This window comes from Juglans microcarpa x Juglans regia, chromosome 8S, assembly GCF_004785595.1.
Source record: "Juglans microcarpa x Juglans regia isolate MS1-56 chromosome 8S, Jm3101_v1.0, whole genome shotgun sequence".
Taxonomy (NCBI): Eukaryota; Viridiplantae; Streptophyta; class Magnoliopsida; order Fagales; family Juglandaceae; genus Juglans; species Juglans microcarpa x Juglans regia.
Genome location: NC_054609.1, coordinates 755,533 through 822,421, shown reverse-complemented (window position 1 = coordinate 822,421; position 66,889 = coordinate 755,533). Strand labels below are relative to the sequence as shown.

The following is a 66,889-nucleotide window of genomic DNA, read 5'->3' as shown; positions in this document are numbered from 1 at the left end:
TCACGACTGTAGATATTATTTTTTTTTAAATAAGAGACCAATAATAAGAAATGATTAAAAAAAAAAAACAAAAAAAGCTGGTTTCAAGAGGGACTCACTTGGATTAAGGAATTTTCAGGTCAATTAAGAAGTGTTAAAAGTTCACGGAAATTTTGAAAGGAATAGATTTTTATGTTGAAAAAATATAATAAATTATCTTAATTTATAAAATTTATTTCCATGAAATAAATCCCATGTATCCGATCTTCTAATTTCACTTCTACTCATCTTTTTCCGTTTTTGTTATTTTATTTTTAATTGTAGGATGTTGGGCATCCTGTGTCAATTATATCCCGTGATTTTAGCTGGTTGAACTCCGAGGTAGTTGAAAATATTTATCGGAGTTCAACAAATCAACTGGGTCACATCAGTTTCGTATGTAATTTAAATATATATTAATTTATCTCAATTTATTATTATAATTTTTTTAAATTTTAATATAAAATATAATAAATAATTTAATTTTTTAAAATTTTAAAATAATAATAATATTAAAAAATAATATTCTAACAATATTTTACCATTTCAATTCAACTTAATTCAATTTAACATCTAAATACATATTAGCCTGAAAACTTACATGTACGGATATCAATAAATGTTATGGTACTCTACCTGATCTCTCCCATTGAAACCAGCTGCAAATTCCTATCCGAACGGCCTTCAAATTCCATGGGGTCATACCAAATTATAAAATGCAACAGCATGCAAAATTAAGTACGATCCAATTTCCCATGTGCAAGAATTAAATGATCGAATTCAATGAAATCCATACTGTTATAAGTTCTCTAGTTTTAAATCTCCATCGGTACCATTCGTGCGAGAGCTAGCATTCACATTATAAGGCTTTCTGCTAAAAAATATTGAGTAATATTAGATACAATAGCGCTTACGCATTCTTTTTTAAAAAAAATTGGATTCATTATTAAAAAATTAAAAAAAATTTTATGTAAATCTCATATTTATTCATTTTTTTAAAAAAGTGTGTGCAGCGTTGCGCATGACTTTATGCAAATATCATTTGATCTCTATATTTAAAGCTTTTTTAAATATAGAGTTCTTTTTTAAAATTCATCCGATCATATTATTATATATAAAAAAAGGATATCCTCTCATCACTATAGAATAGTCTGAACTCTAACATCGTAATCGATGTTGGTAATCCTATAAAAAAACTGCTACATGCAATAAAAAAATAATAATAAATAAATAAAAATAAATTTATAAACTAACTTAGTTTTATGTAAAAATAATTTTATAATTTGATATATCACATTAAAATACATTAATTTATAAATTTATTTTTATAAAATTATTTTATAACTAAAATATTTATCATCGTATAATTATTATCAATTACTGATCTCGCGTACTTTCAACCACTCAAAAAAAAAAAAAAGCGATAAAAACAGGAAGAAAGGTTGAGGATGATCACTAGAGCTGTCAGAATTTGCCTGATAGCAATTGCATGGCTGGGTTCAAATCCAAAGTTGACACATGCAGTTTTAACTTTTAAGCAAATTATAGTGCAAGAAATGGACCAGTACGCGTTTCTAAAAGACGACACTGCACGTAATATCATGGCTCGAGATGTATATGCATGTTTCCACTCATCTTCTTTGATTCTTCCTGTTTCTCCCATGCATGCTCTCAAACCAACCAGCTTAACTTCCCAATTCATGTATACAGATCTATTTTTGTACTGTAAAATATGATATATTTTAATTATTTTATATTTGTGTAATTAATTATACATGAAATGATTAAAATATATATCACGTATTTTATACTAAATAAATAAATAATATTCATTTTACTAATTACAATATATAGCTAGACAGAATCTGACCTAAAAACTCAACCCTAGCTAGCTAGCTAGCTGCATGATATATTTCATTCTTAATTAATTAGTGTCTGCATGTCCAGCTTGGAAATTAAGCTACGTACTCTTCCTCTTTATCTAAAGAACTCTTAGGCTTCTTTTGTGTCCTTTAACTCCTCTTAACTCATCTCAACTCATTATTACAATTTTTTTAAATTTCAATATAAAATATAATAAATAATTCAACTTTTTCAAATCTCAAAATAATAATAATATTAAAAAATAATATTCTAATAATATTTTATCATCTCAACTCAACTCACTTTAACATCCAAACATAACCTTAATTAGGAGCAAGGGGAATCGAAAACATCTTTCTGGGAAAGTGACCAAGCTGTCAATATTAATATTAATGATGATTAATTAATAAAGATATATAGGGTTTATGAGCCTTTTTTTTCTCAATATATCTACGTCTCGATGCATATATATATATATATATATGAAGTTTATATACTAAATTAAATCCCATACGTCTCTCTTTATCCTCGCTTGCAAGCTTTTCATGATGGATATATAGGTCTGTTTCATCCCATATATATATATAGTAATACGTATAGTTCTACTACTTATATATATATATATATATAAATATATATCTTGATGTTTTGGATACAAAGCTGAGATGAAACATCTTATCACATCTATTTTCGTCTAATTTCAAATTATTATAATTTTATTATTATTTACAAATCATCTCGACTTATTTCATCTTATCTTAATATTTAAACGGCCTTTATTTTACCCATGTGGGAAGCTTGAGCTAGGGTACTAATTCATCCATTCACGCGCGCATGCATCCATGTTCTTGGTGGTCCACGACTCCACTTTGCTAATGATCTGTACGTACTTTGAGAAGAGTTAAGAGGGCACACTCTGGAATCTGGATGTTGTTTCGCTTTCGAAATCTATTCAAACCCATTTATACCGCTCCACGTTATTCCAATATTGTCAATCATATATGTGCGTGTCAGACTCAAGCAGCAGGTCACATCAACGCATGAATGCATGCACGCGCATGCCCTTGCGACTGCATGCATGCATGGTACTGGTACATGATCATGTCATGCATGCATGTGCAGGCCGGACCCATCCATACATATGTATATATTTATATATATATATATATATGTATATGTATGTGTGTATGCTTATAATCATAACTCTGGTTACAAGCTAGAGTACATGCATGCGATCAAAGTAATTATTCATATGGTCTTTGAATTTTTCAAACCATTTATTAAATCGATCTTACGTTCGAATTTTGAATATGAATTCGACTTAATTAGATTATTAATATTAGTATCAATAGTCTAAAGATCCATTGAATTTTTTTTTTTTATAAGTTTAGATTCTAAACTATGATTGAATCCATCTTGAGGACATATCTACAAATTTTCCCGAACTAAACCTCTTTTGTATGATTTGAACTAGGAAATGCATGCATGTATTATATATGAGAAACTACGTTCATAAAAAAATCTTAAAAAAATAAATTCATAAATTAACATGATTTTATTATATAATAAGTTAGATATATTTTACAATAAAAATAACATCTATATAATCTAATATATTATATTAAATCACGTCAATTTATTAATTTATTTTTAGAAAATGTTTCTATGGATAAAATATTTCTCTTAAGAGCAATGCTATCCATAAGTCTCACACTTTATACACCCAATTAAAAAATATATCATTTTATATTTTTATCAAATTTTACTTACAAACATGTCTGGAATTATTTTTATTACGTAGATAAAAAAATAAAAAAATATTTATATTTTTAAATAAAAATATAAAATGTGAAGTTTATATCTAAAATTTTTCTTCTCTTATATATTGTCCCACCTCTACCCTTTTTTAACTCATTAAATGAAATTAATGCAATCAGACTTCAGTGTACCGAACATTAAGCAGTACTACGTGATCAATGACCTGGATGCAACATTTGTCAACATTCTCGATCGATGTGTCGTTATTCAGCATCTTCTTCGCATTATCTAAAAACTTAAGAGCTTGCGCATATGATTATCATGTCGTCAGTCATTTTTCTGTATGTGGTTGAAAAAACAAATACGTGGCAGTGCCACGTATTTTGTTTTTTGTAAAGTTTTTTTGTAGAAATTTAGTAGTTTTCATAACGAGGTCCATGATAATTAATTGGCTACCGTTGCCATACATGCATGTGAATTGTGTGTCGCAATTATTTTGTCCCCAACAAGAAAATGTGATTCATGCATGCATGCATGCATGGTTTTATATTCTCATCATCTTACCATCAATCGCCTTCATCATGTGCTTATAAATTGTTTCACAATATATAATTTCTAGCTATTTATATATACAACAAAAACAATAAGAACTCGTTGAAGACTAATGATCAATTTTTGACAACTTATGTATACGTAGTACTAGACTCTATGTATATATCAATATATATTTCAAGCAAGATCACATAAATTAAAAGAAGATCAAACAGGAAAACGAACTAAATTAAATGAAAAATTTACTAGCTACAAATAAATTATATAAAAATAATATCACAAATTGATATGATAAGATATGATTCGTCAGATTATAAAATTATTTTTATTATAAATTAAATAGATCAACGAATTAAATAAAATTACGTCAATTTATAGGATTACATTCCGAGGCCATGTCTAGTCCTCGATCATATGGTTGTGGTGCATCGGATATCGATCTGGAGCTATTAGCCTCTGATTTACTTAATTAGCAACATAATTCTAAATGAAAAGAATTTTAAAATTGAATAATTAATATCTTCATAAATTTTAAATTTTAAATATTATAAATCAAAATTTATTATTTAAATAATATGAATTATGTGTTTTACTTAAAAATATAATAACTGAATTTTATATTATTTCCTTTGAAATTAATAAGCTGGCAGCCTAGCATCAAGCTCCCCATCAGGACTACATGAGTAGATTTCTGACACGTATTACTGTCACTAACAGAGTCAAAGTGCAACGTGGCACGAATATTATGGACAGTGTACGTACATGATGTGTCGTATATGGACAGTGTACGTATATGAAGCAGCTTACCCGTCAGAATTGCATGGTCGTATATACAAGGTTTTGAACAGAAAAAAATCTATTTATTATCTTAATTTTTATATTTTTTTATTATTCTACGATATAATATTAAATAATATATATATAATTAAAATATAATAAATAATTTTTAATTATTTAATATTATATTATAAAATAATAAAATGATGATAAAAATTAAAATGATGAGTAATTGTCTTTGAACAGACATGCAATGGATGTTTGGTTGCAGCTAGCATGTTAATGTCGCCTGGCCCAGTAAATTATAATAATAATGCTGCAATATCATTATATTTAAATTTGTAATAAAAAAGGTATGCAGAAGAGACAAAAAAAAAAAAAAAAAACAAAGATAGTCGTATTAATTTAATGGGGCACCGAAATCTGTCGATATCATTCGCAGTACACGCCAACACGTAACGATGTGAGAGCATTAATGTGAATGTGAATGTCTTGATCCGGTCTGTTGATCCATGCCGTTTAAATTCTCTGCGTTTATACGTGTACGTACGTACTGTGCCCTCCAAAGTCAAAAATATAAATCTTGTTAATTCAATGCAGAAAATTAATGATCGATGTTCCTGATTTTAAATTTTATTATTTTGAGTCACACGATATATCAACTAATTAAATGGATAGTTACTTTAAATATGAGAAAATTTTTGACAAAAATGCTTATATATATATAGAGAAAGTCTCCTATGCCATCTCAAGTTGACACTTCTATTTGACCGCTAATCAAAATTAAAATTTTTTTTACTTAGTGATTAAGGAAATGATTTTAAGTATATTAGTGTATTTTTTTTTATTTTTTAAATGTATTTAAATATATTAAAAAAATGTGAAAAAAAAAATTTACGCTGGGCGGTATGCTCAGCGGTCAAGATGGGGCGGCATAGTAGCCGCACCCATATATATATATATATGTAATCAGTTATATGTTATGAAAATGATTATTTTCTATCAAAATGAATTTATTCTCATTGTAAATAGTTATTCTCGTCATAAATAATTTATCATAAATATTCTTTTTTCGTGCATATGGTCATGTATATGGATTATTGTAGTTATGGGTAGCTGACATTATGAAAAGAAAAAATTTATTCATCATCTCAACTCCCATCATCTCATGATGTGGCATTAAATGATAGGTTTACAAGTGAAATATAATAAATAATTTTCAATCACCTAATGCCATATCATAGGATGATGGAAGGATGGTAGAAGTTGAAATGATGAGTAGCATTACTCTTATGAGAAAAATACAGTTTGTCTTGACTCACTTCTTCTTGGAGTGACTACATGCATATGATGTTTTGTGTCTTATGTTTTTGTTGCAAGTAGGGGTGAAAGATGCACACAAAAGTTGTGACCCCAAAATGTGTGTATCCTCGGAGCAAGAGTGAACAGCCATACGCATTTGCATGTCATGTTTGTGTCCTTTTCTTATGAATGTGTGTACATGCAATAATAAAGTAGGGGAGGTAATAAAGCCAATATTTTTTTTTTTCCTTTGAAAATGCACACTTTTGCAGGCAGAGTTGCAAGCCAACCCCATGCACCGACGTCCTGATCAGTTTCCTAGTGGACAAGATCAGCATTCAGCACCAATAATCCGATTTATTTTGCTTTATTTTCTACCTAATTTTTTTTTCATTGATATTATAATATCAATAAAAAAATTAAAAAAAAAAACTTGGGGCAATCAGGTCACTCTAATCAAGACAGATATAGGAGCATTATCCTAAGGTTATCTTCAAATAACTCCAAAGTGTGTGTATATATATATATATATATATATATATATATATATATATATATATATATATATATATGATCATTGATCCATGTCCTTTTTAATTACCAAAACTTCCTAGATAGATCAGACAATATATGCTAGCATCACAAACATTAATTTCTTATCTGCTCTCCAACATCTACCAATAGAAATTAAAATGACATAATCAGTTTTCAAATATTATGGTACATTATCTTTACCAAATGAGTTTCTATTAGAGGACGTAAGATCTTGGTAATCAATGGCTAAACAAAAAAAAAACTTGGTCAATGTTTATCATAGAATTATATATTACTATTTTCTTAAATAATGTTATATCTGTTAAATCATCACTTGATCTAAAAGTTTAAACTTATGAAAAGAAGTAAATTTAATTATTTGTAATATATTCTTAACACTGCCCCTCACATGTGGACCAGATCAATGATCTTCCTTAATGAGTGAGCTCAACAGTAAAATATTATTTAATTAAATAAGATAGAATATAAAATCAGAATTTGAATGCATGAATTCTATTGATTTAATATTATATAAAATCATCATTTATTCTAAAAATTAAACTGATAAAAAAATATAAATTTAATTATTTATATTATATTTTTAATAAGATCTCGTGATTATATATGTTCATCATTGAGATCAGAACTCAAACTTGTGCGTGGGTTCATGTGCATTTGTGGGAGATTGTTTCTGCATGCATGCTGATTTGTGCTATAATTAGAATATTATAAGCTTAAAAAAATAATGGTTTAGAAAGTTGCCACGTGTATCTTTCTTGTGGCTATAATTTTTTTCCCAATATATAATCTATTAATTAATGCTGTTGAAGCTAATTAACAATATGCATTAATTAATTAAAGATAAATAGCTAGTAGTTTCCCTTGTCAAAATAGCATTGATTGTTATCTACTGCTCACTAACTTTGTCCCCCCGGCCTATATATAAGGACCCTAACCCTTCTTCTTTTCACATTGATGCAATGCATTTTATCAATACTAGTCTATTCATTTAGTAGTTTTATTTATTTATTTTAATAATTAATCATGTACGTCCAAACTCTCATAAAACTAATTTACAAAAGCTGATGGAACATATGAAAATTAGAGGATAGAAAATTGATACACTTATATGTGGTGCCTCCTGCTTAGCCCACTTGAGATTGAACGGTGACTGAAATATCGGGATATTTAACACATAGCTACACATATCTCATACATAACAGATAAAATATAATACACTTAAGTACACTAACAGTATGCAATAAAAATTACAGCGGAATAATAATGAAAGTCAACTAATCTAAACAATGCGATAAGCAATTGTAAAACACATAGTACCGTTACTAAACAGAATACCCAACTTTTTTGTTTTCTTAAAACATGTATCATATAAGATATAGTATCCCAAAAGTATAAGTAATTTTAAACTCTCAAACTACGAGGCCTTCTCAAAATATTGTTCCTCAAAAAGTTGAGACTTAAGTCATAAGTTTCCCATAAAATATTTTAGGTTCTCGTTCTCTTCATCACTTCTGTCCCATCAGGACTCAGACACCAAAAGATCCCATGGGATTGCTAAGGCTCTGGTGGTAATAGTCTTAAGTCTTTTATTGTTACCTTTGCGTCAGCCAAGGCCTTCGAGGCTTGTTCAAGAAAAGTAGACAACTGGTCTATATTCCACCAAAATTTCAAATTCTTGGATGGTTGGTAGATCGTAGCATCGATCTCGGTCTCACTAATACTAGCTAGAATTTTCCTGAAAAGCGAGGTCGTGTGTTTTAATGTGTCTACAGTATAGTCATAACGAGCCTGTACAGTAAACTCGTCATTTATCATGGAACTGTCTAGGTTCATAGTTCTCAGAAATCCGAGGTACCTGTCACAATTTCTACCATTTCAATTGGGGAATGGTAATAGAAACTACCACAATGAGATTTTGAGAAATTTAAGCAAGAAAGCATGCATCATACAATAGTTAACACAAACATACAAAAAGTATATCATGAAATGCGTGTATGGACATGTTCTAGACATATGACTTGATCGAAACATGACTTATGCATTTAACCATTTCCAAAAGACTTGTAAAAAAGACATTGACATTTTCAGAAAACATCTTTGAGTTTTCTTTTTTTTTAGTTGAACTTAATCAAAACTTACATTATCAAAACATATCACAAGGTCTTCATCAAGTGATCTTTATCATATCATGAGATTTTTATCAAGTGATCCATAACATATGAGCTCTTGTTCTTGTTCAGAGGGTGGACACGTCACGATTCCCCTTTTGCACCTCGTGTTCCTACTAATTATTGCACCATCAACAGTTCGTGCACATGATGAATACGTCATAAACAGAGTCATTTCATATTAACTTGACAGTTGTTCATCGAATTAGGAGTTACCACTCCATTCTTAAGCATTCTAGAGTGGACAGATGAGTTGCACTAGGACATTCCCCCCGCCCTAGCACTTGGGGTCTTGATAAAACCTTTAGACTATTTTTTTTTAAAACATTTTTTAAAACACTTCTCTCAAATGCATGTAACATGAGACTTAAGACTTACGTTCTTATACTTACATATAACATATGAAATGCCGTGCATAAAATAACCAAGCATAACATGTTCAATTTATGACATGATAACATAAATCACATGAGATATCAAAACATCTACATGGAACTATGAAAAATGGCCTTGGCCAAAATGTATAAGTGCAAAAACATGAAGAATCATCACTTAAACATATTTCAAACTTTAAACATATTGCTTAGAAATCAAGGCATAATGAAACAAAGCATGAAATCATAACATAGGCTAGACCTACAACCTCTAAGACATGGTATAGCCAAATCATCAAGCGTCACAAAATAACATCATTATTTTCCTTGAAACCGAAACATGCAAAGGACATTCTTGTCATTTTATCTCAAACCAAAATACCTCCCACCATTCAGCTTCAAGGGTTTCTTGAAAACCCTAAATCATTTTTCATAAAAACGTGTAGAAATCTTATGTGTTTCACCATTCTCGAATTCGTTTGAGATTTGGATCTCATTTTGAGTTGGAGAAATGATATGTATGTGTAGAAGCTAAAAGAAAATCGAGCCTAACCCTGTCTCTCTTTGAAGGTGGTGAAATCTTCCCTTGATAGGAAATCTTCTTTGTTTAATTGGAAATAAAATGTAAGAAAGGATGAGAATCTTCAAGTGAGTATGTGAGAGTTGTGTGGAGAGGGTGATGGTTCATGCAAATTCTGAAAAATGACAAGGGAAAAGCCTATATGCATGTACTCCCTCCTTTTTATAGTAGTCTCTTCACTTCCCGCTTTAGTTGCCTCTAAAATCTTTGCATGAGTGACAAGTGGCATGGGTGTCTTCTCCCCTCCTCTCCAATGTCGAAAAGTCTCTTACAATTCCAACTTTTGATTGCATTGGAAAGGGAAAAACTACCTGGCCGAAAATCTACTTTTTTTCTTTTATGCCCTTCATTTTTCTTAAGTAAATATTTCCTCAATGGTACTTGTGTAAAACATTTTATGCCTCTTGCTTTCCCCAACAAGCAACCATTGGTATGAGTGACAAGTAGCATAGGCGTGTGCCTTGTCCTTTGCCGCCATTCTTCTCCTCTCCTTCCCTTTTTGTTGCTTCATCTTCTATTTGCTCCTTCCCAATGTAACTTTTCATGTGCCATTGATTCAAATTACAAAAAATAGACTCGCATTATTTTCTATTTTTTGGTTATGTATAGAAAAGTGAATGGAAAATAAACTAATGAAATTAATGCTTTATTTTTTTTCTGTAGCAATTAATATTTGCACTTGATACCAATTTCCTCTTCAAATCTTCCCAACATTATTCTATAGAAGTTTTTAATAAGAAAAACTATATTATCAAGTTGGTGTGTAAAACACACATAGTAAAATGTTTATATGGTATAGTTTGATTTGGAAGATAAATTTTAAAAATTGAATTTTACAAATCAAATCTTATTATTTAAGTGATATGAACGGTATGTTCTATACACTGACTTGAAAATAAAATAGAATAAGCGTAGAAGATATCATATGATATCCTCATCTACTTACCAATCACAAGAAAACATAGATTTTTTATTTTCCCTAAAATTTTCTCCCGTTTTCTTGACTCTAGGTGGTAAAGCAAACATAGTATTTAGTTTTCAGCTTAAATGGTGATTTGAGAGTGGGCCATACACAACCTATCCATTTAAGCCCAAGCCCATATCCCCCAAGAGTGGGCTATCACAAAGAGTCTTGGAGGGCCTGATGTTCACACGTATTCTGGCCCCTGAGCGCACGATAGACAAAACGTTACAGTTACCGCATCGGGAAAACAGTGAACGAAGAATACAAGAAGCCGGGAAAAGCAGTAGTCTTGGAGAGCAAAGTGGATTCCGAACTCCTACATCTATAAGAAACAGAGCTCATGAAGTGGCGCAGGATATGAAGAATGTCACTTCTACTTCAACCTTGTAAGTCTCTTTGTTCCCCCAGCAGCAGCTTACCTGTGAACAATTCAACTGTTTTATGCAACAATTAATGTCCAAAACAAAGCATTTCCAAGCAACCCCAAATCCCCAGCTTTAAAACCCTTCAATATTCACTCAACTTCCACTGTTGGGGTCTCTTCAAAATCTAGTATTTGTGAAGAATTTTCCGATTCGGGGAGGTAACCATGCTGCCTTTTGCTTAAGGAATGAGGTTTTCTTATGGTTTTTCGAGTACCCAATTGCCCCAAAAGCACCGCAGTGAAAATAATAAAGGGAAATGAAGAGCTTGAATTACAAGAGTTGATGAGCGCGAGCACTGGTATTCGACTAGTCCAACGCCAGTCAAGTTTAAATTTTGACTAAATTTTCTCAAAATCAGCTGCACTGAAGCCAAATCACCCCAACTCAAATTATGAGATAAGTAAATGTAAAACTAAGCCAAACTTAGCGAGTTACTGTTCATCAACCGAAGAATTTTTTATTCCCAATTTTCTCTCCCTTCACTCCCGCGTCTCCTTCATCCTTTTTTCTCTTAGTTTTCGCATCCTTTCTCTTCCTTTCTCTGGGCGAATCTCTTCGTTTCTGTCGAGCAACGTTGATGTCGTCTCCGTCTTTCTCTTCCCTTGGTCTCTCTCTCTCTCTCTCTCTCTCTCGCCGTCTTCCCCCTTCGAGCTTGAGCAGGATGTTATGGGTAAACTACACTTTACCCAGTACGTGAGAAACAATTGCAGAGGAACAAAACAAGAACACTGAATTTAAGAAAACCCAAGAATCAAGAAAGTGATTCTTGGAAGAGGCTTTCGAGGAACGTCCAACCTCCAGACGAATTCTTATTATTCTGAACAAAAACCATTTACAATGCACTCAACCTTTTAGACTAGTCGAGTAACAAAACGCCCCGTTTTACAACATTACACAAACTCACCGTATTGACTACTTTCAGTTAAAACCGTTATTTTCCATCATTAAACAAAGAGAATTGTTACAGATATAAAGAGATTATAAAAAATAAACCCACAAAATGAAGTGTCTTTATAGAATCCGTTAGATCTACTTTATAATAAAAGTAACTTTACAATCTGACGTACCACATCAAGTCACATCAATTTATAAATTTATTTTTATTTAATCTCTTTATGCCTAAAGTATTTTTCTTAATCAAAACACACAGTTTCACTAACTCATCAAATGCCCCGTTTAACTTCCCATCCTCACAACAGACTTCATTTTGTTATTAACTAACTTTCAGCCCCTTACACAGGACAGAACGAGGGGTGCTGCCAATTCGTTGATTTGAGGTCTATTGATAAATTTGGATTCTGGGCTTTCTTTTTAGAATAGTTTTCGAAGTATGAAAACAAGTACAGGGGTTTCGAAGTATGGATTCTGGTCATATTATATATATGTTTTTTGATTGTGGGTGTTGAAGAGCTTTACATTCGAGCTTTTGGTTGAGAATTATATTTGGCTCGAGGCAGAGTGGTTTATAAAGGTAGGAGAATTCAGCTTAAGCTTCAATTTCAAATAGTTGCTGGTTTCAATTTTTCTGCTTTAGAGAATTTTTCTGCTTAAGCTTCAATTCCAAATAGTTACTGGTTTCAATGAAAAACTTTGGAACAAGTGTAGGAGGGGTGCTATATTAATACAAGCATGTTGGATGGGTGTCGAAAATGTGGACTTTGAATCTGTGAGATATTGACAGGATTTATGTGATGGCTTTGTGTGTGAGCCACTGACTTATCTTGTTGATGATGTTGCTTTATAGTTTGATATTTCAGTTGCGTTAGAAAGTGCCAAGCAGGAAAGCACTTAATTGAGCATTTTATATCCTACCCTATTAAGATCACTGTAAAACAACAAAGGAGAAAAGAAGCAAGAGAAACAGTTGTCGTTTGGGAGGGTGAGACCGTCATTTAGGTTCCAAACAAGGTAACACACTTTAATTTGCCGTAAGAATAAAATATAGGCAGAAACACTTGCTAATTCCACATGTAATCACATTCTCTCATGGAAAACACAGCTCTTTTACTAGTATGTTATGTTTCAGATGACTGTCATGTCCTTTGGGAGTATGCTGGATTGGCTTGATTGCTTGCAGTTGACCTTCATCATTTTTCTTCCTGCTTATTTCTTTTCCCTATGATTGCTTCTCTTGTTTGCTTGCTACAGCCAATTTCTTTTTCGATAAGTAAACACAAATATGTATTACAAAGCACAAAGGGGACCACCTGACTAGGTAGGTGAAAATCAGTGGATGTCAACTGATTTTAGCAGTGAGGATAATCAGTTGGATTCTACTTCAATATCCTTCCCAAATGTTATGTGTTTTTTATCTAGTGCATTCCTAAATTGCTTGTTTATTGACATACTCATTAGTAATTGATTTTTAAAATTTAATTTTCAGTGCTGATGGGCACAAAGCGCAGACGGTCTTGTATTAGTGATGAGAATGAGGAAAGTCTCTCAGTTCCACCAGGTTTTGTGTCTCTTACATCCTTCGTACTGAAGAGAGTAGAAAAAAGTGAAGAAATAAATAATTCCATGTCCTTCATGAGTGCATCTAAACAAGAGCCAATCAAGATGGACACCATGTCAGACATGATTGATATTGCGGATTTGAAGACATCTCTTAAACAAAGACCATGGATACTTTCTTAAAAATGAATGCAATTTTATATGTTCACAATATTATTTAGGGACAAACCGAGAGGGAGTTGAATGCTGATGGTTTGGTTTTGCTGTGACAGAGTGATTGCGTCAATATGTTTTATAGGGTGGCGTTGAGTATATCTTACCTCTGGATGATTTGTGTTAAGAATACGGAGTTGAAGGATCAAAAATGGAATCTCTTTTTTTTTTTTTTTTGGTTGAAAATGCTAGTTATGGTGGTACTTTGTTTCTTTTGCAGGATCTCCCTAAAACTTGCCTTCCAAAAGGAGTTATTCGAGGATGGCCAGATTGTAATGACTGTCTAAAGGTTGATTCTCATTAGTTATAAATATTATTCTGTCTGTATTATATGATTCGTAGGTACTAGTTTTCAACTTTCCAATGCACTTGAAAATTTTGATGCATTACCAGGTCATGTTCTCTTGTTTCCTTGATGCTCATTGTTGGTTGTAGTATTTTGAACAGGTAACAGCAAGGTGGCGTCCTGAAGAGGCAGGCAGGAGTATCATTGAGGAGGCTCCTGTTTTCTATCCCACAGAGGAGGTATTTCCTATCTAACTTCTATAAAGCATTTTGTCAGTTCTGTCTTCATTTTTGTGCTCTCAGTGTCTCTGTTTTTCTTAAATGTGAAGTGTTTCTTTTCATGTAGAAATTTTAATTCAGGATGACCTTGAACCTCTTGCTGTAGGAATTTGAAGACAGTGCTGAGTATATTCCGAGCATACGCCCTAAAGCAGAAGCGTATGGAATTTGTCGTCTTGTTCTTCCTCCGTCATGGCAACCTCCCTGCCTAATAAAGGAAAAGAACATATGCGAAGATTCTACGTTTGTCACTCATATTCGGCGGATAGATGGGCTTCAAAATCAGTATTCACAGAGTAAAATTGCTAGGTTTCATGGAAATATGAAGGGTAAGAGGAGGAGTTTGAGGATAAGTTCAAAGAATGGCTATAGTGGTGAAGATACCACAAACCCCTATGATGTTGAAAGCTTTGAGCCTGATCAGTGATCATGGTCCAGAATTTACTCTTGAAACTTTAAGGATTGATTGCTGTTGGGATTTTTTTTCACTGTATTGGGTTGCTTCTATTCATGGTGGCCACAAGATAACAGTCCAGCTGGTATTTTCACTGTATTGAGTTTTGTGGCTGGTTGTTAATTTGTGTTTGTGGGCGATGGAAGTTAATTGTAGCATGTCTTCGAGAGTAGAAAAAATAAAGTTATATGTGGGCGATGGATTTTTCTTGATTTGGTGTTTGTGCATTTTTTGTGGAAGTCAAGTAGTTGCTGGTTTTCTTTATCCTTGAATTTACTCTGCACATAATTTCCTATTTCCAGTTTTTGGCTTCTTACCCTCTACAGGTGTGCTTAATTTGTTAATTTCAATTTATTAAAATATATAATATTATATTATTATTTTGAATTTGGGATGACTAGTCTAATGTGGATTAGGTTGAGAATTCTGAAGATGGGTTCCCAAGATGCCTATGACACTCATATTTCATAGGGATATAAACAGTATTTTGATAGCAAAATAGCTCAGTTTGATCAGCATTCATGAGAAATTTTGCAACATTAATGAAAGAGGTATCTCATGGGCTGAACATTTGGAATAATACAGTCAAAACCTAAAAGAAAACCCTAATCGTTACTTGTGCCCTAAAGTATTAAAAAAAAAAAAAAAATCAAACCCTCTCTCTATGTCTCACGTGATTATGAACATTTTTCCTTTTTCTTTTGCTCCACTCCAAAAACAAAACCCACCACCTCCTCCTCGGTAACCAAATCACCCAACTCTTTGAACTTCACCACACCACAGTAATCATGCAGTAAAAAACATAAAATTATGCATGTTACACCAGCTTTGGCTTTAAGCACTAAGCAGATGCTCCAATTAAAACTCTCTGTACATGCACGCCACCCTTCTACCTTCTCCCTTTATAATAATAAACGCTGAGACCACCTTTGATGCGCATAGTTTATATGCCAGAGAAGACATTTTAAATTGGTTTGCTTATTCCAAGTCTCCAACCCTTAAAAACCTTTCACAATCTCCTAAGCTGCCTCATTCCTGTATTATCATCAAAGTCTTTCTCTTCCCTAGGCACTTGGGCAGGCAGGTGTACCTCCTCCGTGGACATGGATGATGGAGCTAGCTCTGAATCTTTTGGTACTGTCAAACCTGTTTTCCAGGAAATCTGACTCACATTGGTTGGAAGTACCCTTTAAGCTTTCATTAGATTATCATTTGTTGTATCTTTTTCAGCAATAAATATAAGGCTGATACTGAGTTATCTGACTTACAAACAGTAATTACATATAATGACTACCTTAAAATAATTCAACCATTCTCTCAAATTTGTCTTGGTGTTTATTTTTTCTGACAGTTTCTCTAGAGATCTCGTGGGGTTAAAACATGTTGACGTGTCAGCAATGCTGGAAAATCTTATCCTGTTTAAAGAAGCCCTGGCCGTTGGATTATAATTCAATCACTCTCACTATCCCTAATTGAGAGAGATGAGCAGGAAGAAAGTAAGAAGAGCACCTCCACCGCAAACTGCCAGCACCGTCCCCACAAAATTCGGCGCAGAAAGCACAAACCAGTGGGGCCCGAATAATTGCACCAACACTGTTGGTGGTTTAATTGTCTTCAAAGTCTCATCGACATAAAATAACAAAGACACGAGTCCCTGCAACTCCAAACTCGGGACACTACTCAGAAGTCTTTCTGCACAAAGAAAAACAAAGCCACTAAACCACCACTGTCGCCGCCGACACCAGCACCACCAGTGAAATCATTCAAGCAGTGTCATGCATTGTTGGAGTTCCATGATCTAAAATAGCTTGGACTTAAGCAAGTCACCACCACTAGGAAAGGTGGCATTTGCCGGTAAGAAAGATAGCACCCTCCTGCCATTAAAGTTTTTGACTATATTCAACACTCTGTTCCACCATAGAGATACATGACAATGACCCCATGTTTTGCTGTTCACATGCATGGATTCAACGTCCTGGTGTGAAGTATAAGCATCCCCAACACTACCAGTAACCTCCTTCACATGCATATTATCTCCTACATTGGGTTTTTAGCATAATCACGGCCATCACCGCCGCTGGAAACACTACTTCACCAACTCCATTTCTTAACCTTCGTATATCACCAATCACGTAGCCATTTCCCATGGCCCGAATGAAAAATATCACCCATTTTGTTACATTTTCCTCATTCTTCTTCTACCTAACCATGATCAAAACTTTGCTGGTTACTTCCCTTTCATCTGATGGACAGGCCCTTCTCTCCCTTCTCTCTGTTGCCGACCCTTCCGCCAAAGCATCCTCCTCTATTCTTTCCTCGTGGAACCCATCAAGCCCAACTCCGTGTACATGGCAAGGCATCACATGCTCTCCACAAAACAGGGTTATCTCCCTATCTCTCCCAGACACTTTCCTCAATCTCTCCTCTCTGCCCCCACAGCTCTTCTCCCTCTCATCTCTACAACTTCTCAACCTCTCTTCCATCAATGTCTCTGGCATCATACCCCCTCCTTTGGCAAACTTACTTATCTTCGCCTCATTGATCTCTCCTCCAATTCCCTCACAGGTCCCATTCCTCCAGAACTCGGCACTCTCTCTACCCTCCAATTCCTTTTCTTGAACAGCAACAAATTGTCTGGTAGGATACCTCAACAACTAGCTAACCTGACCTCACTAGAAGTTCTCTGTCTACAAGACAATCTCCTTAACGGGTCAATACCATCACAGCTAGGCTCTTTGGTTTCCCTCCAAGAGTTTCGAATAGGGGGTAATCCATATCTAACCGGAGTAATTCCTGCTCAATTGGGACTACTCATTAATCTCACTACATTTGGAGCTGCGGCAACTGGTCTTTCCGGTGTGATACCACCCACATTCGGAAACTTGATCAATCTGCAAACGTTGGCACTTTATGAAACTGATGTATTTGGTTCTATACCACCTGAACTTGGGCTGTGTTCGGAGCTAAGGAACTTGTATTTGCACATGAACAAGCTCACTGGTCCAATCCCTCCACAACTGAGTAAGTTGCAAAAGCTCACTAGCTTGCTTCTTTGGGGCAATGCACTATCTGGACCAATTCCAGCTGAGCTTTCTAATTGTTCGTCGCTTGTGGTGTTTGATGTCTCTGCCAATGATATTTCTGGAGAAATCCCGGGGGACTTGGGAAGCTAGTGGTTCTTGAACAGCTTCATCTATCAGACAATGAGCTAACGGGGAAAATACCGTGGCAGTTGAGCAATTGCACAAGCCTCACTGCTATTCAGCTCGATAAGAATCAGTTATCAGGGACGATTCCATGGCAGGTTGGTAACTTGAAATTCTTGCAGAGTTTTTTCTTGTGGGGCAATTCGGTGACTGGCACCATACCGTCTTCATTTAGGAACTGCACGGAACTGTATGCGCTTGACCTTTCGAGGAACAAACTTACAGGGTCTATCCCAGAAGAGATTTTTGGTTTGAAGAAGCTGAGCAAGCTTCTGCTTCTGGGGAACTCGTTATCAGGAGGGTTGCCTCGAAGTGTTGCCAATTGTCGGTCTTTAGTGAGATTGAGGCTTGGGGAGAATCAGCTTTCAGGTCAGATTCCTAAGGAGATAGGCCAACTGCAGAATCTTGTCTTTCTTGACCTGTACATGAACCATTTCTCTGGTGGCCTTCCAGGTGAGATTGCCAACATCACAGTTCTTGAGCTATTGGACATGCACAATAACTACATTACTGGGGAAATCCCATCCCAGCTTGGCGAGCTTGTGAATTTAGAGTTGCTTGATCTCAGCAGAAACAGCTTCACAGGCCGAATTCCTTGGAGCTTTGGAAACTTCAGTTACCTGAACAAGCTCATTATCAACAATAATCTACTGACAGGTTCAATTCCAACATCTGTTAGGAACTTGCAGAAACTAACTTTACTTGATTTGAGCTACAACAGCCTCTCTGACGCAATTCCACCTGAAATTGGTTACGTAAAAAGTTTGACAATCAGTTTGGACTTGAGCTTCAATGGTTTAACAGGGGAAATTCCTGAGACAATGGCCAGTTTGACACAGTTACAATCACTCGATCTTTCTCATAATATGCTTTATGGGAAAATAAAAGTTTTGAGTTCCTTAACTAGTTTAACATCCCTTAACATTTCCTACAATAATTTCTCAGGTCCCATACCTGTGACACCATTCTTTAGAACCCTATCTCTCAATTCATACCTTCAGAACCTGAATCTTTGTGAGTCCATCGATGGGTCTACATGTTCTACAAGTCTCATTCGGAGAAATGGATTAAAATCTTTCAAACCTGTTGCTTTGATTTTAGTTATTCTTGCTTCAGTAACCATTCTAGTTCTTGCATCATGGATTCTACTAATGCGCAATCCCAAGTATATGGTGGAAAAATCTTCAGGAACTTCCATATCTTCACCAGGAGCTGAAGATTTCTCCTATCCATGGACTTTCATCCCATTTCAAAAGCTCAACTTCAGCATTAACAACATCCTTGGTTGCTTGAAAGATGAAAATGTTATTGGAAAAGGCTGTTCTGGGGTTGTCTATAAGGCAGAAATGCCCATTGGTGAGCGGATTGCAGTGAAAAAGCTATGGAAAACTAAAAGAGATGAAGAACCAGTGGACTCTTTCACAGCAGAGATTCAAATTCTTGGGCACATTCGGCATAGGAACATTGTGAAGCTGCTAGGTTACTGTTATAATAAGAGTTTCAAGCTGCTTCTCTACAACTACATTTCAAATGGTAACCTAAAACAGCTGTTACAGGGGAATAGAAACTTGGATTGGGAAACTAGGTACAAGATTGCAGTTGGTTCAGCTCAGGGTCTTGCGTATCTTCATCATGATTGTGTGCCAGCAATTCTTCACAGAGATGTTAAGTGCAATAACATACTTCTAGATTCCAAGTTTGAAGCTTATCTGGCAGATTTTGGTCTTGCAAAATTGATGAACTCTCCAAACTATAATCATGCAATGTCAAGAGTAGCCGGGTCTTACGGTTATATAGCCCCAGGCAAGTATTCTGGATATTCAATCTTCTTTTATTTACATCTGCAGTGCTTGCCTTACATATAATCCATAAAACATTGTCCTTCAGTAGGATTTTATGTTTAACCACTAATCAGCTGAGATGTGTATACAATCATGCATGTATGAAGATATTATCGGAATTTATATCAATCTTCTGCAACTTTGATTCATCTGTTTTCTTCGAAAATCCTTTTTTTAGATCTTAGAGGTCATTGTTTCCCATTCCCATGGCATGGGATATCTTAAGTAGCCCAAAAAACTCGTTTTTGTACAGAATTAAGCTATTTGTACGTTGTTTGAAAAGAAAAAAGGATATCCATAGACCCTTCCCAGCAGTATTAGATATTTATGTGCTATTAAATGAAATTGTAATTTCATTTCTAATAAGGTTTCGGTCCCATTGCAGAATATGGATACGCCATGAACATAACAGAGAAGAGCGATGTCTACAGCTATGGTGTGGTGCTGCTGGAAATTTTAAGTGGGCGCAGTGCAGTTGAACCCCACGTGGGTGATGGGCTCCATATTGTTGAGTGGGTGAAAAAAAAGATGAGAAGCTTTGAGCCTGCCGTATCAGTGCTAGATGCAAAGCTCCAAGGCTTAGCTGATCAAATCGTGCAAGAGATGCTTCAAACACTTGGAATTGCTATGTTTTGTGTGAACTCTTCACCAGCAGAGCGGCCAACCATGAAGGAAGTGGTGACCCTATTAATGGAGGTGAAGAGCCCACCTGAAGAATGGGGAAAGACTTCTCAACCTCTAATAAAGCAGTCCTCAAATCAAAGTTAATTTTTTTAGTATCTTTTTCTCTCTCTCTCTCTTCCTTTTGAGGGTATCAACAATTGGTTTTATTTTGCATTTTGCATCCCAAGAAAAGAAGAAATGAGTGATGTTATTATGGATAATGAGGAAGAAGTCCTAGGTTAATGGCACTATCAAGTTTGGATGGTGGTCTTGGGCTTGTGCAGTTCTGAAAACAAGAATGTGGTTCATTTCACACATCTTGTTCTTTTAAAATCTCCACTGTCATGGTCTCTAACGTTCAATCCGATACTTTCTGGATATAGAAATAAAAAGAATTACTTTGATAATGAGACTTTTGAAAACATGTTTTTCTTTTCAAGATTTAGACAAAATCTTAGCTCTACCTTGAATTGACCATCAATTTTACTATACAATGTATAATACTATACAACTTCCTCACATTTATATTTCATGTAGGCCCTGTGCTGCAGGATATAAATGCAGATACAGAAACAGGCCATGCCTTCCTTCCCCTCCCCCACATGCATGCTTTGCCCTCTTGTCCAAATGGTAGATTCGTCTCCCACATCTTAGTTCTCTCACCTGGACCATGCTATCCCAGTTTCTCAGAAGCATTGGTCAATAAGAAGATAAAAAAAGGATTTTATAAGCATTTCACCAGTTTGAATAAATCTTCCAATAAGAACTAATCAGTGCCACATTGAGAAGATGCTAGCACATTAATACTTCCCCAATAGATCTATGAACAATTCAATGCTTCACTTTTGGTGTGATTCTCTCTTCCTTTTTTAGGGAAAAAAAAAAAATCTTTGAGAGCATGGCACAAAAAGATAAAGCAAAAGCCAGAAAACATTCATCTTATTTTGGAACCTCCCCAGTAAGGAATGAGGGGACCGGAAGAGTAGTTTCAAAAAGGAGAACCCCTAGACAGCCCTACTTTCACTAGAAAGGAACCTTGTCCTGTCCATAGCAAAGTGGTCTCCTTCTCTATAGCATGACCATGGGTCTCTCTTTTCGCTTTCTGGTCTATTTCTTGTCCAAATTTGTCTGGTTTTTCTTTTTAATGCTAGAGAGAAAACTCTTGTTCCTTTATTTTTCTACTCGAACTGGTCTTGGTGTCATCATTTACGTGATGAAACTTTTTATTACATCATAAATCGGTTTTAAATACGGATTTTCTGAAAAGTGGGATGTAGTATTAGCTGGGGGAACTTGAAATAAGATACCAAAATTGAAGAGAGAGAAACAAAATCATTTTCCAAATTTAACACTGAATTAAACTCATGTTCTTAGGTATTGGTCAAAATGCCAAAAAAAAAGGTCATTCGTTAAAAATTTATTGCAAGCTCCAAGTTCTTGACTAAACCTGTCGATTAAGCCATACCATCTCACTTTCCAATGTTCTCATCGGCATCCTTTCCCAAGAAAACTAGCTTTTATCCCGTGCAATACACAGAGAGAATAAATATTTCACCCAACAGTAGAAATAGTTCACCACTTTAAGTGGAAATAGCTTCTTGCTGATTATATTAAGAGAATAAATACTCTTACCCAACAGTGGATGCAATACTTCAGGCAAAGAAATCACCATATCAGCCGGATACAGTTTAAAGATGAAGGAAAAGGATGGTCATGGCATTATAACAACCACATGTATCTGTGGTTCAGGGTATGAATCTGTTTGTGTTTGCGATAGGCTCTGTTGATTATCTTTAACTCTTGAGGACCTTCAAGGCTGATATTTTGCAATTTCTTGTCCATTGCATTTGCTTGACGTGTTAAGGATGATATTTAGCCGTTTTACATCAATTGCATATGGTTGTTGGTAAAATATGATTGAGTCAAGTAGTCTGAATTAGGCTACAAAGCAAGAAACCATGAAGATTCAAGAACTTGGATACAAAACAAGAAACCATGAGTAGGATTTTTTTGGACGTCCAAATGTTTCCTTGCAAGAATCTCTGTTGCTGTTGCTGTGAGATAGATGGATACCGCTAGTCTATGAAGAATGAGTCCCCGAACTTTAAAAGTTTCAACAGTCGATCTTCATGATTAGTAATGAAGATCCTAGAAACTCTACTGCTTTTCCATTACAGTTTAGATGGTCATTCTGTAATTAAAACTCAGTCTCTGCAGCCCCAAAATCATCAGAAATTCCTATTACACAGTTCAAGAGTATAGAACCCTGATAACAACAGAATAATTAACAAGAGAAACTCGAATAGAAGGCATAAAGATTAGAACAATAAAAAAATCAAAGAAAAAAAAAATGAAGTGAAGAGATAAAAACTGAACTCAGAACCTATCCTTATCAGTTTCCTAGAACCTTTATCTCTAAGCTCCTCAGCTTGTCCAAAAAAGACATGGCATTCCATTTCCCATTGTTCCATGGTATTCTATCCCTCTTTAGATGTTTCTGATGTTCCTATGATATGTCTTTTTTCCTTTCCTTTTCTTTCTTATTCTCCTTCTGCATAATTATACAACAATCCTTCTTTACACCTTAAGGTTGCCCGAAATCTACAGGGCATATTTTGATAAAATCTGTATGGCTCCAAATAAAGTAACGTGGGTGAAACATGGAGTTTTCCTCATCCAATGATCCATTTTCAATCTATTTTGAGGAGCAAGACAACAGCAATGAACCTTAAGAATGCCCTATGTGAATGAAGCATTAAAAAAATTCCTACTTGAGCACTCTTTAACCAGCCATTCAGTAGCATTTACCACCTAAAACAATTTTTGTAAGCTACTCTTTCTGGAGATTCTGACTGCCGACCATAGATAACCACAACCTCAAAAGGAATAAAATGCATACACGCAACCAAAAAAAAACCTCCCATTTTACCATTATCACCATTTGCAAATTCTCCTAACATGTTGGAAAGGGCAATTTGGCAACCATCAGTACACGTGTTTGTGGACAATGATCTCATCATGCTCACTGCAGTGTCTATGGAGAGAAGAAACAAATGCAGCTTTGATGATTGCGAAAAATTGGTGTTGGAGCTCAGTCTTTCGTTATTAATACCCTATATTGGATAATGGCCCAAGATGGTGTTGCTTTTTCTATTGCTACTTCTTTTCAAGAACTTTTAGCTCTTCTTCCTTTTGCTGGATCTCTTATATATCTCCGGTGCACTGATGTAACACGAATAAAATCCTTATGGTACCGCTAAAAGAAATAGAAGAAAAAAACTATACTCAGCTTGAAACCTGTGAAAGGAAGATGCAATTAGCCCTTTCAGTTGAAAAGCCGTGGCAAGTGGCCTTCCCAACTGTTTCCTACTTTCTGTGTAGCCACACAATGGTGTAATTCCAGTCTTGAGGTACCAGCAGAGAGAACTATTGCTCCATTTAGACAACCAATCTTTTTTTTTATATAAGTAAGAGCTAAATTTTATTGATATGAATGAAATAGGCAAATCCCGTTTACACAGGAAGTATACAAGAGAACACCTAAATACATTCTAAGAGCCAGAAATTAAAACCAGAAAGTCATGGACATTGTTTCCATTAAGCACAATAGCTGAAAACCAAATCAATAAAGTGTGTAGGAAAAAGTTCTGAAGCTCTGCCGTTGTACATTCCTTATCTTCGAAGCACCGTGCATTCCTTTCCAACCAAGTACACCACATAATATACAACAGAATCATCTTCTACAATGCCACCACTTGGGGACAGCCTTGAATCCCTTTCCAACAAGCTAGTCAATCCACTACCCTCAATGGCATTACCCAAGCTAAACCAACTCTTCTAAGTATCTTATCCCATAGCACTCTTGTCACTTCGCAATGCAATAATCTTTGTAGACTGACATAAAGTGAACTTCCAAGAGTTGTGTTTTGATTTATGGTCTTAGATAAAAACGACAATAACTGAGAAGAGATAGAGAATTTGATAACATAATTGAGACAACCATATTTGAGGCATATTATCTATTTAAACATTGTGTCCTTTCTTAAGAGAACATCCTTCTATTTCTACCTTGATGGTATAAGCTGGTGAAAAATGCCACCAACGACCGTATTGGGCAAATAATCATGTCTTTTGCACTGATGTGATGATCTCTGGTTGTGATCAGCAACCAACTTAGATTTTCCAAATTATTAGCAAGATAGCTTAGATCTTTTGCACAAAGAAAGAACATATGTTTTTGTAAATCGTGTATTCTGAAAGAACTTGGAATGCCATATTTTGCCAAATTGACCAGTGAAATGTCCCTTTTATGTGCTAATCATAACCTGCTTGTGTCATCACCCTGTTTTCGGAAGTCCTTATTTCTACTAGCCGCATTAGTTCATTCTTTGGAGATGTCTTTATTTCTAATGTTGTTAAAAACAATACTAACTCGTGAGATCACTTGGTTACTACCAAGAAAACGCATAGAGCTGTAAGGTAGTTTTGTATCTATTCCCTCTAACAATTACTACATCAAAAATACGAGAAACTAGATCTTCAAACTCAAAAGGACAAGCAAAATATGATTTCTGAGTGCACACAGCATTCATGATATTTGTTTCAGGCAGTTCTAGATGATGTGAAAATCACAACAAACTTAACCGGATTGTATGAAAAGAGAGAGAAATATGAAATAATAAACAACAGTATTAGTAAGTACCACAAGGCATAAGCCACTGAATGCAGTACCAATTACAAATACAGGAATTCCCCAGTTAGCAACAGTCGTCTATTTCGAATAACAAAGTGCCCATTCATTATTCAAAATTCATCACATTTTTTAAAAATCACAAATTGTTGCATCAATCAACAACTCTTCCACCTAGAATATCACCTTCCAAATTGTTCCCAACAAACACAAAGCCCAAGAAATTAAAGAAAACTAGCACTAGACAAAAACGGGCTTTCACCAACGTCATTACTCATTCAACTGCTGAAGCTCAGCCTTCAACTGCTCAATCTTCAGGCCCATTGACCTCTGCAACGCCGCTCGTTCGCTCTCCGGCAACTTCGCTAATAGCCCATTAAACATGTCTAACACTTCCTTCACAGCAGCCCGAGCACACTCCGCTTCCTCATCAAAATACACAGTCTCTTTGGACTCCATAGCCATCTCTATCTCCTCTCTAGCTTCAGCAAACTTGAGGTTGATCATGTCCACCTCTCTGTTCTGGTCAAACTCGGCCACCGAGCCACCAGACTGAGCACTGTATTTCATCAACTGGACTATCGATTTTGAGAGAGTTGGATAACGGAAATGGTGGAAATTTGAGGTGGGTGTAACGTTAAACTCAGGCCTTCGAAAAGGAACCGAGCCTGAAACGAGTTGAGTTGAAATCATTGCGAGTGAGTTAAGGGAAGATGAAGAACTGGGAATTAGAGATCGTTGAAAAGGGTATCTGGAAAACGATTTACAGAGAGAAATTTGTGCACGGTGATGCATTTTCGTTCTTCCCCAATTCTCTGCAGAACAACGAGAGCAGAGGCGGAAAGAAGAAAGTTCACTGAGGACGTAACCAAGTGGGCTGGGTCTCAATATTGAATACTGAATAGTACACCAGTGATGCAAATTTGGGCCAGGACGAGGCCCATATTAGACCCAGAAATGTTAACTAGCCCACAAAGGAAAGTGGGTGCCAAATTGCCAATTAAGCTTAATATTATACCAAAAATAAAAAATAAAAATAAACACATAAGAAAATCTCTAACTCATAAAATATGTTAGGATAAAATTACTCAAGTTCAACATGGCACACGGAAATTACGATTATGAAAAGTATAGTATAATCTATATGAATAATTATATCTAAAGACCTTTACACCACACATTATTTACATGACATAATTTGATTTGTAAAATAAATTTTGTCTTACAAATCAAATTATGTTACGTGAATGGTATTTATCGTAATGGTATACTATTGATATTGATTATATATATATATATATATATTATATATATATGTATAGGGGGAGAGAGAGAGAAGGTAATGGTGTGACAGATGGCTTAACTAACTTTAGAACAATAGGTATTACGTTGTCGTTTTCTTCTATTTTACAATTACCTAGGCAACTGTACGAGCCTTTTATTGTAGATATATATGGTTTGCCAAACTTCAGATGAAATAGATCTTTTTTTAACACTAGCTTTATTTCTTTTATTGTACTATATAGTTTGGAACAATTACTGCACGTATTAGTTTTTCTTAGAATATATAATTTTACAAGAGCTTTGGTTTTGGGATTCATGCAACTCTCATAGCTCTTCCACTACTTGTACAAGGTATTCCTCCGTCATAAGAGGAGGTTATCAATAAAATTGAAAATACCGTCACTCTTCTTAAGAGAGAAAATGAGATGCATCAATTCATATGTAAAGAAAGGAAACATTTGAACCGAAAAGGATAAAAATGAAGTAAAAATTGCATCACACATGAAAGATCACCAACACCATACTATTTTCAAGAACCACCAAAACCAAACTACCAAGTCAAAAGTCAGCTAAACTCTAATAAATCTTGGCAATCTAACACCCCCATCAAGCCGGCATGAAGATTACATAAACCCTCTCACTGTCTCGGGCATAACCCATTCTATTGCATACTCTTCCGAAGCACATTTCGACCATGGCCGAGCAGACATGACTCTTCTTGCTATGGTTCCAACAATAAGAAGCCTGTAATGGAGCTCAACATCAAGCAACGATCCTAATGCGGCAAGAGCATGTTTAGTGGTGAGCTGCTTTCCATTTGTAAGAACATACTCGTGGGAGTGAAGCGCCAGCTACAAGAGAAACAGATCTTCTATATTATGTTGATAAGTGAAAAGATCAAACTTCTCAATGTTTTACACTAATGAATATCAAATTTTTCTGGTGTCGTAATTTAGGATTCGGAAGAATAGTCCCTGTCAAAACTTATCGCCCCTTTACTCACCTGGAAGTAATAGGGACGTAAACACAATGCCTGCTGTAAAACAATTTTTTTTTTTTATCGGTAAGCAAAGATATTATATTCATATAAATAGGCCAAGCCCAGGTACACAGGAAATATACATGAAGAACACCTAGCTAGAAGTTACAATAGAGAGAAGAAGATCATGGACAATAAGTCCGTTACAAAATATGGCCCCCGCCCAAAAGAACAATGACTTAAAAAAGAAAAGTTTTAGCTCATCCATTGTTCTCTCTTGATCTTCGAAACTTCTAGCATTTCTCTCCCTCCAAATACACCAACACATGCATATTGGTACCAATTGTACCAATCTCCAAATTGCCTGCTGTAAAACAAAATTATGGAACCTACGTTCTATGTTATCAGGAAGCTACTTTCTATGCAAGTCTGGGTTTGTAACATGTTTCAGGAGAGAGAGACTCTCAAAACTTCACATGCATGTCCTCACTTTGTACACAGCCTCGCAACCTTCAGATAGGATGGATTATTACTATAACCCCTAATAAACGAATCTGAGTGCATAAATATAAAACATGGAAGTTTTTACTTATAAAAAAGAAACATATAAAACATGGAAGTTAACAATATTTGTAAAACTCGCATCCCTATCCATGAAAGCAAAATTTATACATATATTATCAGAACCTGGTGAGGGTGATGTTAATACCAAAACAAAGTTCAAGAGCAAAACTTACAAGAATGGTCACAAATCCAAATTGCAAAGTTAACCCAAAATTTAACCTCGTTCAACGGGACACAGTTGCTCCTTTCTTATTAGTCCAAGAATTGCGCCCCCTAAACCCAACAACACTTAGCTTTGTAGTTGTGGATTGAACAGAACTTGACCTTCTGCTGGCCGTTTGCTTCTTCCCTCCTGAAGATGGTTTTCTCGAGGTACTAGCAGTGGATGATTTTATTGATTTTGAGACCTGAACTGCTGGCTTGGTAGATTTTGCTGGAGCAGATGTCTTTTTACCTTTCGCTACAACCTTATTTTTCTGCTGTGAAACCTTAAGTGATTTAGCATTCATCACCTTGTTCCCAGTTATTCGGGCCCTGGCAACATCCCTTCGAACATGATCTGTGGTAAGAGACTCCAAGCTCTCATTCTTCCTCATGGCCTCCTCTATTCGGGTGGCCAACAGGAGATCCTTTTTAGCAACCAAACTTGTTACTTTCCCTGTAATAAGAACAAATTGACTTGTGGAAACCAGACCAGGTACTTTTGGCATCCATCCACCAATAGTGGAAACTGGTAATTGTCGCCATTCAAGTATTTTTTTTACTTAATAACAGAGGCTTTACAGTACATATTAAGACAGACTACAATTCAAATATAAATGGTTACAGATAAATATGTATCAAAAGCTAGGAAATACTTGGCAAGAAAATGTGATTTCAAACGGTAACCTTTATATATATTATATATACTCTCTTCTTTCTCCTTTCTTTCCTCCATTTTTTTCTTCTTTATTTTTTCCCTTTTTTTCAACCTTGAATAAAAAAACTAAAAAACTACAAGCAATATAATTAAAAAAGCTTTCTCCCCATAGTGTAATATCTCGTCCTCACTTAAAACATCATAGAATTAGATTCTGTACATATTTAAATTGAACATTAGGGTATAGATGCAGCCAGGGTAGATTTTCAGAACTCCTATTTTCCTTTTACTTTGAAGTTTTGGCCTTGAAAGGACAGAAACACAAAGCACATCATATCAAAAAAAAATTGTTGCACACCTTTTGCACCCATGCGAGCAGTTCTTCCCGTGCGATGAAGGTAATCAATCTAAAAGGTAAAATGAAATTAGGGTTGAAGCACCCAAGGCAGACTTGAAAAGAAACAATTCAACAATTACCAATAAAGAAAAGGACACCAAAAGAACACCCAAGATACCATAGGAATGGTGCTTACAGAGTTCAAGGGGAAATCAAACATGATAACATGATCTACGTCCAAGTCGAGTCCCCTGGCAGCCAAGTCTGTGCACACCAACGTGGGACAGTCTCCTTCATTACTCTTAAACCTATTGAGGTTTTCAACCCTGGGTTTGGAAGGGGAAAAAAGGTGGGTAAAAGTAAAATAAACTGAAACAAATACATTCAAAGAATGAGAATAGAAGAATGACTCAGATTTCAATGGCCATCCAGTCGTTATTGTGTAATAATGCATGTCCAGATTCAGATTAGCAGGGAAAAAAAAAAGACACTACACATCATTAGCCTTTTCCATGCATAGAAATCTCATATGCTTAATCAACTGGATATACAAATTACAATTCTAAGTGTACCATGAATGAAGAGTTCCTTCTTACATATATGCTTAACTTATATTTTCAAGTGACAGTGCGTAGATTGTTTAAGCAACTTGGAGGATCAGCAAGAAGTTGTTAACAGATCCGCATTCAGGCAAAAAAACAAAAAGAAGAGCGTAGCAGAGCTTTTTTTTTTCTATGTCGGGGAACCTCTCCAAGGCAGGACCCTTCGGACCCACCCCTGCAGAGTAAACCCCGGTCATGTGCACCGCACTCTTGGAAGTTTCCCTACACGGTACTGGTTAAATCGCTGACTTTTCACCAGGAGGTGTGGCCCCAAAGGATTGTTTGCATCTATGAGGTGTCGAACCTTGGACCTTGAAGGGAGTGATACCCCAAGACCAAAACCTTCACCCTGAAGGGCCAACCTCTTGCCATTCCTACAATTGCCAAAAATATCACCAAAGCATCTGATCTTATTTTCTGGACATGCATATCACATGGATTTGGGGCCAAAAAACCTGGCTCTATTCATCAGACTATAACTACCAACCAAATTGAAAGTTCGACCTAAATATCAAGCTCAAAATAAAATAATGTCACACTTGCAAATATACTACCATACCTAAGTCAATATTTAGTGAAAAATAAAACTTCCAACCATATTAAGATAGGTTTCAAACTAGACTTTAAAATCAATACATGAGAACTTACAGAATCTAAATGAAAGAAATGAAGGCCCAAAACATAAGAGGGAAAAATAAACATAAACCCTAAACAAATGATGCCCTAGATAAGGTAGCAGCACTCCTTAGACAGTCACAAGGTAATATAATTATATAAATTAGAATAAACTTCTTAAAAAGTCATAAATATGAAGATAAGATTGTCATTCATTGGAAAATGCTGTATATCACCTTTGCTCTGCAGGCACCTCGCCATGATAATTGACTGTGGAAATCTGATTTTCACCCAGAAAGTGATCCACAGCACGGCTAGAATTTAATGTGTTACAGAATACCATCACTCTGTTTCCCTTTGCCAAACTTGGCTCCAGAACCTTCACTACCATATAATGCAAAATTGTTAGTAAACTGCCATTGGAAGAACAAGATTTATAGGCTTCATGGACTGTATAATAAATTCACAGTGAAAAGGCAGAGGCTATCATGGGCTCCCAAGCCAGCAATAATAGACCAGGACAGCAAAATGAAATGCTAAAAATGTAAGTTTAAGTATATGAAACCAACATCTAGTAACATAAGTTTCAGATGGCTCCTACATAGGTGATATTGGCTGTGATATCCCTCACTAACTGATGAGTGTAAGTGGTGTATGGGATCCCACATTACTTGGAAAAGAAAAGTTCTTGCACTTTATCATGACTCCAATGGGGCTCCAATTGTACTATTGACTAATCATTTTAGAGTATGGCCTAAATGTGGCTGGCCTTCCTTTGGGGTGTCACAAATGGTATCAGAACCTATCCCAACAAACGTGGGACTTGAACCATGCTACCTACAATGGAATGACTTGAGAAGGATGTCAGGAGTTTAAGAGGGAGATTGTGATACCCCATACTGCTCTTTTGTATCATCCAACATATTATATAATCCTGAAGTAACCACAAATTTAGCATCTGCATCTGACTATTTCCCAATTTCAGGTATCTTCATTGAAGTGAAGCCATAAAGTACCAGGATGTGATATTTTTATTTAGAGAAATGATATTTGTAATCGTAGAGTGCACAAGCGCCACGCAATCCTTTGAAAAAAGTGAGTAAATATAGGACTCACATGAAAAAAAAAACTAATTTTTTTATAGTAGATCTCACTCCTTTTCGAAAGGATTGCATGGCACTTGTGTACTTCAAAATGAGATCGAAAGATGCAAAACCGATAAATCCAGGTTCATTAATATCCTTAATAAGAAATATATATGTAGAACTTCTGAAATATAACTAAAGCATGCCTTGATAAGATTAATTACACAGCAGTTCAGACTTAACAAAAAACAATTACACAGCAGTACAATGTTACTGCTGCTATAAGTTGTCATACTCTACTTTATCAAAAAAATAAATTGTCATACTCATAACTAGTACTGATTGTTGAAAAATGCAAGAAATAGGATAAATCACTGCAGAAATATACCTGTAATAAAGCTTCCATCTTGTTTTCAGAACCTGAAAGCTTGATGAAATCATGGCGAGCAGATGCCACTTTCTTATGCAGTGTTGATGTGCGCAAATGTACAATGCCTTCAAATTCCTCATCAATCAGCGTTTGCACTGCCTGCAAATGTTAAAATTTGAATTTCTTCTTTTTTATAAGTGTTAAAATTTGAACTTCTTTACAGATGAAAATATGAGTAAAGTCCATTAGTAAAGAAAACTGCCGGAATTCAGCAAACTGCAACCACTTTACTGCAATACAGAATCAAATATTTTGTTACACTGAGAAGGCTTTAGGACCATCTCATACCCTCAACTAATAGAGGTTTGCTGCTCAACAAGACTTGTCATATTTATTTTAAACATCAAGGTAGGTTTATTTTATATGCCACAAGAAAACAAAATGGTTTCGAGAGGCCTCAAAAGCTTTTCGCTGTTTCATTTTCAGTAAGATAACAGTACAAGTCAGCATACCTTTGTCATTGTTGCAGTGACCAAAATTGTTTGGAACCCTTCGGAGTCAGCCTTTGATGCACGATTTTTTAATGGGCCAAGAAACTTTCGAATTTCAGGTCCAAAGCCACGATCAAACATGGTGTCAGCCTCATCCAACACCTACTAAAAGATTACCACCATCATTAAGCGTATGCCTTGACACACCAGACTTTGTAGTTTACAGTTTTCTTATAGTTCTAAGTTCTATGTATTTATTAAAATATAAGGTGAGTGTGCGTGTGTGTGTGCAGCCATCTAAAATAATTGGAAATGAGACAGTTTTGTACGTATAACAGCACAATTTTACATAGGACGACACTCACCAAGTACTTGATGTCTCCATACACTATGTTGCCCTCCTCAATATGTTGGAGAACCCTGCCAGGGGTACCAACTACCATATCAATTGGGTTATTTAATGAATCCTCCTGGGGTCTTAGGCGGCCACCACCGCTTACCATAGTACAACGGAACCGTGCATGATGACCAATTGACTTTGCAACACGAAATACCTATAAAATCAAGCTAACGTTAATTGCAATGCGTAAATCCACATAGCAAAGTTCTATTCAGATCCTGACGATAGAGCACAGATACCTGCTCAGATAACTCCCTTGTGGGGCATAGCACAACAGCTCGAGGCGCCTAGGCCTCGTTAGCATACCAAACAATGCCTCATCCCGTCTCAGCAACTATAAAAGCAATAAATGATAAGTATCACTTGCAATAGCAACAACAAGAATGAAACAGTTCAATATCTTTTTTATTTTTTATGAATAGTTAAATATCTTTTTCATAAACTCATAGGGATTATTATATCATGTGGTTCTGTGATATCAGAGAAATGTATCACCTAGAAAATCTCACAGATTGTTACAGATTCAAAATATTCAATCTACCCAATAGATATAATGGATTCTGTGAGAGGTGGATGCTTAGGACACACTTTTTCTTATTACCTATATAAAAAAAAAATACGGCCATTTTGGGAATTGAACTCGTGTTAACTAAATACATAGTGACAATATTCCATTTTAATGATGTGGATGCAAAACTTTGAAACAATCAGAACACAAATAATAAAGCAAACAACAACCCCCATAAGGCCAAACACGATCAGAAATCATTAAAGACGATAGTTAAAATAAGAAGAAGCAAAAAAACCGAAAAGCAAGCTCAAAGCCCAGAACATAATTCACAGAGGAACAAATAATTGCACACAGGACTATGTTAAAGAAACATTTAAAGCTTAAAACTTTAAATTCAAAACGAAACAAAATGACCAAATACCTGAACAAGGGGCAGCATGTAAGCCAGAGTTTTGCCAGACCCAGTGTGGGAACCCAAAACCACACTCTTCCCTTCAAAGACGGCCGGGATCCCAATAGACTGAATCTCAGTAGGAACCTCAATACCCAACTCCCTCACAGCCCCCATTGCCTCCTCACTCAAACCCAGCTCCTCAAAACTCTCAACCTCCCTCTTCCCAGTCTTCTTCTTTTTGGACCCATCCTCATTTTCACTCCCAGCAGCACTCGCTGATTTTGGATTTCTAGTTTGTGGGGGTTTGGCAGATTCTTTGAGGTGTCTGAGCCTCAGCCTCTCAAGAAGAATTGAGTGCTTCATTTGCTCTGGTTCCGCAAGGCTAGTAGTGGGGGTGGTGGGAGTAATAGTAGTGCATAGAGGCCTAAACCCTACAAAAACCCTAGCGGTTTTGGGAAGTGAGAATCGTTTGGGCGCAGGAGAGAGTCGAGAGAGAGCGAAGAGGTTCGAACTTAGAGAGAGGGCCAAGAGGGTTCTTGCTGTTCCTCCCATGGCTTCCGGGTTTTCGAGCTTCTGTGCTGTTTTCGTGCGTCCCTGAGGTGATTCAAAGCAAATTTATCCCTAACGTATGGGCTATGGTTTGATATTTTGGGTTCTGATGAGTGACGAGAGTAAGAAACAAATCAAATGTAAAATAATATGGATATCAATCAATTAATATATTATATGATAAATTATGGAATAATATGTCTTATTATATGCAGATAGATACTCTAGTATTTATATCTAATTAAAATAATTAGGTAATATTTTTTTAAGATATTTAAGTTGCAAGCAAGCATAAATAATTTACGGATAATTAATTATTTAATATTCATAAACTATATATATAAAATGTTAAAATTTTAATATAAGCCATTATAAATAATTTAAAGAGCTCACTTAATTTTGATTTTATTAATTTAATTAATTTTTTGTATTAATTTATCTATCAAAAAAGAAAAAAAATATTCTTAACTCATATCAACTAAATCGGATTAATTGAACCGATAACTAACAGTCTAATCCGATCCTTAGAGTAATCGATCCAGTCTAAAAAAAAAGTGGACAAAAATTTTTCCGTCCATCATGTCCGACCAGACCAATTACACCCTTACCTTGAACAGAGGAAAGCATGTGGCAAATTTCGAGAAGAATGGCCTTAAAAAGCTGAGATATGGTTTGAACTCTTGTAAATTGCCCAATCCCATCAGATAAGTAAATGATACTTCACTCCATAATCTTGGCAACAAATGTATTTGGTATGAAATTTTGCATCTGAAGTCTAAACTAGAGATTTAAATCATACAGTCAGGTTAATAAAATGTTAATTAACATTTGCAAGTTTTGGCTCTCTTGTTGTTCATGTTTGTTCATCAAACCAGAGTTTCACAAAAAAGCCCGGGTAAAGAGTGGACCCGATTACTATCCATTGTCCATAATCAAATGATTAAGAGAAAACTATGACAATTTCAAGACAACCACAACTAAGGACTAAGCAGAAAGAAAAATTGGTGGTTTAGTGGGATCCACCACCAAATCCTGTTAGTCTGAGACATTCCGCAAGTGAATGGCATGATAAAACATAAGATACAATGGCATAAATCCAGCTTCACTGCAAGTCTGCAGATCCCCCTAACAGTCAGAATCCTATAGAAATGTCAACAATCAAGCTACTCCATTCAACCTTGCCGAATGCAACAGGACCTACAAATTTACAGTAGAATTTATACTCACTCCACAGATGACACTCAAAAAGCCCTAAAAAATGGGCGCATGAGAAGGTCCATACAAAATAATCTCATGAAAGCAAATATTGGCTTTGCTCCATAATCTGATATGAGTGAAACAACTAGTAATGTCAAGATTCTGATCCGGTTGGGTTAAGGGAAATTATAGCCTCTGCTACTTTCTTCTTCAGAGCATCCAGGGACTCAGTGAGATGATATGCTTCTGTTTTGTCCACCTCTAGCAACATCGCAGCAATCTGTCCTGCTTGATCGTGCTCCAAACGCTCCAAAAAGGGTGATAGCCCTTTACCCAGAATCTGTCATTTTGAACAACATAAGCAAAACAACACAGAAACAGCAGCCAACAGAAAGAAAATTTTAAAGCCTGCACCTTTGCTATTGTCGAGGTCACTAGAATAGTTTGAATTCCTTGGTCATCAGATTTTGATGAATGATATCTTAATGGGGTTATTATCTTTTGAATATCTGGACCGAGGCCAAAACCAAACATGGCATCCACCTCATCCAATACCTACAAAGAGATATTCAGCATGATTGAATGAATTAGATTTATGCAAGAGCACAGATACAAGCTTTGAAATTTTTGAAATAAGATTTATATCCGAGATACTGACCAAGTATTTGATTTCATCTAGAACTACAATCCCTTCTTCAATATGTTGAAGAACCTCGCCTGGGGTTCCAACTATCATGCCAATTGGGACATTTGACAAATTCTTCTGGGGTGAACCATTCTCCTTTGTAGACTTTAGCTGTGCATAGCTGCTGATAAACTTTGCCATATGAAACACCTGTGAAGTCCATCCAAAGTTAATGATAAGGGTGAGTGATACTTAAGGTTTATGAGTGCAGAAATTCATATGGTATGCTCGAGAAGGAGGGAGAGGGGCACCTCATCAGATAGTTCTTCTGTGGCGCATAGCACTACCGCTTGTGGATGCTTGGGCTTTGGACCCCGTCTCATCAGCTACAGAAAATTAATGGGGTCAATAGCGTGACCTCATATTACCCTTACTACAAACATAACAATATTGTAATATTGTTGCAATTTTATGGCAACTGAACACTTCCCTTAGGACTGACTTGCAGAGATGATTAATTTTTCATTCTAACAGGATAATGGACACATTAGATGGCAACATACACGACCAATTCAACTAAAAAAATTGTTTTCCTAGGGCAGTTAGGTTTTGAAGAGTTAAAAACGACTGCCCAGTATATATCAGGTTCCAACGAGAACATATAGATGACCCAAGATGCTAGAAATTATCTTTTGACGATCTTCAGCAGGAATCGTAAAATGAGCAGCAAAACAATGCAATTAAAAAACTAGAAGTCAAAGAAAAGTAAATAAATCAACTTTGCATTTCAATTTCAACTAGCAATAATAGCATGTTCAAAACACAAGCACACAGTCACATGCAACAGGTTGGCAAGAAACTTTTTTGATAAGTTGGTTGGCAAAAAATTGAAAATAGAAACGACCCCTGAAACAATGATCAGATTTAATCTATTTTCTTTTATCAGAAAATAATTTTAAGAAGCAATTAAACTAAATCCACCAAAATGAAAGCAAACATCACATTCCAAAATCCTACTAACCCACAAACCAATAACTGGTCCAAGAAAAAATATTGAACCGTCGGAGGTAGAAATAACGGAAAGAAAGAGGAAACACAAAATAAATCACCTGAACAAGAGGCAACAGGTAGGCCAAAGTTCTGCCAGAATTAGGCTGAGCACTCATCACCACACTCTTCCCTTCGAATACTGCAGGAATCCCAACACACTGAATCTCGGTAGGAACAAACGCACCCATCTCCTCCACAGCCTCAATCACCTCCTCACTCAAACCCAACTCCCCAAAACTGTTCACCACCTTAGTGGGTCCACCCTCCTTCTGCAAACTGTCCTTCTCATAAGCAGGGCTTGATCCAGGTGTTGGTGACGGCTGTGGTGGGGGTTTCTTTTCTGGGTTGTTGAAGAAACTTTGAGCTTTCTCTGTCTAAACTTTTCAAGAAGGATTGGGTCTCTATTGTTGGATTCCGAATTTGGTGCTTTGTCATTATCAGGATTGGTGATGGTTGTGGTGGAAAGAGGGCAGAAGTCGATAAGAGCCCAAGTGGGTGATAGTGGCTTTGAGAGTAGCTGGCGTTTGATACGAGGGAGGAGAGATATAGAGAGGCTGAGAAAGTCTTTGCTTCTCCCTCTCATGCTTGGGTGCCGCCGGTGGTTTCGCTGTTTTCTTCTTTTTCCTGTTCGTACGTTATTTTGGCCCTTGGGAGTTCGGCCTCGCCAGGGAACCAAAAGCAACTGAAGTCGGTGTAGTCATACTAACCGATTAATAAATTTAGCAGTTTTTTTTTTTTTTTTCTTTTTTGGAAAATGCCAGTGGAGACAAATCACGTCTCAATTATTTTTATTTTTATTTTTTTTATTTAATGTTTAAGAAAGTGATTATTAATAAAATTTTATATTGTTTTATTTTTTTTAATAATCAAATATACTAAAAAATTGTTAAAAAATAAAATAAAAAAAAATAGACTACCCAGCAATCATGACTGGACGCTAGTACTATCTTTGTTTTATCCGAGGAGTAGTGCTACAGGAATTGAGAATTCAACCGATAAGTACAACTTTTATTTTTTTTAATTATTTATATATATATTTAAACATTTTAAAAAATAGAAAAAAAATATAACAATTCATTAATATTCACTTTCTTCACTGTTAAGTAAATAAAATTAAAAATAAAATATTCAATTGATCACTTTTATAAGTTCAACTAGTATTTTCTTTTTTCGAGATTATATATTTTTTTTATTTAAATAATTCAATTTTTATGCACTACATCATTTATGTAGAATAATTTTATTTAAAAAATAAATTTTAAAATTTAAATCAAACAAATTAAAATATGTATATAACGTGGAGTCCCTCAAATTCTCTTCATTGAAAATTTAACCCGGGCTAAATGTTGGGCATGCAAAAAGGAAATCAGGCGAACCAATCTACCAAACTTCATATGCTCAAGTTAGATAGGTCTCGTTTCCATGGAGAGAGCTAGACGTAGAAATGTATCTATAGAGTATGTGTGAGATTGATAGTCCTTATTTATAGCTCTTCTCCATGTTTACCTATAGGAAAAATATATTTATCATATTTTTTATCTTATCATCGTTCTTTCAACATATCATGATGTAGTATTAAATGATATGCCAATAAGTAAAATATAGTAAATAATATTCAATTATTTAACACCACATCATGAGATGATGATAAAAGGAATAATAAGTAATATTACTCTTACCTATATTTAATGTGATGGGGAGCTAACTTTTCTCAATTGTGGCTAAGGTAGGTGTTGATGGTTGCAGAGAACGTAGTTTGAGTTCAAGAGAGAAGGGCGGGAGAAAACCTTGTGGGGAGGATGGAGAAGGGTTGCAAAGAAAAAATTTATTCATCATCCTCTCACCATCTCATGATGTGGCATTAGATGATAGGTTCACAAGTGAAAGATAATAAATAGTCTTCAATCATCTAATATTACATCATAGAATAATAAGATAATGATAAAATTAGGAAAGTGAGTAGCATTATTCTAATAGTTCACCATCTATAGTACCCTTGACAAACCTCGCAAAAGAAAGCTTACAGCCATATTTATGTATATTTAGCGCATTTCATGTGCTGTTTTTTATCAATTCTCGAGATTATATAACGATAGACTTGTGATAGGTGAGCATAGGTCATCTGCTTAGCGGGCGGTCACCCCTAGTTATGTTCCTATGAATTTTCGTTATGGATAATGATATACTTATACTCAATTATTTTTTTTTTCTTTTACTCTTTGAATTTGGATTAAACACCTCAGCACATGACTTTCTTACATAATTTAGAATAAAATAAATTCAATCAACTAAAGTAATCATGTAATTTAATTAAAAACAAATTTTATTTATTTATTTTCTTCTAAATTATACAAAAAAATCATGTTCTGAGATTTTTACTTACTGCGGCTCTAGGAATTGAACATAATGAGATTGTAGGTAGCATTACTAATTTGCTTATGTCACTGAGTCTTGACCACATACATAAATGGAAAAGGCTATGCCCATTGCTTGCCCTTCTCGCTTGATGTGACATTCCATGTGGCATGACTTAATAGATTACAAAATTTCGTCTTCTTCGAGCAAAAAAGTAGATCTACTCCCTTCTCCCTTTTGTCTTCTTCAAGCCCTCCTCTCTCCCAAAAACATCTCTCCCTTGTAAAATCCATCGCCTCCGTCAACAATGGCAAACCACCAGTCACTAGATCTGCTCTCTATTATCTCTTGTTTTAAAAAATTAAAAAAAGCCATTGTGTCATACCATGTCAAGCAGTATCTGCAAGCGGGAGCAATGATTGGTGGCTGTAGAACTATCCTACATAAATAAATCTAGTGTCCTTGGGAGTATAACTAACGATGATGCAAGTGATTTTACATGCTGTATTTATGATTTTGAGTCCAAATCCAGCCTCCAAGTACGAGTACAAAGTCAATGACCATCTATTGCTTTTGAGTATTGAAGAACTGCCTATAGATTTCATCCTTCAACCAAAAGGAGGGACTTCATTCATGCAGTATCATTTGTCCAATCAATCATGTGTGAAGATTGTTATTTTGCATCATATACAACATGCCAAGCCAAAGTTCCTGCAACCATAATCCCAATGGCTTTGCTACAATGTTCTTTTCCTCCTTGGGCAGTTTGAGAATATAACGGGCATAGAGAAAATTATTCTTTTAAGGACAGTAACGTAGTATCTAAGGTATGTGTGAGAATTTAAAATTCATTATATGGTTTCGAATTTTAAAATACCTATGAATAAACCAATGCAAAACTTGTGACATATTTTTCTCCATCCCAAACATCTTCGCCATGTGATCTATGCATGCAAGTTTGCAAACTGTCTTACGTGTTGCATGTATTTTGCTCACTTTTAAGGGACATGTTATAGTTACAAAAAGATCTCACAAAAATAAATCTACGTACAAATTGACGTGACTTTATATGATATCGTAAATTTAATCTGTAAAAAAAAATAATTTTACAGTCTAACGTATCATATCAAACCACGTTAGTTTATAAATTTACTTTTATATAATTTTTTTTTAAGTATTTTTCCGCTTTTAATTTCACCAATTGAATATTTAAAAGAATTATGCTATTTACTAATCTACTATGTGACAAACCACTCAATATACCCATATACTTTTATATAAATTGTTAGGACGGACTTTCACACCAGCAACGCCTTTAATTCGTCAATAAAAAAGTTTGCAAACATACTCGTGTCAAAATTCTAAGGCTAGTAATCGATAGATTTCATATTATAATGATTCAATTTCTTTGTGATGGTTCTTTTTTTTTTTTCTCTCAATTTTGGGCTTTCAAAATCATGGAAGAATATTACTAACTCAAACCTTCTTTTGTTCCATCTATTTTTTTTAAAATTATTTTATTCTCAAATTGATAGACAGAATATCCATATGACTTAAATGATAAGATTTTATTTATAAGATTTAAATTTTAAATTTGAGAAGTGTTACATATATAAAGAAATTACACAAAATCAAATCTACAAACTGATGTAATTTTATAGGATCCGTTATATCTACTTTATAATAAAAGTAATTTTACAATCTGACGCACAATATCAAACTATATCAATTTGTTAGTTTATTTTTATATAATTCATTTGTGTCTAAAGAATTTTTTTTAAAATTTTATTTTTAAAATCAAATTATGACATGTAACTTTAGATATGTTCTATGATAGTCGATTTTATTTATTTTTTAAATAAAGTTGCCTCATAAGAAAAATTAGAAGGAAATAACCCAATATTTGAGATAGATTTTGTCGATTTGTTTCCTTAATAACTAAGACTGTAGAATATATTAATCAATTTGTTTTATAAATTGTAGACGCAAAAAAACAAGAAAAGTGGGGCCGCGCGACAACTTGGGGGGACAAGTTCAATGGTCGAATTCCACGTCGTCATATCCACGTGTGCATCCTCAAATGCCAAGGAGTTCGAAACGAACCCAGTGGATTCAACTCTCTCTCTCTCACACACTCACGTATAAAATGCATTCGCCACCTTCCTTCCCCTCTCGCTCCGCCTCCCTCACACTCCAACTCCAGAGTAAATTAAAAACCAAAAAAATAAAAGAAAAAGAGAACTCCTTACAGCATTAGGAGACGGAAACCCTAGCTTTTCCTTCCGTATATAATATATTCGATCAGAAACCAAATTCTTCCCAACAAATACTCTCTGTTTTTTTTTGCTTTGTTTTGTGATTTTCCACTGAAAAACTTATTTGTTTTCGGAATTTTTTCTGCGATACCAATGGCGGCTGATATTTCCGCTCCGTCTACGTCGACGTCTCAGCCGCCTCCAACCCCTGAGGCGGCTATCGGGGTGCCCGCCAACCTGGCGCTGTACGTGGGGGATCTGGACCCGAGCGTGGACGAGGGGCAACTTTTCGATTTGTTCGGCCAGGTGGCTACTGTTGTGTCCATTAGGGTTTTCAGGGATCATACTCGGGCGTCCTCTCTCGGCTACGCTTATGTCAATTACGCCCACCCTCATGAGGGTACGTACTACGGCGCTGTTTGACCACCCCTTGCCTCTGTTCTCAGATTCAATTCTTTTATTTTCAGTCGGACTATTTACATAGACATGTGCGTGTATTTGTATATGTAGATACAGACGGTTATACATAGAATACGTGTATGTGTGCGCGCGCATTGGTATTTGTTGATTACTTTTTTCTGCTGTGTGTGTTTGTGTGTATCTTTGCGCGTGCGAGAGACAGTGATTTTCAATTCTCAGGGCCTTTGTTTAAGTATATGGTTTATGTTTCTTTCTTTTTTTTTTAGTTTTTGATATATTTATTGTAAGTATCTGAACAAATTACTTTGAGTTTGATCAATGTTTGTTTTGGTTTTGTATATTTGGAGTATGTGTGGTAAATTCTCCTTTTTTTTAGTATATTCTACGATTACATCGTTAAGTGTGATTTTTAGGAGGAGTTTCTAGTCTAGGAGAGAGGCATACATATAAAGTGGATTCTGCCTAAATTTATGCAGTGATCAATTTTGTGGAACTCATTTTATGTATGTCTCTCTGTCTCTAAGTCGTAGAGTTCGAGCAGGAATTTTAAGGGATACAAATGTTTGAATTTTTTTTTGAAGTAGTAGTAATCAATTTGTGTTTGCTTTTTATGGACAATAAACTGATTAAGATAGGTAAAGGAAATCTTTGCATTTTTTATTTTTATATCTTCTTTATATTAAAGAGATATTTCAGTAAATATGATGAGATTCTGCACCTCTTTTAGACATGAGATTGATTATTTCTCTTATTTTTTAGATGAAACCTGGAAAAGTTTTTAGTATGTATTTATTTCTTATTTGGATAATCGATTCTTCACATACAAATGTATTCTTTGGCAAATGGGATATGTGCTTTGTGCGGCCATTTATTTTGAAGGATGTGTTTCTGAGATCTGATGATAGTGGTATTAGCACCATTTGCTTGATAGTTATCCTGTGTACTTGGGCCACGGCTATTTACTTGTTTCAATAATATTTCATTATACTTATAAAAAAAAATATTATTGCTATTTGCTTCACTTTTTTCTGACCTCATTTCAGTCAAGTGCCAGCATTTCCCCATCTCTTCCACAATTGTGAAACAAACTTACTTGACCGCTGAGTTTTTGAATGAGTTCTTGTGAATTCTCAATGTAATGCAAGGAAAGTATCATGTTTGGTTTATTATGTGCCTCTTTGAGAATATGCATGTCTAGATTCGTATATGTATGTATAATTATGAATGAGTATGCATGAATATATGTAGGTATGAATTATCATTGCCTGTTTGTACTTAAATTGCAGCTGCTCGTGCTCTGGAATGTTTGAATTATACTCTTATCAACGGGAAACCTATTAGGATTATGTATTCACATCGAGATTCTACTATTCGAAGAAGTGGATATGCTAATATTTTCATTAAGAACCTGGACACATCAATAGATAACAAGGCATTGCACGACACTTTTGCTGCCTTTGGGACTGTCCTTTCTTCCAAGGTGGTTGTTGACAGCAATGGTCAGTCAAAAGGTCATGGATATGTACAATTTGAAAATGAGGAATCTGCACAAAATGCAATTAAACAATTGAATGGCATGCTGATAAATGATAAAAAAGTCTATGTTGGACTTTTTGTTCGCCGTGAAGAAAGGACTCAAGCAACTGGACTATCAAAGTTTACTAATGTTTATGTGAAAAATTTGCCCGAAACAACTACTGATGAAGACCTCAAGAAACTTTTTAGCTCCTATGGTACAATCACCAGTGCAGTTGTTATGACAGACACAAATGGGAAGTCCAAATGTTTTGGTTTTGTGAACTTCCAGAGCCCAGATGATGCTGCTGTTGCAGTTGAGAAGTTGAATGGGGCCACTGCTTTTGATGACAAGGTTTTATTTGTGGGGAGGGCTCAAAGTAGAGGGGAAAGGGAGGCAGAGTTGAAGGAAAAATTTGAACAGGAAAGAATCAGTAGATATGAAAATTCTCAAGGTGCTAATTTATATCTGAAAAATCTTGATGACAATGTAAATGATGACAAGCTGAAGGAATTATTCTCCGAGTTTGGAACAATAACATCATGCAAGGTATATCTTTAGCTTCAAGTGGAGTGATTTTGCCCCCTTCTTTCTATACTGGTCCTTAGTAAGACTTGTCTAAGAGCCAATTATGATAAATGTCTTGTTTAGATAAACAATTATAATAAATATTTCCTGTTGTAAATTTTTGTTTGGCTTTGTTTTTTCATATGAATCTTTTAGGTCATGGTTGATTCCCAAGGTCACAGCAAGGGATATGGCTTTGTGGCATTTTCCTCTCCACAGGAAGCTGCTAAAGCTGTGAGTTATTGATTCTTTTTCTAGGCCACTTGGCAGACCCTGCTTTTGCATCTAGTGCTGACCCATTTTTTCTCTCATGCATGCCTTCTCTTCTTATTTCTTGTTCAGCTGGAAGAAATGAATGGAAAGATGATTGGGCGGAAACCTCTGTATGTTGCTGTGGCCCAGCGTAAAGAAGACAGAAAAGCTCAGCTTCAGGTGATTCTTCTGCATATTTTGATGGTCATATAGGAAATGTAATTTGTCAGTTTGAAGTGCAGCTGTTGCTTTCTTAATTGTGTGGACATTTGATGCGAATGTTTTAATAAGGTTTGAACCAATCTAGTTTAGTTATAAGCTGAAAAGGTGGGTTTCTACTTCTTGAGTTTGCAGTTAATGCCTTGCAGTCTTTGTTGTTATTATTACACAACTGGCGCTGGACATACTGGAATTGCTGAGGCCTAATTTGGAAATTTAATATTAAATCTCTGCTGCATTTCCTTAAGAAAAATAGACGTATATAAACGAAAAGAAAAAGAAACGTGTAAGTCATAGACTTCACCTGCAATATAGTAATTTAGATAGCCTTCTTTTTTTTATTCTGTGTGAATAACAAGTTGTTAGTGCTTGATAGCTTTCAGGAGTGGATTTTCGGAACCCAGAATTTTTGGTCAAGGTGTTTTGGACTAGGACAGACAGATACTTGTAAGATTAAATTTTTTTGTCTTAAATTGATAACATTCATGGATTTTTATTCACATGGCTAAAAAGAATTTCCTTCTCATAACCATCCAAAAGTTTACCATTCATTTCTACGTGCTTACAAATATTTTAACTGTATGTCTTCTGTCTGGAAGTCTTGAAACTTAGCAAGTAAATATCTGATAAATTTTAAAATCTGATTAGAATTTTGCCTCTCAAATGGCTCCTTTCCCGTACACCAACAAGAATAGGGTGGAGGGTAGGTCCATAGGTTAATGACCTTATGGGTTTTTTTGTGAATTTGAAAAAGGAACAAAGAATTTGGCTCTCATTTTTATCATACGATGGGTAGTAGTTGGTGCCATTGCTTAAATTCTCATTTTGTCCAATGTGTCAAACCTTATCGACAATAACATATGTATGTGTGTGTGTGTGTGTGTGTGTGTATATATCTCCCTTCTAGGCACATTTTTCTCAAATCCGAGCACATAGTGGGATGGCACAGATGCCTGCAGGAATTGCAGGATTTCATCCTGGGGTGCCCAGATTTTCCCCACAACATTTGTATTTTGGTCAAAGCAATCCTGGTCTGCTACCCCCCCAGCCTTATGGCTTCCAGCAGCAACTCTTCCACGGAATGCGACCTGGTATTGCGCCAAACTTTATGATGCCATACCACCTTCAACGGCAAGGCCAGCCAGGGCAGCAAATGGGTGTGCGGCGAGTTGGAAACCTTCAACAGGTGCAGCAGCAGCAGGTGATATAACTAACCTTCTTTATTTTGATTACTGCTCATTCTGGGTTCATCGCATTTTATAGTTGCCTATATGATTCCAAGGCCACATTGCTGTAGAGTTGCCATGAACAATTTGTTTTTATTTGAATACCAAAATCTTTCACAGGGGTGTTGAGAATGCAAGATTCTCTGGCTAAAAATGTAAGGCAATCTACAACTAGGCACTTGCTTGATAGGAATCAAATGACTAAATTATGAATATTGACTTAATGTTTTATTTTAATTTAAAGTATTCTTGATATGGTTATATAAAATTTGAAGTTTTTCCAATTCAATTTTTTGTTGCATTATTTTTCATTGCCCAAATTTTCAGTATGTGCTTGTTGATGGCTTTACATATAGTTTTGTAACTTGCTATCCTTGTAATCATGATGTAGCCCATGATAAATAGATTATGCAATGACTAAGAACCTTTATGGTGTACTAATTTATCTTTTATCTCTGATAGTCTTCATCCACTTCTCAATTTCAGATAATGCATCATAACCCTCACCAAGGCTTTCGATATGTGGGAAGTTCTCGAACTGGCATGGATGCATCTGTGGTTTCTCAAGGTGTTATAGGGCCTGTGATGTCTTTGCCTTTTGATGGTTCGGGGAGGCCGGCGACTCCCATCGACATCCAGCGACCTGGGCATGTGCATACTTCGGCACTTCTATCGGCTTTGGCTTCTGCTAGTCCAGAGAATCTGAGAGCGGTATGTTATTTTTTCTTTTGATGCAGTGATTTCGTTGATGGTTAGTTGTAGCTTATGATCGCCATCATCTTTTCGGTGTCTATATTGTGTAGTGCCCTTGTATTAGGGTTTGCGCTTTTCTTTTGGTTAAGACCAGAGATTGATTTTAAGCACCCCTGTGCTATCCATGGAGAGATCGATTTTGTCAATCATCTGAAAAGGCCATAATGGTCCAAAATAAAGAGATATCAATGAGAACATGGTTATTACTTGTAAATCAGGGACAACAAATAAGATGTTGAACTTGATTGTGACCATCATACTTGTAGAGAATATTATTTAGTAATCTGTGGAAAGCATGATTGTAGTTAATGTTTCTTGAAATCACAGATGCTGGGTGAACAACTATATCCCCATGTGGAGCAGCTTGAGCCCAACAATGCTGCAAAGGTGACAGGGATGTTGCTGGAGATGGACAAGTCTGAGGTAATCCATCTCCTTGAGTCTCCAGATGCCCTGAAGCAGAAGGTGGCCGAGGCAATGGAAGTCCTCCATAAAGCTGCCTCGGTGTCCGGTGTTAGTGATCAGCTCGGTTCCTTGGCACTGAATGACTGAAGGTGTCAATTGTTTATGAGGTTTTCTTTGAGATTATTGTTTATTTTGTGGGAGGTCCTGTTACTCACAACACTCCAAATGTAACACTCGGGTAACACCATTGACGTAAAAAAAATATTGATATACTTGTCACTTTAATTATTAAAAAAAAAAAAAAGAAAGAAAGAAAGATTGACGACCACGCCAATGGTTTTACACGAGTGTTACAAATAATTTTTTTTTTTTTTTTTTGGGCGAGGTTACATGTTGCAACTTAATTGCAAACATTTTTTAAAGTCCTGAACTTTTTGGGATTTGTCAGTATTTTCTTTTTTCTTTAGACTATTATCATCATCATCATCGTCATCACCATCTCTTTCTCTCTTTCCTGCCTTTTCTGCAATTCAGAGGAAATATAAGGTAACATCCATTCACAAAGTGCGTGATTGATCAAGTGTTCAAGGCTAGTTTAGGCTAAGCTAAGCAAAAAGGTTAAAATATACTCGATAGTAGTTTTATATAAAGGTTATCACTTCACCTCCTCCAACATCTCGTCGAAAGCTTTTGGACCGAAAGTGTACTATAATTCTCCTCTGATATGATCGCCGTGCTCTGAATCGATGTATTCCTTCCAATCGCTTCGAATCGTCCTGCGATGGCACCAAAATGGGTCATTGCTAGCTTATTCATTATTTTATTTTATTTTTTTTCTGCGATTCTGGTAGTGGGGTTCCATGGAGGCGGTTGATTGATTCTTGGAGGAGAATTGCAGGACATGTGGAAGGCCCGTGAATTCCTGAGCGCACGCCTTCCGGACGGATTGCTATTGGGTTGCAGACCACGCACAACCACTTGTTAAATATCTTGCTCTTCTGCTGCTGCTTCACCTAAGAGAAACTTCATCAATCATCTATGAGAGAGAGAGAGAGAGATATATATACGTTCATTGCAGAGCATTGAACTGCAATGAAGATTGTCGACATCGCGGGCATAGATGTTCTCTACGCAAGGCTTTCCTTTTTTTCTATTTTGGGAGACGATTTTAGGGACTTTGCCGCCCATTTCGGGGATTTGAAATTGTGGGTTTAGGGCCTTAGGCTTCGAGAGCTTTTGGAACTGTCTTGCTAGCCATCCGTAAGCCACGAAGTCCAAAGCCCAACCTAAGCCCAAATACTTGTTTGGAGTTAAATCCATATATAGAAGGAAAATTCGCCCCTATACAATTTTTTCTTTCGACAATGATAAGACCTCGTTTGTTTTGAGATGAAGTGAATTGAAATAAAAATTAAAAATTAAATAAAATATTATTAAAATATATTTTTGAATATTATTTTTGTTTTAGAATTTGAAAAAGTTAAATTATGTATTTTATTGTGTGAAATTTTTAAAAAATTGTAATGATGAAATGAGATGAAAATGATTGTAAAAACAAACGAGGCCTTAGGTTTAAGGATCTATCCCCTCATACACTATGACTACCCTCAGAATGCCAAAATATGCTTCCACTCACATTAACAGCATGTTCAGAAAATTCTGGTGGAGTAAGGATCAGAATTCTACTAAAGGATTCACCCCAAAATCGTAGAAATCAATCTGTAAACCAAAATCTCTTGGTGGTCTTGGTCTTAAAAGCTACCATCTCTTCAATAATACCCTCAACATGAAATTCCCTTGGTCCCTCATCAACAACTCAAGCAGTCTCTGGAAATATTTTTTAACAAAGAAATATCTGAAAATTTTCAGCATTTTTGATATTCAGCAAAAGTCTTCTGACTCTTGGTTCTGGAAAAGCCTCTTAAAACATAGAACTTTTCTCGAAAAGGGTATATGTTTTCAGATTAACAATGGGGTCTCAACCCGGGTCTAGTTAGACCCTTGGATTCCAACAATGGACACTTACATCCCGAACCAAATCCAGATAATCTCATCGCTGATCTGAACCTCAAGGTTGTTGGGCTTACACTTGACGAACCTAGGAGATGGAACTCTCTCCTTCTACACACCCTTTTCTCGTCACATTCAATCCAAGAAATTCTCAAAATCCCTCTGTTAAGGCATAACTTTTCCCAAGTGCAAGATAAAATAAAATGGACTCATCACTATTCAGAAAATTACTCTGTGAAGTCTTCTTATGCAGCTTTGGTTAATAACTCCGAAACAATTGTCTCAGACATTTCTTAGAAAAAGCTGTGTAAGCTCAAAATTCAAGACGCCTCAAACTTCTAATCTGGAAAGTTACTCATAACATTCTTCCCACAAAATCACTTCTCAAAACAGCCATCAATCTTAATGCTGATCAAATACTTTGTCCCCTTTGTGAATCATAAGAGGAAACCCTCCACCATCTGTTCTTCAACTGCTCTTTTGCCAGAATTCTATGGAGCCAGTCAAGTTGGCCATTGACATCTCAAAATTTAATGAGTTTCCTATTGCAATATGGATGAACAACATCCTCAATCCCTCAAGCTCTTTTTTAATTCTTGAAGAAGAGTCCCAAAATTTCCAACTCTTTGCATCTTTAGCTATGGACTGCATTTGGTTCCTCAGAAACAAAGTCATCCACACAGCTTTCAAACCGTCACCAACTCAGCTTATCTCATCTGTAATCTCTCTTTTCTTGGACCACATCTCAGCTTGGGCTCAGAAATCTGATCATCTTATAATCAAAGCACACATTATTAGAGAAGGCTTTTACCTGCTTCAATTTGATGTGGCAATTAGAGGAAAAGGATGCACCACAACATCCATTTGCAGATCAAATGATGGCAACCCCATCTTCGTTACCACAAGTTTCATTAATAACATCAATCCTATTGTGGGTGAAGCAACAACATTGTTTGAAGGCATCCAAGAGGCACATCACATAAATTTAAAAAAATTACAAATTGAAGGAGACTCCTAACAAGTGATTGATTCCATTTCAGACCATAATTCTAGATTTGATTGGAAAATTGAAGGTATTTCATTGGACTCAAGATATCTGCTTCAATTCTTTGAAGATTGGGTTGTAAGTAAAATTGATCGATCACAAAATTGATGTGCGCATGAAATTGCGCAATGGTATGCTTCCAATCATCATTATGGAAACTTGCCCCTCTCCACCATTCCACTAACACTGCTGAAATTTTATAGTGAAAATGATCATCCTGGTTTGTAATATTTTAAGACTCAAACTATGTATTTCTTTTTCTAGTTTTTATAATAAAATAGCTAACTTGTCGGAGGAAGGAAAGAAAAAAAAAAAAAAAAAACTTTCAATAAAGTCGGTCGAGTTGACTCAAATATTTAATCTTATATAATCAACAAAGTGCATATATTGCAATCATAATTTGTATCCATCATCATAATTAACAAATATTATTGACTTTCAAAAGGATAAAAAGTTATATATATATATATATATATATAGATTTTTTCTTTGTAGTCTTAGAAGAATTAATCTGCTATGATTCACTTGCTTCTGTTCTTGTTGGATAAGGATAATGAACGTCAAATAGGACAATGAGATTGTTGTTTAGATAATGAAATGAGACGTTGTCTCGAGAGTTTCTATCCATTTAATTTTTGTTTATTTAATGATTAAAGAAGTATTTTTTAATAAATTTATGATTTTTTAAAAAAATATTAAATGATTTAAAAAAGAGCCTTGCTAGGTACAAGTAAGTTCGTATATCAAATCGTGTACCAACGCTTACATAATTTTTTTTATTGAAAAAAAAAATAAGAGAAGAAAAATTTTAAGAGAAGAAGAAGGTTATTTATCTCTTGAAAATCATTTCCATTTTTATTTTCCATCGTTTCATTAAATAGATGTCTTATATGTTAATATCAGTGCATGAATTGGTGCGTAAACACACTTACAAAAAGACTTTTACTTTAAAAAATACCAAAAAGAAAAAAAAAGTATATTTTACATTTACAAGTGGGAACCCTCGAAATCACCTATATGTGACCCTAGCAGTTCCCGTATATAATCACGAGTTTTGTCTAACTTTCCAAGACATTCGGCTTTAGCTACCAAAATTTCTAACCCTGCCCAATGCAGCTGGCCCCTCTCGCACCTTCGCTTCTATGAATTTTATATTATATACCAGCAGTGGTTTAACGTGAAGCTCGTTTGCCACATTTTTTTAATTAAAAGAAAAAATAAAATTCTTAAAAATAATGTGTCGAAATTATAAATAAAGTGTGATTCCATACCTGTAATACATAATCGTGAATAATTGAATTAGATGTTAGTTCACAATCATCAAGATTAAAAGAGTACATAAGATTAATTAGTAAATAGCCTAATTATTATGAGATTTAAATTATGTTAAAATTTTTAATTATTTATATGGTTTTACTTTCTTAAAAATATTTAGTAAAATTTCATCATTTATTTAATGATGAAATATTAATATTTTATAAATTAAAGTTAATTTTAAATGTATGATAAGATATTTATATTTTAATTATCTATTTAAGTTAGTTTATTTTCAATGTTTTAACCTCTACCGTTGGATCAAATCTAAATACTCAAAATGAAGGGTTGGCTGACAAAACCAGAAGACTAAAACGGTGATGACAAATCAAATAAGAGTGGTTGACAAAGTACAAATGGAAAAAGTAAAACACAAAAAGTAAGGCTAAAATCGTAATAATACCTAAATACCAAGGGCATTGATGGAATAAAAATATTAAACAAGAATTACTATTCATTACTGTTCATCAATTTTCATTACTTTTCATATATTATAGATGCTTTTAAGTATAAGAATATATACACACACAGGAATAGCCCCGGGTACGTTAGCCCCAAGGTGAACCTGACACAATGATTTAAATAAAAAAAAAATGAAAAAGTCAGTAATTTATTTGTTTGGGAAAAGAAAAAACGAGGTTAAAGAAAGACAAAAAATAAATATTAAAAAAGAATCTAAATTTCAGCAAAGTATGAGTATTAGTCTGCATCCATATTGGATTATCTATTTACTCTTTATATAATAATGAAATATTATTAATTTTTTATTTAAAAAAATGAAAAAAAAAAAGAAAATGAGTACACTATCAGAACAAAAATGACATGAAAAATAGACGTCAATTCATATGCGTTGCAGGGCTATTAAGGGCCTTTTGGTAAAACATCATCGTTCATTAAATTCTACAATGGAGCTGCATGTCAAATGGTTAAGGGTCATAAGGACCTTTTGGTAAAACATGTCAAATGGTCAAGAATTTTAAAAATTTTTTGGTAAAACAATTAGATAGTCACTTATTATAATAGAGTGTATATATATATATATGTGTGTGTGTGTGTGATTTGTTACTATTTTTAAAAATAGAAGGGAACACCAAACATTAATCAACTAGGGATAGAATTATTGGGGGGGGGGGGGGGGGGGGGGGGGGGGGGGGGGGGGGGGGGGGGGGGGGGGGGGCGGGGGGAAGTCTTCTTTATTAATATTGTGTTTTGGAAAATACTAATTGCATTTGAGAAAAACTTACAAAAAAATTAATTCTCCACGTGTTAACTATTAATATGCTAAAAATTTTATTAATTGCACTTAAGAAAAACTTACAAAAAAATTAATTCTCTACGTGTTAACTATTAATATGCTAAAAATTTTAAATTTTAAATTTTAAAAAATAATAATAAATGAGTCTTGTCCATAAAAGTGTAAGTAAAATTGTAAATACACATAGCACTACCATTTTTTTTTACCATTTTTAAAAACTTTGGCCCATGGGGCAATGTGGTTCTGCCACTAATTTCAAACAATGTTTTAATATTTAAAACTTAAAACATTAATCTGCCTGCTAACTAGAACATATGCAGGCTACCTTGATCCTTGATCTAGTATACATGTATATAAATCTCTAGTTGGTTACAACAAATAACATTTTATTTTCTAGCACCACAAAATATATAAACTACAAGGAAAATAAATAAATAAATAATTCCGAAGAAGATCAAAAAGAATTTCTACCTTAATTTCTGGTCCCTCCACCTAACTTCTACAATTGCAACTAACATTCTTTATTCCAGGACATATTAAATTAAATTAAAGGTCATAACGAGGATTCAACGCGATCGAGGGAAGAAGTTTCAGTAAAAAGTAATTGATAATATTATATATAAGCTTGGTCTCCATAAGTCTAAACTGCCTATTTTCCAATTATCAGTACCACTGGTTAGAGCATATTGTATGAGCCTGATCTCTGCAAGCACGGAAGCAGATCAGGCAGATAGCTAATCGAGAAGTGTACGTGAAGGGATCCATGGCTCTGACTTCAGGGTTTGTTGGGATCGGCCTTCTCCTCATCATCTGCTGGATGTTACTTGGTTTGGCTCAAGCCAACATGATCCATTACTATGATTTTGTTGTGAGTATCATCTCATCATGCATCTCTCTCTATCTCTCTCTCTCTCTCTCTCTCTCTCTCTCTCTCATAAATGTATCTTGGTATACACTTTACACGTGCATGCAAGCAGCTGAAGGAGACAAACTTTACAAGGTTGTGTAGCAGCAAGAGCTTGTTGGTTGTAAATGAAAGTTTGCCGGGCCCTGTCATTCGTGTAACAAAAGGAGATACTGTTTATGTTAATGTCCATAATCAAGGATCCTATGGTGTTACCATTCATTGGTAAGCTCTCTCTCTCTCTCTCTCTCTCTCATCATCCAATTGGACGAGTCTTTTCAGCACGTGCATGTCTTGTGTAAATTATGGCAAAAGAGTTTAGGATTGATGTGTAGTTATAGCTTAAGGAAGTCATGTAAAGAGGTAGCTCGATCGGTGGATATGGTGCATGCACTGGAGAAGTCTAACGATTGACCCTTAGGTGGCGGGTGGGATCAGCAGGATCCTAAACTCTCTTTATTAAGAGTAATGATATCCTCGCAATATATTTCACAATATAATATTATAAAATAAAAATATTTTTATAAAATAATATTAGTTTTATAAGATATTTTGTAAAAATATCCCTCCTTTTAAAACATTATTATGTAAAATATTGTGAAAAGTAATGTGTGTTTATAATTTTCCCTTTAGTAATAATTGTTTTGTTCTCAAAAAAAGAGAGAATTAATGAATTAAAGAATTGTTATAGACAGAGATTACATAAAAGTAAATCCACTAACTGACGTAACTTTACGTGATACGTTAGATCTATTTTACAATAAAAGTAACTTTACAATATGATGTACTAAATCAAGTCACGTTAGTTTGTAGATTTACTTTTGTGTAATCTCTTAGTGACTAAAGTATTTCTCAATTAATTAATTAATTGGAAAACAGGCATGGAGTGCATCAACCAAGGAATCCATGGTCGGATGGTCCAGAGTACATAACACAATGTCCAATAGAGCCATCATCCAATTTTACTTACGAAATCATATTTTCGGATGAGGAAGGCACCCTTTGGTGGCATGCACATAGTGACTGGACCCGAGCTGGTGTCCATGGTGCTATTGTCGTTTTGCCATCCAACAGCACAGGTTTCCCCTTTCCCCAGCCTGATGCTGAAGAAATTCTCGTTCTCGGTAAGTAATCCAATTCATGATCTTTTCTTATCACAAATAAAAGATGGTGCGCGCACGGACATGGCCAGACAGAGACATATATAAAAAAGTAAATTCATTGTTCTTCACTTCTTCTCTTCATGTGTCTGTTTGTGCACACATGCTCTCTCAGTCTCTGCTCTCCATATGCAAATGTTGTTGTGACAGGATGTATATGATTGCAGGATCTTGGTATAAGGGTGACGTGAACGAGGAAGTTGCAGAGGACCTCGAAGCTGGGGCCGACACTCCTCGCTCCAATTCTTATATTATCAATGGCCAACCGGGTGATTTCCTCCCTTGCTCTAACCGTACGTGCATGGAAAATTAATACACACTGTCCATGATGCCTTTTGCTATAATACATAAATGCAGTCGTTGTTAATGTTGTGTTGCAGAAAGTACATACAAATGGCGAGTGGATTACGGCAAGACTTATCTGCTTCGCTTGGTGAATGCAGCCATGAACGCAGAGCTCTATTTTGCGATTGCTCAACACAGCCTCACGGTGGTAGGATTGGATGGATCATACCTCAAACCTGTTGAAACCGATTTTGTGATGATTTCCCCGGGACAAACAATGGACATTTTGGTCAAAGCAAACCAGCCTCTTGGCCAATATTACATTGCTGCTAGACAATTTGACACTGCCAGGCCAGATGTCACAGATTACGATCAAACAAATGTCACTGCAATTCTTGAATATTCAGGCAATTACAGTACGTCCTCATCAACACCAATTTTCCCTAGCAGTCTTCCAACGTACCAGGACATCAAATCTGCATTAAACTTCACCAATCGTCTTAGGAGTTTAGCAAATCAAGACCATCCTGTTAATATCCCCATAAACATCACTACTAGAATGTATATCACTGTTACGATGAACAATGTTGTCTTTGACTATGAGGGAGTCTCAAGAAGTGCTCTTTCTTCTGCCTTAAACAACGTCAGCTGGGTTAACCAAGATACAGATGTACTGCTTGCCTACTACAGGTACCTCTTTTTTATATTTGGGTCATCTTTCTCATCACTTTTTCTTTCGCAATCCAATGAGGGAAAAACTTCAATGCAAGTGGTTTGTTGGGGGAAAAAAAATCAGTAGACTGTAATATTGTAATCCTACTGCATTAATGTTTACATTGGATGTTAATTACACAAGTCAACCTTCATTCCAGGAACTTGAGCGGGTTTTTCACCACAGATTTTCCAGATTTCCCGCCGAGTTTTTTCAACTTCACGGCTTTGGACGTGCCCGACAATGCCACCGATACCGTCCAAGGAACCAAGGTGAAGATGCTTGATTATAATGAAGAGGTGGAGATAGTGTTTCAGGGCACCAATGTGTTTGATGCATCGGAGGATCATCCAATGCACCTGCATGGCTACACCTTTTACGTGGTTGGCTCAGGAGGTGGCAACTTTGATAATGAGACTGACCCAAAAGGCTACAATTTGGTTGATCCGCCTAAGATGAATACAGTTTCCGTGCCTAAGAATGGATGGCTTGCTCTTAGATTTAAAGCAAGTAATCCTGGTATGTTTCTTAATTGGTTTTCTTCCACAAAGATACCTCATTGCAATTTCTTTACAATGTGACCTCAAGGCTAAACAAACTTTGTCACTTGATGCACTTGCTCAAAACGTAAGTTTTAATGCATACCTCAGTAGATGAAAATACGTAACATGACACAATCTTAACGTCAAGTTTTTAATAAAGTGTTTACATGGTATGGAAAGTAAATCATAACTTGATTGTGAATGGATAAATTCTTGCAGGAGTATGGCTATGGCACTGTCATTTGGATAGACATCTAAGTTGGGGTATGAACACTGTTTTTATAGTGAGAAATGGTGACACACCTGAGACGAGTATCCGTGAACCACCACCTTACTTGCCACCTTGTACGGGTTCATCGCCGATTCAGCTCTTACATTTTGACAACTCAAATGAGAATAAATTAAACATGATCAATTAAGTGGAGTACTTCCCCTAGATATGGAGAATTTGCTTTGTGTATCTAAAAGTACCTCAAGTAGATCTAAATAAAAAGATATGAACTGTAACCCATGAGTTTAATGACTTATCATTATCATCATTGCCATTGAATAGAAGATGTACACCTGGTGAATTTTGTCCTGTATGAAAGGTGAATTTTGTTCTGTATGAAAGGAGTCGATTGAGAACTCCGAAAATGTAACTATGTATGAAGAGTAAGGGACTCGTTTCACAGCTTTAAATTTGGTCGTAGTTTGTTGAAACTGAATTCATGGCTAATATTAGCATCAACAAAATTTATTCATAAAAAAAAAAAAATATGAAAGGGGAGCAACACAAATGCACACAAAGTAGACGGAGGACCTTTATTGCAGATTACTTTGTTTAACAATGCACCGTCGATGAAATAGATCACCAAGATTCAAACCCAACAAAGTTCTGCTCAGTCATTTTTGTGCATTCTGATGGGTTCAAAACCTTCTTGGTTATCAATACTAGTGTTGCACTGTCTCAGCATGAAGTCCATTATACCTGTTTTCTGCCCTAACATACACAAACACAACGACAATAATTTATCAATTCCAAGACCAGAAAAAAAAAAAAAAACAATAATAACGTTATTCATGTATCAATTCAAAACTTTTTGGACAAATGGTGATTTAATTGTTTTAAACCCGATCAGCCGGTCTTATTACTTGCATGTAGAATAACAACTCAAAAGTCCAGCATGTGATTAGACTTGCCTGCTGCCACTACTCAACAAAACAAGGTATGCTGGATCTTGGGGGCTGAGCTGGAACAGCTTCCAAGCAATATAGACACATGTGGTAATACTAAAATACGGGAGAAAACAAATATTAGTAACAAATTCAAAATACATTGCAACACCAAGGACAAATTTATGCCCCATGCTGGTGTTAGGATAGCATGGACACTCAAAACGATAACATAGAAAAGATGTGGCAAAAGAAAAAACTTCACCCTTTATATCTTAATATGAGTTATATTTTTCTTGTCCACTTGTAAGATTTGTACCGTCATAAGACAAGTAAGTTCTTGTCCATGCTGCTAGAAGCTTTAGCAAAGGAACAATCTGTGATGGTGGTGAAAGCCTAAAATTGAAACATCCATCTATTCATATCCATATGTAGTCAAAAACAATAATGAGTTTCAGCAAAAGTGCAAGGGAACATGCACTGGCCTCGTTTGTTTTTGCAGAAGAGATGAGTTGAGATTAAAGTTAAGAGTTGAATAAAATATTGTTAAAATATATTTTTTTAATATTATTTTTGTTTTGGGATTTGAAAAAGTTGAATTGTTTATTTTATTTTGTATGGAAATTTGGGAAAGTTGTATTAATTAGATTAGATGAGAGTTGTGAAAACAAACGAGGCCTTAGTAAAAACAGACAGAGGTCGGAAGATGAAATGTGGATTTAATAGACTAATATATAGATTCTTAGCCGGTCTGGTAAAATGCTGTATGATATCTATGTCCTTGAAAAAGATACACCAATAATTTGGACTGCAGTTTGCAATAATTAATGTATATAATAAGATCTATGCTATATACTACATCAACCCTTAGATCAGCTTATGTTTTTAAATAAGGGTTTTGATGGGCAATACCACATCAATAAAATGGGTTGGGAGAGAAATGAGGGTATGACATATAATATTTTCCATATAATAACCGTGAATGCTGGAAAATTGAAAACAATTGTCTCAAAAACACGGTCATAAACAAAAAGATAGATGTCAAAAACCATTACTTTCAACAAATGCCATGTTGGAGGCATAGAGATGAGCAGTTCTGCCAATATAAATGTAGCACATAAAATAGGACTACTTGGTTACTGGTTAGAATCCAATTGATGAACACATTATGAGCAAAGTACGAACAAGAAAAGTGTTCTCATATAGATGCATTTTATATCAGGAAATTCCAAAATTTTACCTTTGCAATTTACATAGCTTAATAGAAAATTTTACGTTTTAATGTCTGAAAATCCTCATATTGAGTTGTACGAGGCATTTCAGTCAATAAGTTCCATTTCGTAGTCATCACAGACAGTATCATAACATTACAAACCTCATCAAATTGCATGTTTCCATAAGCAGAAAAATCAAAGCACGGCTAACTTTTGAAATCAGGAGTGAAAAATTACCTGCCAAAAGATATCAATAGAATTATCCAAAAGATGGAACTAATCCAATTTGATTCCTTGTAGTAAACCCAAACCTGATATTTAACACGGACGTATGAATATGTTGATTATTCAAAAAAGAAAACATAATGATGATATTAAAAAGCCAAGCATGTAAGACACTTTTTGAGGTAAATCTTCCATCACATATTGTTACATTTCATCATCTCACTTTAAAAAGACAAAGGAAGAAAAGAAGAAAAAGATAATTTTAAATTTGAAGAAACTCATCGCAAAGCAAAATAGAATGGACCCGATTCATCCTCTTGACATTCTTAATGGCTTAATTTGGTGGTCCAAGTCAGTCAGATAAGCTGAGCAGAGGTCCATGTTCAACCAACAGCAGAAACACAAAAAATACATTTTTGCAAAGGGCTAAAGACAGACTTGTAAGTTCACTTTGACTCTTTGAGCTTATGCATCATTGTTATGGGGACCTTTTCACCTTTATGGTGCTCTCATAAACACCTGATTGCAACTGTTAAGGATCAAATCTATGCTCAGTTTTAGGAAGCTGAAATTTGAAATACAAGTTCAATTAGAAAGTTTCTATCTATAAGAATTAAATAGAGGAGTTGAAATCAGGGAACAGGGGTATGAGTCATGGCAATCATAATCAATCACTTGAGCAGCTTAAGATTATTTTACCTTCAGTGAACTTATGAGATTTTTCTTATCCTTCTGCCAAACAAAATTTTTATTTGGATTGTGTTAGAAGAAAGTTTTCAGGAGAATGTTCAACCATCCACAATTGAAGAAGAAAAGAAATTTCTATTCCTGAGACCTCTTTTTGGCCAGATATATCTGGAATACATTAATACTTCAAAAAGCTCATCCGTAGGAGCACCCCATATATGTAGCTTTTACTACTGTTTGCTTCCGAAAGAAAAGATAAAGTCCAAACTATACCTTAGAATCAAATATTTCTTTTAATAGGTACTTTCTAGAAACTGACCCAAGTGGTGCCCAAATTATCATGGAAATATCCATCTTCAGTTCCTAAAGCTGATTCTAGGAACCCAGCATAAAAATCATAGGATGCCTACTAGCAAGATGAAAGTTTCCATCCACAAAGTTACTTTTTGACTTTCTAGCTGTTCCTCACAAGTTAATGGTGACATTAGATGCTTGAAAATAGCAACAAAACTGCAAAGATGAAGGCACTAGGGACATACTGATAAAGCCACAACATTGATATAGAAGTCAATAAGTGTTGCTAGCATCCACCTGCATACATTTATCAAAATCATTTCATTCATATTACAGATAAATGACCTTCACAAACAGAAACTTGAAGAGGGGATATGTTATGTGCTCCCGCATGTACAGATAGAAAATGCAAAAGTAGAAATTAGCTTTAGCACAAATAGCATCTGCATCCAAGAACAAGGTGGTGAGTGACCAGACCCATTTATTTGCCCTGAAATTATCATATCTAGTGCTAGGTGTTGTACCCTATCTTCAACCTCCTAAATGTGCAACAGCAATCTATGCAGTAGGTGAAATACACATTTACTATTGCATCTTAATATCCATCCGCAAGAAGTGGCTTCAGCTAGTGAAAATGACTAGCGTGAATGCTACTCAATTCACCACTTTTTTAAAACTGCCAATTTGGAGTTACGGTTAACAAAAGCCCTAGAAGTTTCATACGTATGGAACAACAACAAAGACATCATAGCCTGAGAATTGACTAAACAAAAACAAAATAAAATAGCAAAATTAAAGGCAAAAATAAAAATCTTTTTATGTGAGGGTCATGCCATTAAAATTAACAGCTACTTACACATGCCCCAAGGAATGTAAAAACATACGCTTCTATCAGGTAATATTAACCCAACAGCTTGCTCACCTGTATTTTTTAGGTAACAATGTAACATCACACATTCTCGACATAATGTAAAAAGCATGATACAACACATCAAAGAGTATCTTCTCTTGACTTTCATACCAACATTATTTTTTGTGGAATAAACTATTAATGTGGAACTGTTATTCAATGATGATGATGATAAATAGAACTTACGGAGTGAAAAGCTCTTTGCGGAAAGGAGAACCATCAGTTAAGAGAGTATAAAGCAAAGTTCCCGTCATCAAACAACCCAAAGCAACAAAAACGATTCTTAGAGTCACAACAGAAGAGTGCTTCATCTTTTGCTCCATGTTAACCCTATGCAATGAGTGTTTTCAAAATAAAGCAAACATTATGAGTGAAGTAGATAGGCAACCCAAAAATAAACATGTTTACTGAAATATGCAATTACATTTTCTTCGTTGAAAAATAAATCCAGAAGATTACATTATACATTACAGCTATTACTCACAGATTACATATAAAATGTCCTTTCTTTTATAGATAATGAACGTTTATTAGAGAAGAGAAAAACTCAAGTAAACATGGTATTTACAAGAGGATGAACTGAAAACAATGTAAATTTCAAAAGAAAAGGAGGTGGGGATACTACCAAAGATAACTGTCCAATCATACAACAATCTCCAATAGTGATTTTCATTCAACCATTGAAAGATTGACATGGCTATTCCTCTCTCTGCAAATGACAAAGAGAGGGAAAGGATGCATATAAAAGTAACTATTTTTCTCTCAAATTTACTCCCAACTAAAAAGAACATCAACAACCTTCTTTGGCATCACCATTGAACTCCAAATAAAGTGAAGACAAATGACCATAAAACTCTCACATTAGACAATTGAGCAGCAAACGATATAGTGACTCACTACTTGGTTTACACATGTTATGCCTTTCCACCAAAGTAAAATTCCTCTTGATGAGAATTGAGATTATCCACATTAGGATCTTTTCCGGATCAACTTCTCTGGGAACTTTTATATGCCAAATTCTCTTCCAAGGAAATCACTATACACCCTCTAAATATCCTAAAAAAGAACGGACATCAAATTCATCACTACAGTTGAACCTGGATTGAAGAATCGAATATAGGATATTAAAAAGAGGGACTAATTTGAGCACATATCCTAACAACACCTAGGATTACATGGCAGAATCCTTTAGCTATAGAAAGACCATATAAAACTGGCTGCTAAGCATCCCAATACTTGGCCATAAGAAACAAAGCATGGAAATAAATCATTTGGCTCGGCATCTCATAGCACATACATTTCAAAGTCAGTCCCCCTATCATCCTTTCCCGCAAACTTAATAAACTTTAGACCTCCCTCAACTAGCCCTAATGCTTATTTATTGATTGCACCCACGAGCCTCTTTACCAAATCTGCCATCTACCTTCCCATAAATTCCCATACCTTGCACCAATTATACCGCCATAACCATTTCCCCAACAATATTTGATTAAAGGTACTTAGTTCTCTAATCCCAACCTTCCGATTATAATGGGAGAAAATACAACATTTTCAAATCCAGTTAATGATACTAAAAACTATCTCCGATCCCACCCCAAACTAGAAAAGAAAGTGAAATAACTACTAACTCAAATATAGGCAACAAGCTTAAAACTGATGGAATAACCTACCATTTCTTTGTGGCACTAGTGCATAGGTACATATACCTGCAGACAAAATAATATATATCTATATTTACACACACACGCACACAAACTAATAGTTTTGTATACATACTTGTCTGTATGCCGCAACAGAACATAATACATGGGATCTTGTAAAGATTCTTGAGATGACAACTTGAGAAATTGCATAAGAATGTAGGCACATGTAGTAATGCTGAAAAACAAAAATAAAGAGAAAAAATTAACAACCAAATTGCGGAAAAATGAGAGATCATAAAAATTCCATACAATGAATGATCAACCCTCCCATTTGTGCTGACAATGAACTGGATGACACTATAACCGCTGGGATTCCATTACAAGAGTGCAAGTTCCATGAAAATTATATAATTGATGGTCACGAGCTCATTTATAAGTTTGATACTTCAATAAAAACATTGAAGACATGTAAACAACTTAAAACCTTTAAATTTGCAAAAGGACTCAAAGGCTCATTCCCAACTTCCGCCTTAGATAGCAAACCAAATGGGAGTAATCTTCACCAGATTTATCAATAAATTTTGATTACCAAATGGGAGTAACCAAATGGGAGTAATCTTCACCAAGAAATATCAATAAATTTTGAAAGAGAAATAATGAGCCTGAATCTGCGGTTCTCGTTAAAAAAATACCATAAAAATGAAATGAAATGCTTCAAAACCACAAAGTGAACAAAATTATTGCATAAATGAAGCGGTCCAAATAACATGATAATGTAAATTTGAGGCTCAACGTCATTTCTTTGGACTCTTGAAAACATCATTCATGTCAATAGATCTTCCTGAGATAGGTAAATAGACCTTCCTGAGATAGGTAGACTCCCCAAGGTATATTTTTTTCTAAACAAGGAGCAATCTTCACCAGATTTAAAAGAAGACAATAAAGAAACCTGCCAAAGCATGCTAGCAGGATTATCCAGAGTATTGCACTGAGCCAGGTAGATTCCTTGTAGAGAACCCATCCCTGATATGGTAGATAAGTGCATTAGTTCAAATAAATTATTATTCAAGAAGCAAAATTACCTGATTACCTGAGAATTCTAGGTAAGACAATTTCCTTCAACTATAAATAGGAATCTAAGCTATCAGTCAAATCATGCACTCTGCATATTTGGGATTGATGACTAAACTGAGAGGACATAGCAACAAAACAATAAATGCATGACCCAATCCACTATTTCTGACTTTGAGGTCTGGCCCTCGAATCTTCCACAAACTTCAGTATCTGCAACCATTGGAGGAAAAGCCCAGGGTACCAATTCGAAACCAAGAAAACAATTTGCAGCGAGTGATTGAACAGAATCAATAAACCAGGAGATGAATTGGCAAATTTAAACCAAGGTGAAACAATATAAATTGATTAAGCAAAGTTCATATCCACACCACCAGATGTCAGATGTCAGAAGTACAACTAGGATAGCAAAAATTTTAATCCTCCTTCACTGAATCAACCATGTGCAATATCCAGAATAAAAAAAAAAAAAAAACAGCAACTGAGAGATATTTCCTAGAAAACACTAGACAGGTAACGTTTCATTGCTCTCATTAAAATCATTAATGAAATTTGATGGTTTGTACTAATTTTGCTCCCATTAGAAACTTCAACATATTTCTTACCAAACTCAACGATTTTTTCTTTATTGTACTTCCGTTCAAGCTCTCAGTTGGAACTTCAAGAAAAATTATTTAAAATAACAAATACTGCGTCTTCAATAAAATATTTTTTTCAAGAAAAGAAGATGTGGTAAACATACCGCCAAAGGTACAACGTTGATATAGAAGTCGACCAAAGTTGCTGCCATCCACCTGGATTAAATTTCCAAAAAAATCGTCTCTTTATTTCGTAATTTTTTGCTCCAATACATGATTTTGATTTTATACTTATATATTTCATCAAAGAACTAGTAGCAATGAAGAAAACATAACAAGCTAAATATATTCCATGATGATCTTACACACATGTTAGATGCGTACATATGAAAAGCACATATCAATTTTAGTCTTCTTGAGGCAAAATTTATGAATAAAACCTGTTAAACTGGCAGGAGCAAAAGTGACAACTTTAAACTATCAGGAATCCGACGAATGAAGAGTTGATTAAACAAGAAGATGTTGCTATAATGTATGGGATTATCTTATATGAGAAGCCAAGAGCCCAATCTAGAAACCTTAGAGGCCAACCATAGTAAAAACGTTAGCATGAGGGAGGGATCAAAAAGCCAGCTTCTCCACTTCACTACGAGTTATGGCCAATATATTGAGAGAGCGAGAGAGAGAGAGAGTACGGGGTAAGTAGCTCCTTGCGAAAAGGAAGACCATCGACGAAGATGGTGAAGATGAGAGTGGCCACCATAGCACAGCACAACACGGCGAAGAGAGTTCTTAGCCCAGTAACCAATGAATTCGCCATTGCTTTTTCCGAAGAGTCGCAGAGCAGAGATAGAAGAAATGGGCGCGCGCGAGTCGATTGTGAAGTTCGTGGGATGGTTAAGGCCCCCCTGTCGCCGTTTAAAGCATGGACACGAGTGCACCACGTCCCCAGGTAAATAATAGCATGCTGGAAATGATATTTGCAAGAATAATTTTCTCTTCAATCACTATACATTGTAAACGTTTCACACCTTATAAAAAAATTATTAAATATAAAATGTGAAAATAAATAGTATTGATGTACAACAAAATCCGATTACTTATTTTTCTTCCCTGTCGATAATCAATGATAAGTTAGCATGATTACCATAACAATGTACAGAAAAATATTGACAGCATAAAGCAAAAAGTGCATTTTTTTCAAATAGAAAAATAATTTATAATCAATTGACATGATAATTTTTTAGACTTGATGTTCATGCAAAGATACGAGAGCATTCTCAATGGATTAGTCAAAGTTAAACCCCACTTTTATCTAATATGAGATGAATTTTGTTTTAAAAAAGTCTTCTTACAAGGGATTTTGCTTACCAAACCACGCACCAATGTTAAATGTAAGACATTCGTTTAATGAAACAATGTTAATTGAAGATAACAATGATTTTCGTGAGACATAAAATCTTATTCTTCTCTACATGAATTTTGTTATTATTTTTTGTAATAAAAAAAGCTATGTGAGTGTTGATATGCGGTTTGATGCGCCAAACCACTTGTACCTAGCAAGTTCCGTTGGTTTTAGCTATTTCATTTACATAAAATTTCTATATTGGAATAACTATTTTTTATTATATAATAATAAAATATTATAAGATGAATTTGACTTTAACTATTCAATTTATATCAAATCCCCACATTGTATTATTTATTTATTCATTATATAGTAATAAACTAATATTAATTTAAAAAACACTTATCTTTTAATTATTAATTTATTTAATTTTATCGTATTTTACAATTCTACCTATTTATTTAATTTAATTTAAACCTTTTTTTCCTTCATAGATATCAGTAGAAGCAGAAAATTTAGAAAAGAGATGAAATAATGATAAACAATTGATTTGGTAGTGCTATGGTACACATCCAAATATTACTAAAAAGTTTAGATTTATTATAGATGAAGTCTATCTTTTTAGAATTTACCTAATCTAATTCCATCAATTTTTATGTCTTAATAACTATTTTGAGTTTTTTAAAATTTAGTTAATCCATTCACATGCACAGCAATTCATTCTCGAGAAATGTCAGGGTCGTATGTGAGTTTTGCTACACAACCTCCACCACACTCCATATTTTTTTAAATTTTTAAATTTTTTAATATTTTTTAAAATTTTTTTTTAGTTTATTTTTTTTAAATTATTTCAAATTTTTTATTCATTATTCATATAATAAATATTTGATAAAAGAAAAAAATAATAAAAATTAAAAAAAATGTAGAGTGTAGAGTATTAGGAGGTTGTGAAGATTTATTCAAGTAATATATTCACTTGTATGCATCTTCCCCCCGATCCCTCCCCTCCTCTGCCACTTGTTGCCTCTCCAAGCCATTTGTTTCAAAGATTCTTTCACTTTGATTTTTATCTATATATTTTTGAAAAATAGAATATACGCAGGTCTGACTATTTCCTATTAACTATATTGTTTTTAAATATAATCATATTTACAAATTTAAATTTATAATTTGGATCCAAAAATATATTTTTGAATCTTAGGAGTGAAAGTCGGTCGGTCCGGACCAAATCAAGAC

At 35.0% G+C, this 66,889-nt stretch overlaps 8 protein-coding genes across 13 annotated transcripts; 4 read left to right on the top strand and 4 right to left on the bottom strand.

Annotated features, from left to right (window-relative positions):
* Nucleotides 1-10,944: 10,944 nt before the first annotated feature.
* LOC121243850 (putative lysine-specific demethylase JMJ16) lies at nucleotides 10,945-15,293 on the top strand. Of its 3 annotated transcripts, XR_005936308.1 has the most exons (5): nucleotides 10,945-11,297; nucleotides 13,720-13,791; nucleotides 14,224-14,292; nucleotides 14,397-14,528; nucleotides 14,674-14,731. XR_005936308.1 is itself a non-coding variant. In XM_041141917.1 (4 exons), exons 2-4 carry the CDS (start codon nucleotides 14,155-14,157, stop codon nucleotides 14,992-14,994), a joined length of 549 nt encoding a protein of 182 aa, XP_040997851.1. In that variant the 5' UTR covers nucleotides 10,945-11,297; nucleotides 13,720-14,154; the 3' UTR covers nucleotides 14,995-15,293. The 3 variants fall into 3 exon arrangements, 1 of the variants encoding a protein (XP_040997851.1); XR_005936307.1 differs by having other exon boundaries at nucleotides 14,224-14,528; XM_041141917.1 differs by having other exon boundaries at nucleotides 13,720-14,292; nucleotides 14,439-14,528; nucleotides 14,674-15,293.
* Nucleotides 15,294-16,637: 1,344 nt separating this feature from the next.
* Nucleotides 16,638-21,088, top strand: LOC121243851 (LRR receptor-like serine/threonine-protein kinase RGI5). The gene is given in 4 exon segments (XM_041141918.1): nucleotides 16,638-17,527; nucleotides 17,530-18,180; nucleotides 18,183-20,015; nucleotides 20,454-21,088. Coding segments are annotated over 4 exon segments (3,228 nt in total). The 5' UTR covers nucleotides 16,638-17,166; the 3' UTR covers nucleotides 20,837-21,088.
* A 3,412-nt stretch (nucleotides 21,089-24,500) lies between these two features.
* Nucleotides 24,501-26,293, bottom strand: LOC121244982. Its single transcript, XM_041143239.1, has 2 exons — nucleotides 25,688-26,293; nucleotides 24,501-24,625 (listed from the first exon to the last, which is right to left on the bottom strand). The coding sequence occupies exon 1, from the start codon at nucleotides 26,214-26,216 to the stop codon at nucleotides 25,692-25,694; it is 525 nt and encodes a 174-aa protein (XP_040999173.1). The 5' UTR covers nucleotides 26,217-26,293; the 3' UTR covers nucleotides 24,501-24,625; nucleotides 25,688-25,691.
* A 2,045-nt stretch (nucleotides 26,294-28,338) lies between these two features.
* LOC121244587 (DEAD-box ATP-dependent RNA helicase 39-like) lies at nucleotides 28,339-34,581 on the bottom strand. Its single transcript, XM_041142728.1, is given in 10 exon segments — nucleotides 28,339-28,906; nucleotides 29,466-29,514; nucleotides 29,641-29,770; nucleotides 30,898-31,040; nucleotides 32,135-32,275; nucleotides 32,629-32,769; nucleotides 32,973-33,161; nucleotides 33,247-33,293; nucleotides 33,296-33,341; nucleotides 33,940-34,581. Coding segments are annotated over 10 exon segments (1,845 nt in total). The 5' UTR covers nucleotides 34,465-34,581; the 3' UTR covers nucleotides 28,339-28,472.
* Nucleotides 34,582-35,527: 946 nt separating this feature from the next.
* LOC121244905 (DEAD-box ATP-dependent RNA helicase 39-like) lies at nucleotides 35,528-37,997 on the bottom strand. 2 transcript variants are annotated; one of them, XM_041143146.1, is made up of 5 exons: nucleotides 37,393-37,997; nucleotides 36,595-36,669; nucleotides 36,317-36,493; nucleotides 36,073-36,213; nucleotides 35,528-35,998 (listed from the first exon to the last, which is right to left on the bottom strand). In XM_041143146.1, the coding sequence occupies exons 1-5, from the start codon at nucleotides 37,519-37,521 to the stop codon at nucleotides 35,813-35,815; spliced, it is 708 nt and encodes a 235-aa protein (XP_040999080.1). In that variant the 5' UTR covers nucleotides 37,522-37,997; the 3' UTR covers nucleotides 35,528-35,812. The 2 variants fall into 2 exon arrangements, with proteins under 2 accessions (XP_040999080.1, XP_040999081.1); XM_041143147.1 differs by having other exon boundaries at nucleotides 36,595-36,716; nucleotides 37,393-37,531.
* A 3,831-nt stretch (nucleotides 37,998-41,828) lies between these two features.
* LOC121245010 (polyadenylate-binding protein 3-like) lies at nucleotides 41,829-47,743 on the top strand. Its single transcript, XM_041143279.1, has 7 exons — nucleotides 41,829-42,343; nucleotides 43,650-44,428; nucleotides 44,603-44,680; nucleotides 44,789-44,878; nucleotides 45,825-46,118; nucleotides 46,630-46,854; nucleotides 47,224-47,743. Exons 1-7 carry the CDS (start codon nucleotides 42,097-42,099, stop codon nucleotides 47,446-47,448), a joined length of 1,938 nt encoding a protein of 645 aa, XP_040999213.1. The 5' UTR covers nucleotides 41,829-42,096; the 3' UTR covers nucleotides 47,449-47,743.
* Nucleotides 47,744-53,529: 5,786 nt separating this feature from the next.
* Nucleotides 53,530-57,156, top strand: LOC121244366 (putative laccase-9). Its single transcript, XM_041142413.1, has 7 exons — nucleotides 53,530-53,793; nucleotides 53,903-54,054; nucleotides 54,709-54,953; nucleotides 55,157-55,282; nucleotides 55,370-55,964; nucleotides 56,147-56,505; nucleotides 56,748-57,156. The coding sequence occupies exons 1-7, from the start codon at nucleotides 53,689-53,691 to the stop codon at nucleotides 56,945-56,947; spliced, it is 1,782 nt and encodes a 593-aa protein (XP_040998347.1). The 5' UTR covers nucleotides 53,530-53,688; the 3' UTR covers nucleotides 56,948-57,156.
* Nucleotides 57,157-57,164: 8 nt separating this feature from the next.
* Nucleotides 57,165-65,219, bottom strand: LOC121244367. 3 transcript variants are annotated; one of them, XM_041142415.1, is made up of 9 exons: nucleotides 65,001-65,219; nucleotides 64,470-64,521; nucleotides 63,606-63,679; nucleotides 62,790-62,891; nucleotides 61,200-61,343; nucleotides 60,349-60,400; nucleotides 59,135-59,208; nucleotides 57,711-57,800; nucleotides 57,165-57,505 (listed from the first exon to the last, which is right to left on the bottom strand). In XM_041142415.1, the coding sequence occupies exons 1-9, from the start codon at nucleotides 65,123-65,125 to the stop codon at nucleotides 57,493-57,495; spliced, it is 726 nt and encodes a 241-aa protein (XP_040998349.1). In that variant the 5' UTR covers nucleotides 65,126-65,219; the 3' UTR covers nucleotides 57,165-57,492. The 3 variants fall into 3 exon arrangements, with proteins under 3 accessions (XP_040998349.1, XP_040998348.1, XP_040998350.1); XM_041142414.1 differs by having other exon boundaries at nucleotides 57,165-57,510; nucleotides 65,001-65,218; XM_041142416.1 differs by having other exon boundaries at nucleotides 57,165-57,510; nucleotides 63,846-64,521; nucleotides 65,001-65,097.
* Nucleotides 65,220-66,889: the final 1,670 nt, after the last annotated feature.

Excerpts from the sequence above, each read along its gene's own strand:
- LOC121243850 (XM_041141917.1), top strand. The coding sequence starts at position 14,155 with ATGGAATCTCTTTTTTTTTTTTTTTTGGTTGAAAATGCTAGTTATGGT. Across the intron at positions 14,293-14,438 it reads ATTGTAATGACTGTCTAAAG|TATTTTGAACAGGTAACAGC; the intron begins GTTGATTCTCAT and ends TGTTGGTTGTAG. Across the intron at positions 14,529-14,673 it reads TTTTCTATCCCACAGAGGAG|GAATTTGAAGACAGTGCTGA; the intron begins GTATTTCCTATC and ends CTCTTGCTGTAG.
- LOC121244982 (XM_041143239.1), bottom strand. The coding sequence starts at position 26,216 with ATGCATCACCGTGCACAAATTTCTCTCTGTAAATCGTTTTCCAGATAC.
- LOC121244905 (XM_041143146.1), bottom strand. The coding sequence starts at position 37,521 with ATGGGTGCGTTTGTTCCTACCGAGATTCAGTGTGTTGGGATTCCTGCA. Across the intron at positions 36,214-36,316 it reads TAGATGAAATCAAATACTTG|GTATTGGATGAGGTGGATGC; the intron begins GTCAGTATCTCG and ends ATCTCTTTGTAG. Across the intron at positions 35,999-36,072 it reads TGACCTCGACAATAGCAAAG|ATTCTGGGTAAAGGGCTATC; the intron begins GTGCAGGCTTTA and ends TCAAAATGACAG.
- LOC121245010 (XM_041143279.1), top strand. The coding sequence starts at position 42,097 with ATGGCGGCTGATATTTCCGCTCCGTCTACGTCGACGTCTCAGCCGCCT. Across the intron at positions 46,119-46,629 it reads AACAGGTGCAGCAGCAGCAG|ATAATGCATCATAACCCTCA; the intron begins GTGATATAACTA and ends TCTCAATTTCAG. Across the intron at positions 46,855-47,223 it reads GTCCAGAGAATCTGAGAGCG|ATGCTGGGTGAACAACTATA; the intron begins GTATGTTATTTT and ends TTGAAATCACAG.
- LOC121244366 (XM_041142413.1), top strand. The coding sequence starts at position 53,689 with ATGGCTCTGACTTCAGGGTTTGTTGGGATCGGCCTTCTCCTCATCATC. Across the intron at positions 53,794-53,902 it reads TCCATTACTATGATTTTGTT|CTGAAGGAGACAAACTTTAC; the intron begins GTGAGTATCATC and ends GCATGCAAGCAG. Across the intron at positions 55,283-55,369 it reads TTTCCTCCCTTGCTCTAACC|AAAGTACATACAAATGGCGA; the intron begins GTACGTGCATGG and ends GTTGTGTTGCAG.
- LOC121244367 (XM_041142414.1), bottom strand. The coding sequence starts at position 65,125 with ATGGCGAATTCATTGGTTACTGGGCTAAGAACTCTCTTCGCCGTGTTG. Across the intron at positions 62,892-63,605 it reads CTGCTAGCATGCTTTGGCAG|CATTACTACATGTGCCTACA; the intron begins GTTTCTTTATTG and ends TTTGTTTTTCAG. Across the intron at positions 61,344-62,789 it reads CTGTTGCGGCATACAGACAA|GGTTAACATGGAGCAAAAGA; the intron begins GTATGTATACAA and ends CTCATTGCATAG.